Source organism: Coptis chinensis, chromosome 5, assembly GCF_015680905.1.
Source record: "Coptis chinensis isolate HL-2020 chromosome 5, ASM1568090v1, whole genome shotgun sequence".
Taxonomy (NCBI): domain Eukaryota; kingdom Viridiplantae; phylum Streptophyta; class Magnoliopsida; order Ranunculales; family Ranunculaceae; genus Coptis; species Coptis chinensis.
Window position 1 is genome coordinate 32,142,843 of NC_141460.1, and position 72,089 is coordinate 32,214,931.

Genomic DNA, 72,089 nt, shown 5'->3' on the forward strand with positions numbered 1-72,089 from the left:
GGACCAAGTCCAAACGGTGTGTCCATATCGTTGGGGATTTTTCTAAGTTCAAATGGTGTAGCCATTTTTTTGGCCACATCGCGTTTGGCCACATCGTTTTGGATGAATTGAATGGTGTGGCATTTTGGGGATTTGAAACAAAAAAAAAAAAATTAAAGTTCTGTTTTTTGGGCTCTTGACCGATGTGGCCGAAGTCGTTTGGACTAAGTCCCAAATGCGGCCATTAGTCGTTGGGACTTAAATCAAAATGACCTAGTCGGGGTTTTCGAATTTAACTTTTTTAGGACCAATGATATAGTTGTAATAATTGTTTTTTTTTTAAGATTTTTTTGAGACCAATAGCACACTTGTAATAATATTTTTTTTTGTGGAGTCTGCCCAATACAAATTAACAAATACCTTTTTTTATCTTGGTACCGGTTATTCTTGTAACAGGTTTCCCAATCCACGTGGTTACAGCATGCTGGATTGTGTTGCAGAATGTGGGCGTGTCAATTTCCAGTGGGATACATGTGTCACAAACAAATAAAGAAGAAGAAATCTCACGATCTCTCCCCTCTCCATTAAAAGTGGAAACTGGAAGAAAAAGTCGAAAACCAACCAACCACATTATTATTATTTGAAACAGCCAATCTTTCTTCTCTCTCTTTTCCGCGGTATGCTTTCTTCTTCCTGTATTCGCTTTTCTTTTAGTGGTGAAACTAAAGTGTTGTTTTTCTTACGGATGGTTCGTGTCCCACTTTTTTTGTTTTGTTTTTTCTTCAGAAAATACTTGGCGGTTGCTATCTACTTTGGCGACTCGATCTCCAATCGGGTGCGTAATGTTTTATTTGTACAGCATATATATATATATATATTTTGTATTTGTACATTTTTTAGGCAATTATCCGCCACTCATAGAACTGATCAACATTTTGAGTCTTTCAAGAAGTCATTTTGTTTGTTCGGATTCTGCTTCTACTTGCTAGCCAAATTGGTACTTAAACCCTAATTCTCTCTCTTCTAAAATAGGAAATCAAAATAATGTAAAAAGTAACTACGGTTGAACTAGGACTATACATCATTCTCCCCAGTTTTCAAAGATGAGTGCTCGGCATCAAGAAGCACCAAGGTTGACCTCCCCACACCTTTCGAATCTGCTCTGATATTTTTCTGTTTACTTGCTTTCCGGGTTGAAAACCAGTAGACCGTCATACCATACATGATCATGAGAAGGCGAGAAGCTGAAGAAACATTGGAAGTAGCAAATAAGCCATACTGTTCCATATGTATTGAGCATACACACGTGAAAAAACCAAATGCTTTTCTGTTTCCACATTCCTCCAGCATAGAACACAATCAACACATAAGTTAGATTGCACCATTTTCCATTCTTTTACCTTTTTAAGAGTCTTCAAACCTTCATTGAACACTAACCATCCAATAAAAAAATGTCTAGGAATCCTATTTGAAAACCAGCAAATATTATGCCAATTAACCACTTATATCTTCTTCCTTGGGCTTTGGTAAAGTCACCTCTCAAGGAATCAGTCCAATCTGAACGTCTTCTTCCACTTGTATTGCAATATCGGGAAATTTAACTGTTACATGATGTGGGAATTGCCAAGTGCCATCAACAATAAAGTTCCCCACCAAAGCATTAATACTTAGCTGATGAATCAAACATCAATGTTTGTGGAAAGTACTCATTCAAAATACCTGAAGGATGCCAAGGATCAATCCAAAACTTAGTGTTTTGCCCATTACCTATTTGATGCAAGACAAAGTTTCTAGCTTCCTTTCTTCCTTTTAATATGTGTCTCCAGCACCAAGAAGTGTCATTAGGCATTTTAACTTCCCAAAAGTTCTTCCCTCTAATCAGATTCTTATACCCAATCCACCCATAAGGTGTCCTTACTTAAGATATGCCATATGTGCTTCAAAGTTGCTGCATCATTTGTAGTAGCCACATCTTTGACACCCACCTCATCATAAGGAAAACAAACATCATTCCAACCAACAAGAGCATGGGAGTTTGTACCTTCTGTGCCTTTCCATAAGAAATTCTTGCATAGTCTGTTAGTGGCTTCTATAACACTCTCTGGGATGATAAGGACCAATATATACTTAAGTTATTAAGCACAACCTTAATTAACTGGAGTCTTCCTGCATATGATAAGAATCTGCCCTTGTAGCCTTGTACCTTCTTAGAGATCTTATCCAATAATGGCAAACAATCTGCATACGGTAGCCTAGTAGTTATAAGCAGCAGACCAAGGTACTTAAGTGGAAATATCCCTCTTTGAAAAAACAGCTTGTTCTGGATGCTTTCCACCATTTGATCATCAACACCCGAGAAGAATAAGTTAATTTTTCCCAAGTTTGCTTCAAGCCCTGTAGCATCTTTAAAGTTTCTTAAGTTGTTTGAGAGAGCTCTTGTAGTAGTATCATCTTCATTCATGAATGCTATAAGGTCATCTGCAAAGGAAAAATGAGTAATAACATGATTTTTATATTTATAATGAAGCTTATATGTTCCTGCTTCTACACTTCCCAACTTCAAATCTGAGAATAACTCCATAACAATGACAAAAAGATAAGGAGACATAGGATCCCCTTGTCTAATTCCTTTTTTGCTTTTAAAGTACCCAAAAGGAGAGCCATTAAGCATAATAGAGAAAGGACTATCCATACACTCTCTTACCCAAGCAATAAAATTCTCTGGCATACCAACCCTTTGTAGAGCATATACCACTGTTTCCCATCTGATTGAATCATAAGCTTTTTTTAGATCTATCTTTGTAGCACATCTTGGTGGTCCATTGTCTCTGTGATAGTTATGGAGAAGTTCATGGCATAAAAGGATATTATCTTGTATTCCTCCCAAAAATGAAGTCTGATTGGTTCTTTGATATAATCAAGGGCATGATACATTTTAATCTCATAGTCATGATCTTAGTAATACATTTGTATATCACACTACAACAAAATATAGGTCTATAATCTCCTAGACTTTTTGGATTCATAGTCTTAGGAATTAACGAGATGCAAGTGGAATTAACTTCTTTTAAAAGCTTACCAGATCTGAAGAAGTTTTTAATGGCCTTGACAAAATCATTGCCAATCACTCTCCAAGTAGCTTTAAAGAACATAGAAGAAAAGCCATCCCCTCTTGGTGATTTGTCACTACCAATGCAAGAAAGAGTTTTTATAATTTCATCTCTAGTAACATCTGCTTATAACCTTCCTTTAACCTCATCACCAATTACATGAATAGGCTGCACATCATTGAATATAGAGAATTCTACATCAATCATATCATTTGGGCAGTACAACTTCTTATAGAACTCAACACATTCTTCTGCAATCTCATTGACTTCCAACCTAGTATTACCATTATTATCCTTCAAACAAGTAATTCTATTAGTAATTGTCCTATCCTTGACCGTCCTATCCTTGACCGACTGAGAAAAGTATTTGGAATTACTATCCCCAAGAGTTAGAACCTGATCTCTTGATTTCTGCATGTAGAAGTTCTCTTTTGCACTTGCATGTGTAACATACTCTACAATGATCTCCTTTTCCTTTCTAATCAGATCCACATTAAGAGGCTCTTCTTGCAATCTAGTCTGAATTGCATCCATCTTTTGTTTACTATCCACAACTCTAGTAACCACATTTCCAACTCTATTCTTATTTCATTCTATTAAGGCAAACTTAACATGCCTTAACCTCTTCATGAATGTAGACATAGATTTCCCACCACCTCTATGAACCCTTGTTCCTGAATCCAAAGATTAAAGAATCTAAAAGCTTTTTGTGCTAAGGAATATACCACCATGGGAGAGTGATCTGAAATGGCCCCTGGATTTAAAAACTCTGTTTCATAATCCCCATATTCATCTATCCACTCATTATTGACCATCACCCTATCAAGCTTTCTCCACTTCCGGACATTCTGCCTATCATTCCATGTAAAGAAGCAACCTGTAAATTTAAAATCCACCAAACCAGACCTGTTAGTACATTCTAGAAAGTCTTCAAAGTGATAAGGTCTAGTATCCATACCCCCAATCCTTTCTTGAGAATTTAGCACAATGTTAAAATCACCAAGTACAATCCATGGAGACTGAATTGAACTTGCATGCTGTATTAACTTGAACCATAGGCTTCTTCTGGATCTTCTATCATTACTAGCGTAAACAATAGTTATAAAAAACTTTTTTGCCTCTCACTAGTTCAACCTCAGCTGTAATACTTTGCAAATAAGAATCCACAACTTGCAAAGTACATTTACTTCTATCCCATAGAATCCAAATTCTACCTCTATCATTAGAGCTATAGTTATGCTCCAAGCCCCAATTCCTACTAACTTTATTCAAAATATCCATTCAATGCTCCTGTTTAACTTTCGTTTCAACTAACTCCATTATACCCAATTTGTACTTCCTTATCAAATCCTTCACTTCATTCTGCTTAAAACCTTGATTGAATCCCCTCATGTTCCAACATCCCATATTCACTATCATTTAGAACTGTTTGGAGGATTAGAGTGACCGTACTTGGCAGCCACTATGTTTGTATTTCCCCCACCACTAATAGGCACCCTTGTAATCACATTAGCTTTCCTTTGAGTAGTTCCAACTCTCGAGTAAATTTCTTGCTGCTTTGGGCTAGTATCTCTCAGTTTCTCAGTTTTGCCTTCCTTACTCTCCTTTGGCTTCTCTTGAATTTGTGGTTCATTTTGCTTCTTAGAACTTCCCTTTCCTTCATCAGAAGTTTGCTCCACAGCTACACATTGAGAGCTATCAACATTACTTACATTAACAGCCTTACAAGTGTGTTTCTTCTTTGGTGTCTCCCAACCCGTTTCTTCTTCAGTGACGACTTGTTCTGTATCTTGCACTACCCATTTACTAGTATCTTGCACTTTTTCATTCAATAATTCAACGGCCACTTCTTTCCCAGCCCCATCAGTCACTTTTTTAATCCATACAGTTGACACTTTCTTCTTCGTATTTATTTTCTTAGGACATGTATCATCTATATGGCCAAAGATCTCACAATGCATACATCTCTGTGGTTGCTAATTGTATTCCACGTCAATCTTGAAAGCTTTCTTTTGGTCCAACACAACTGTAACATCCTTTGGGTACTTGCATTTAACATCAACCTCCACACACACCCTAGCATAGGATGTTCTTGTTCTATCTTCCGTAGGTTTATCTGTAAAAAGAGGTACTCCAATGGCACTCGCAACTTTACTAAACCCTTTCTTATCCCACATCTCCATAGGGAACTTCTTGAGAATAACCCATATGGTTACTGTCTTCATCTCCTCCGAATCAAGAAAAAGTTTCCTTGGTCTAATTACAAACAATTGACTTGCTATATGGAAAGAGCCAATATCCAGTACACTACTTCTATCTTCTTCATCGTGGAACTCAAAAGTGTACATGTTTTCACCATATGGTTTCATCACAAAGCTGTTCTTGAGTCTCCATGTTCTTGTAACCACATCCTTGACAAAGTTGTAGTTAATTTTCTTACCAACAAAGCTTCCAACCACTAAATTTGCAAACTTGTCATGCGTGTGAGTAAAGTCCTTAGATTCAACATGTATAATATGCTTACCTTCAACTATTGTTGGAGGTATATACTCAAGACTTTGTTGCCCTACAGCCTTCCTTCCCAAAACCTCAGCCCAGGAATTCTTCTTAATGCCCGAAGTGGTTCCATTCGGGTTTGCAAGATTAGAATCTGATTCTTCTTGAAGAGAACCTACTTTTCCTCCATTAATATCTTCTTGCGATTTCTCCTTAGGGTTAGAATATTTAGTGGTACTGGTTACTTGCGTGAAAACAAGGTCTCCATCTTTCCCTTGCTCTCGGATACTTTTTCCTTGATCTGATTCTATACGTATAGTAGGAGCAGTCCTTGTTAAAAGCTTGAAACTATCTTTTTTTTTGTACTTGAGTAGGTGTTCTAATCATATTAGAACTTAAATTTGCGTTTCCAGATTTTACCATGAGTGATTTCTCCTTCTCCTTCTCCATTCTGGTTTCCTTGTTGAACAAGGGCTCTTCTCTTCCAGGGTTTGCGCTCTCCTCTTGCTCCCCACTTCCAGCCATCAAATCTTCATGAATACGAACCATTCTCCTTTGCAGCAAGTTCTCTAATGATCCAAGACCATATTTCTTAACAACTTTGCTCTCCATTCTCTCTACATCCTCATCATCTAGATCCACTGGAGTTGGTATTTTTGGGTTTTTTTCCTATTTTTTCCATTTTTTTTCTAATTTTTGGACAGATTACTATTATGCCCCTAAAGGGAAAATCGCCCCCCTAAGGCCACCATTATTAACTAAACAAGCTCACTTGTTTTTCTTATTCATTGTCATCACCATATGAGTAATTCTCTACAAAGTTTGATCCATCACACATGGGATAGTTGGTATATTGGATCTGGTATGAATAAGGATAGGAGTATGTTAATAATCATACCGCAATTTATGGCAGTGTTGGGCACTAGGAGTAGGAGCAGCATATGGCTGTTCATAACCACATCTAGGAGGGTGCAAGTCCTTTTGGTGGTTGCAGCAAAGGCTATTGCCGCAATAATCTTCCAAACTGGATTTTCCCTTTCGGTGTTGTGGATTAGGAGAAGGAGAATGTGGAGGAGAGGGAAATTCATACCTTTTTGAAGGACATAACGGCTGGGCTATTAAATCGTTGAGTACTCCCCGAGTAATCGGTGAGTACTCGCTGCTTAGCCGACCCGACTAACAATTTAATCCCCGATTACAATCGGGCTCAAAACTCCCCGAGTACTCGGCCGATTAGGCCCGATTAGCCGAGTAATTGTGTTCACTATTTCAATGTTAAACATTGAACTCGACATTTCGCCGATTCGACCAACCCTCGATTATGTAAAGTTCTACATTTTAATCATATTTATTTTAGTTAATTGAGTGTTTTAATTGTTTATTGATTGATTGGGTTCTTAATTGGCTTCATTATGTTGGTATTTCAAAGTTAAATATATTTAATAATTATTTGTAAAGAAATATAGTGTTATGAATAATTGTCCGATTAATCCCGGCCGATTACACCTACTCGCTACAACCGAGTAGCGACCGAGTAGCGATTTAACTGCACAGCATAATGGCAGCTGCGAGTTCTCCACTTATCTGAATCAGTTTGGTACTTCGATTTGTGGGAATCCCAGTTATTGGGTGGCGGTGACACTCCTCTACCTCTTCTTGGATAACTCATACTCATCATAAAAAAAAAAAATCCTCAGAGTGATTCACTTTGATACCATTTTGATGTGTTTTGTTTGGCAGAAACTTCAATCAATTGACACACGCCATTAACTTAACCAAATCTAGGGTATCTAAATCTCACATTGAGAACAAATAAAAATAAAACATTTATTCATAAACTCATAACTCAAAGTAACCTCATAACAAAATGCTGCAAGCCTTATTTCTAAAGGGATTCTTGTGAGTCAAGAAACCTTAATTGGCAATTACTAGGTAGTTTCCCTAAACCCTAATCTATTATGCAAAATAGCTTGGTTTTTTTGTAAACCCTTAAGTAGTGGTCTTGATTTTCTCAAGTTTTATGTAGATATCTAATAGAGAAGACTACTTAAAATAAAACTTACTGATTTCTTTAGAGAGTCTTAAATATTTGGAAAAAAGATATCCAATTTCTTTAATATTATAATAAGCTTACTTATTTCCTTAAAGAGTCCTAAATATTTAGGAAAGCATTAGCCAATTTTTTGGTATTATATTGGTTCACATAAAAATATGGAAAAAGTTAGAACATTCTTTAGAAAACCGTTTTGTATTCAACACTTTAACCCCTTTCTCAATTATCAAGTTCTAAGTTGAATCTGGTTCTACATATTAGGCTTACTATCATGGTATTTAATTATGGATTCATTATGACATTTATTTTAGTATTTGACTTTTAGTTTCCTAATCAAAGTTGGAATCCACATTACGTTTAATAAATCCTTTTTGTGATCAATACTAAAATTTGGTACTACAACAAAAATTTATGAATTTTTATCTTTCACTATTTGTAAGACTTCAGGCTATTATTAAGTCTTGACATTATTTCATATATTTGGTACTTTCGACTTAGTACTCATGGCTGGTGGTTCAAAATTTGTGAGAATTTTTAGGGTCTTCTATTTTATTTTGTTTTGTTAGCATTTCATTCTTATTGAAGACGAATGCTCTAAATTTGAAAGTTTCAATTAAGTAGAGCTTGGAGGGGTGGCGTTATTGAAGAACTACATCAAAACGATTAAATGAATCGATTTTATGAAGTACTTATCAACAAACTAAGGGATTCATGAGGACAAAAACGATTTTGTGAAGTGCTTATCAAGTTTGCATGTTAATGATTAATGCAGTTTTGTAGGCGCAGAGTCATGGCTAGTTCTCTTAAAAAATGAAAACTAAAAATAGACCATATGATGTGGACGCGAGTCATGGTCTAGGTCAAGCCCATGGGTGCACACGCATTTGGCCTTGGTTTATTTCAGTTTTTTTAATTTGTATCATCCATGTGTCTTATTCCTATTGGGTTTGCTTTGTTGTCCCTTAATATAAATAAGGGCTTGTAATTAGGGTATTTTCAGTAGTTTATGAATTTTTGAGAAGAAATAAAAGAGACTTTTAGGTTTTCTTTGATTTTCTTTTTAGTAAAGTGTGGATTTTGTTAAATTGTTGCCTCCCCCCGTTTTAAATCCCCATTACAATTATATAGAAAGTTCTATGGTTGGAACCACAGCCAGTTGGCCACCACTATGCTATATACAGCAGACTGTCTTGAGGATGCGGAGTCCATGAGCTATAACAGAATTTGTAGTTAGTACAAGTATTATCATTTTTTTATTTTTTATTTGAAAACCTCCAGACTCTTACCAGTTTAATAAAATATTAAAAGAGAAACCATTACAATGATGAGGCATACCTAGATGCTAATTGCACGATAATTTGGTTTCATTTATAAAATATGAAACCAAATACAAGACCAACAAACCTATCAAATCCTGAAATGGGTTTAGTATAAGCACTAGTTGGTGACCGGAACTTTTCTATCTTCAGCAAGGAAAGGATCTTGGGTACTTGTACTGAAGGATTGAATCATCTTTTGATAATGCTCGTCTTGTGCAAAGCGCCCAATTAAGTTGTCACTTGCCCGTCACTATCTTCCCATCTTGTATGTACACAAGCCGAGTCCTACCTTCATCTTTTACTTCCTTTTACAGTCTCTTATTTTGTGTTTTGTTTTAACTTATAAGCTAGAAGCCTGGAAATACCCGTGCCATTAGCACTATTGACAGGCTACGTGCCTTCAAGATGCCCGTCTTTTCAACCCTCATCGGCTTGTTAGTAACTTTTGATTAATACGAAAAACCTTAAATATTCTTGCCAAGTTTATTAAATTCAATATTCAGGTAAAAATGGTGATATCTTGAACTCATGTTTGTAATATACTTTATTTATTTTTAAATTATCAAGTTTTTCTGGAGAATAATCATCATGTTCTTATGTATGTTCTTTTGTTAATTACTTGTAATGGTTTGAATTCTTGAAAGAGATTTTAGAAACTGTAAATTTTGTTCAGAAAGGGATTTTAATTCTTGAAAAGATTTGTTTTTCTTGTTAACTGAGCTGGAAAACCTATTTGAACAATTATTGTTTCTGAAATTGGTATCATAGATGCCATTGTAGAGACCAAAAGTAGATGTTGCCTGCACGTTACACCCAACAATCCAATTATGGACAGTAGTGTGGGGTACGTCATATTCCACGTGAAATAGCCATCCTTCCCTAAAATTCCATTTCTGTCAATACCAAGCCAGGTGTCACCTTTTGCTGATGACGTGCCAACAGAACACCATTATGGAAATTATGGTGGGACAGTGACTTTGGCAAACTGGTCCCTTCTCACCACCACCTATTTCTCTAAGATGATATCAATGAAATCAATGAGTGGCACCAGATTTTGACCCTCAGGATCTTCCGGGATACTCATGTATTTGTTCCCCACGTCTCCGTATTACTCGAAATCAGAGACCAACACACCCTCAAAACTTTCCCCAATACCGCATATAATCTTGATATTAACCATTTCCTCTGTTTTCTTTTTTGAAAAACATCTGATGGGTGATATATTTGCCTGAATTAAATGAAAAGTTATAAGCCGTTGCTTTTGCTGATTGGCTATGATACTGAGAGATGGTTCTCACACGGGAACTACATGCCAGTTTTGTATGGAAAATTTGGAGTATCAGGCACAATATGACACCCATTTCGAAGTGTCCAATATTGTAGTCGATTTGTTTAATAAGATTGAGAAAGTTTTTATTTGGGCATGAATGTGTTATTGGTGGCTAGAAAAGGGATGATTATGCACTTGTATGGTGAGGTGAAGTCCAATTAAAGCTGTGAACGGTAGGGTTATAGGTGTATTACTACTTGGGACAAGATGCATCAAGAGTTGAAAAGGAACTTATTCCTCCTGGCTATGAGAGAGATTTTTCATCTTCCTCCTGAACGTGAAACAGAATCTCCGAAAGTGACTGGGTATCCAAGAGTTTGTTTACCAGGGCTGATGTGTCTAAATATATGAAGGAGACCTTTGGGAGATTTTTGAATATCTTGCTTGAATCAGTATTACTTATGAATTACCATTAATTATGCAGTCAAAGCTGAAAACTTGCTTAAGTCTTCTCCTTGGTACTGCACCTCCTATTGCTTTGTTTTTTTTTAAAAAAAAACCTTCAAATTGCTTGCTTTGATTGTAAAAGAAATTAGTCATGTGTTCATGTCAAGGCGCAAGCGGTTTGATTTGACACATGATGGTAAGGCATCTGATTATTAGGGTGTAAAAGAGCGTACTGAGGTGAATGGATTTTTTACTCCAGGAGATTCGAGTTGTTCCAATCTTTAGGTGCCCCCTTTTTTTAAACATGGCTTGGCCTCCATAATTTTTCGTACACGGTGCACATCAACGCAAGTTGTGTACTGCCATTATTGAAAGTGGTTCTGGTAATATTATCAGAATAAATAGTTGATAAGTTAAATAACCACACTTTGTCCCTTTCAGTGTATAGTGTAGAAGAGAGGTTCTTCAGTCAAAGTTACTCAATGAAAGTAGGGGCTGTAGGGCACTTATTTCTTTTATCTCATTTTCCTAAGTACAACGATGAAGGTTGGTGCAACATGGCTCCCATGGATGCTTTCACTTGTTACCTGCTTAACTTTGCCATTATGTTCTTATGCAATTCATAATGGGAAAGATAACACTCAGAACTTCTCTTTCCTTGGTGAGTAGTTATTTTGGATTGAATGGCACCAGTGGAGCCAAGTTTTTTAGCATCAGGACCTGAGTCTAGTATAATTGTTACTGTTGTTGATTATTTTTTCATGTCTTACAATGCACTTGTCTAACAAGACAACCTGTTGATGAAGGTTTGCCATTGGGTGATATCCAGCATGCCGTTGTTCTTGCTGTGGCTTTTCCCTAGTTTTCCAGAATACTGCATGGACCTTTTGAGCATGTGGGGTTACATAGAAACTTTTTTGAATTATAACTTCAAGGGGTGTATTGGACCTCTTTCTTTTATGGGACATCAGAAACCAATTAAGGTTGTATTCTCTCTTCTCTCTTCCTTTTGGTCGCTTCTCTAAGGAGATGTGTTTTCCCCTTTGTTAGATATACATTGTTGAGATTCTCTCTATTAGTTCGTACAGTGGTTTTCATTTGCCGTCAAAACAGTTCATCTTAAGAGGTGACAGTTTCAAGTCTCCATTCTAGTGCTAAAGCCGGTAGGTGTATCACGGTGCTTGTTTTTGCGCCTGTGGTTTTGAGGTGTCTCTGCCTGTTGTTAGATCTGCAGTCCTTTTGATATACATTCTCGTCTCTCTCATTCTGATCAAGCTTTTTTGATGGAATTAGTATTACTTAGTATTTAGTAGTACTATTTATTTAGTAACTCAATTTAATTAGTAATGTATATCATAGTAGGATTTATTTTAGCTAGGTTACATTGACACGGGTAGGTGTGTCCGTATTGGACACGGATACGAATTGTCGGACACGGCAAAATATCAAAATTCAAGGTAAATTACATACAATATGTGTCCGACACAGGCACATGGATACGTAGATGTTTTTCAAAATATGGCGTGTCCATGTAACCTAGTATTTTAGTAGTTGGTTTCTATTTAGGATTCCTTGGAGCTCAAGGATTGAATTGTATAAATAAGACCTTCGGCCTCACATATTAGTTGGTTGATTTATTGAGAATATAGTAGTGATTTTCGGATTAAAAGTGTGTTGATTTTAGGGTTTACTAAAATCCCCTTTTTGCATCAAGTTAGGGTTAGAGTTAGACTTAATTTATCATTGGTGTGTTGATTAAAGTTGCTTCTGCCTTTAATTCACATCATTTTTTAGTATAACTGTTGTTAGCAACCTAATATGTGTAGCTAAATTATCTATTCATTATAAACAAAAATTGTTGTCTATGCTTTTAGCATATGTTTACGTTGGGGGTCATATAGTTTGAATTCGAGGTAGTTATGTGCTTGTGTCTATACTTTTAGCATCTTTTTGTCTTTTTGAAATCAGTTATATCAGGCCTCCCGAAAAACCTCTATGCCACTGTCAAGTTTGGTATTTTGTGTATACTAATCCTTTTTGTTTGCAATTTTTTTGCAGTCATATATTTTGGTCTATGTTCGCTTCCTGTTTCGTTCTAGTGAAGTACAATGGGAGGTGTACTGGGAAAGGGTGAATCACCTAGAAAAGGTTGGATACCAGAAACGAAACTTGAGGCGAAGATGGTTGAAGCAATGCAACGTAGGGCAGCAGAAGGAAGTTCCATGAAATCATTCAACCAATTAATTCTCAAATTCCCAAAAATTGATGAAAGCTTGAGAAACTGCAAGACCATATTTGAGCAGTTTGGTTGGTCATTTTTCTTTCCCTGCTGGTAGTGGTAGTAGTAGTAGTCATTTGTTATGAAATACTGGAAACTTAGTTCTCTTCACATGCTATACATCTATCCACTTGCATATGTAATAAATATATAAATTACTTGTAACTTGATTATATGGAGAAAAAAGGTGGAGAAAAAAGAAAACATTTGTTTCTTAATATGAATTACCATTTCATTTTAACTAACTGGAATTTAAATACTTGAGGACTGTGTTCAGGACGTTAGTGGTGCTTTTTATTTGTCCCTTGTCAACATTGGAGGCGTTTAAATCCTTTTTCTTATTCTTTGGTTTGTCTTTATTTACATTTTGTTGTTTCGGAACTTCTTACTTTTCCTTTTCTTCCCAGATGAGGATTCTAATGGTGCGATTGATCCGGAAGAGCTGAAGCATTGCTTCCATAAACTAGAGATTAAATTCGCAGAGGAAGAGATCATTGATCTCTTTGAGGCATGTGATATCAATGCGAATATGGGTATGAAGTTCAATGAGTTCATTGTTCTTCTCTGCCTCGTCTATCTTCTCAAGGAGGATCCAACTGCCCTTCATGCTGTATCCTTAATACAATACACGAGTGTTTATCTTTCTATTTACTTCAGCTCTTCTCCTTTACTTACTCTACACTTTTCTTTTATAATAAATGTTATTCTACTTGGTCATTCACATTTTTTTCTCTGCATGCTACTTGCTAAATATTTAAGTTACATTGACACGGATATGAAGTGTCTGACATGGCGAAATATTAAAAATTGAGGTATATCACATATATTATGTCTGTGTTTGTCCGACATGGACCCTTGGATACGTATCCGACACGGATTATTTTTGAAATATGGAGTGTCCATGTAGCATAGGTTAATAACCATATTTCTCAGAATTTCTGCACAGGTTTGTTTCTGAGACGTATTAGTAGTTTTTGTAACTAAAATGAAGAAATAGTCGCCATTTCATGAATGCAGTACTACTATAGGCCTCTTTATGAGCGCTTATTTATCAGTTCTGGATCGTTGTTTTGGTATTCACTAAGGTTTTTTCGATAGAAATTTTTATTTTTGAACGGTAGAACAATAAATTTGTCAATAATTGATCTGGGCTGACAGAGGAAGTCACTTTAGACCTCAAGTTACAGCCTTACCGGAAGGCGAGTAAAGATATTTTACATCAATATTCCAGCTCAGTGTAAACAGTTCAGACCCGATTCCCGCTATAATTGGATGGAGAAATTCCAATTAGAAATATTTTTGCATTTCTCTCTGGCCAGTCATCAACCGGTTAACATGGACATTTCATATTCCCAAAAATGTCTGTCCCATCATATATGTGTCGAGCATTCTTGTTGGACTCACTGACACGTTATACATGCAATTACAAACTAGGTTTTCTTTTAAGCCCTAAAAGTCTAAGAGCACAATCTGTTAACATAGTCATAACTCCATGATATTCCACATGCAAAGTAATTTATTTTTATGGAGGTGCTTTGTGAGGTCTTGAACCCAAGAAATGGTTGTGTATATATATATATTACTTAGCTGTGTCCTACTTCATACAGGTTGCCATGTGCCCGTGTCAGACACTTAGTATACATGTCGCACACCAACACGCCTACCCATGTCGTTGCTTAGGTTCCCAACATACCCTTATGGAACAGGAGCGTTGAAATCAATTTACCAGCTGAAAATAAATTATGACACCCCCAGTCCCTCGAAACATTAGCGATACCAGAACTGAAGTCAATCTGTGCTCCTTCAAAACTGAGGTTTGTGGCTATTCCAAGTAGGAACTTTGGAAAGGAAACTCTGAACTCCGTCTCTATGTATTACCCATGGCGTACAAACAGGGGGGAGATCATCCATTTAATTGGACTATTGGAGACATGTTAAATCTCCTATGTAAGATTTGATGATCATCTTTATACCTACATGTAAGCTCATGCAGAATTGCACTGATGATTTGGTAACTGAAGTAGATGAATCCTTTGCATGACACTTTGCTAGCTATAGTGTTTACCTTCCTGATTCTGTAGATAAAGTGTAAGTGTCGTAAAATGATGGATCATGATCTCTTTTGGTTGAATATTAAGAACGGAATCGAGAGACAAGGAGCTCACTGTTTTCCATGACAGTGAGCATAGAAATCAAAGATGGGCTTACCAGATCTTGAAGCAACATTCGAGACATTGGTTGGTGCATTTGTTTTCTTGGACAAAAACAAGGATGGGTATGTGAGTAAGAGCGAGATGGTTCATGCCATAAATGAAACCACTTCAGGCGAGCGGTCCTCTGGACGAATAGCAATGAAGAGATTTGGTCAGTTTTCTTTCCTGTCACCCAACAAAATTCGGGCGTTTCTTTGTTTTTTGAAGTTGTGCATAGGTGATACTCCAATTAGCTTTTCACTGGGGCATATAAGGGTATGTATAAGATGGATACTTGTTTTTGTTACCAATCAAGCAGTAGTGTATTCGTTGGGTTGTCACTTATTTATATAAAACTGGTGCTAAGTTTATGTGGTTTAAAGTAATATTTAATTGCTTGCGACCATAACTCTCCAAACTAGAACATTAACCACTTATTACATAGGGGAAGTCCAGGTTTGCTATTAAATTCAAATATCACGCTCTTTCATCATCGTCGTCTGACATTTTCCAAAGTTTAGTGTTGATGTTTAATATACAATACTGTTTATCTTGCTCAATAATTACTTGTGTCTTGATCTGTATTAGTTCTGCAGTACGGCCTGCTCTAGACATGTTGCAGTTGCATATATTTGTCATTCTTTTGATGTTCTATTTTATTTTTCTTATTTTTCCCCCTTGAAGTGTTTTTATTCTGTTTACGCAGAAGAGATGGACTGGGATAAAAATGGGACGGTGACCTTCAAAGAATTTCTTTTTGCGTTCACCCGTTGGATTGGAATTGACGACATTGAAGAGGAAGAGATGGGCGATGAAAATGTTTGAATTATTCGTGGGAGCTGTTAGTGCGATCTAGGAACTATGAGATTTTCACTAAGAGGAAAATTTTGCTTGTTTCTCATATAATGGTTTAGTGAAAACAAATATTCTGTCTTTCCTGATTTTATATAAGAATGAAATGTGTAAATAATCTGAACTGAACAAGAGGAACAAAGATTTATATATATTTTATTTTATTTTTGGGAAAATTATATAGATTATTTGATATCCAAGCTAAATCATACCAAGGATTTAGAGGTGAAACGTGTTACGGCTTCAAGCCTTTTCTAAATAGCAAAACCTACCCTCCAAAAACATGAGCTAGATGTTTTCACATTGTTGTCCATTTTGCTAAAAATCCAAATGTATCAAGGCAATTGGGATGAAACAATGTTGGTTGGTCCGATCACACGTTTTTTCTTTCGTGTTTCTCCAGCTTCGATCTAGCTGCAATATTGGCCGTCTGTCTTACCCCAAAAACACCATTACCAAGTCCTACTAAAATAGTGTCGATCTACATTCTTCTCTAGGGTCGGCAAGAAAGTCAACTGGAGCCTCTTTTTTCACTTGTATACCAACTTTGGAGCTTCTTTTTTCACTTGTATACCAACTTGCAAAGCTGCATCATACAAAATATCTCGCTCCTGATCATGCATGTATATATTTGGAACCAAGGTACTTGCACAGTTGCATTGTGTTGCATGGTCCCTAAAGGCGTCAAGGCAGCTCTTCTTGCACACGACATCAGTCACCATTCGTATACAAAAGGATCATAAGGTGGTAAGGGAGGATAGCCCAATACTCAATAGGTGACTAAGACCTTCCATAGGAATAGCAAGAAAGTCATTAGCGTGCTCAGGTTGCAAGCAGTCATTAGCCTTGCTCTCACTCTCCTCTAACCTTGCTTGTCCCTCCCCCCTCTCTCTTGCTCCCTCTGTAAACCCTGTGTGTATAGAGCTATGACTTCCACGCAACACCCTCTGCTATTAGGAGAAACATCTACATCCACAGCAGAAAAAGTGGAATTATTACAGCAGCAAATTAAATGAAGAATCTTCTTACTTCAAAAAAACCAGTGAGAATAGAGTATCTTAATCAAGAGGACTAGGGAAGTGAAAAACTCATGGTAGTAGGGAAACTTTTTGGGGGAAACCCAATTAACATTGATGATTTGGGAGGAGAACTTCACCGTATATGGCAAACAAGAGGACACATCACTATGGAGCTAATCACCAAAGAGCACGTCAAGATTCTGTTTGAACAAGAGGAAGAGTTAAGACATGTTACCACCAATGGCCCTTGGCTCATTCACGGTCACATTCTGTCGGTCATGGACTGGATAAGTTGTCAGCACATTGAGGATTATAATTTTGATCTAATCAACTACTGGGTTCAGATATGGGGATTGCCTAGGGAACGAATCAATAAAACAAATGTAAATATCATTAGTGCGGAACTGGGCAAGGTCTCTGAGGAGGATAGATCATGTCCTATTGATTTCAATCAACCAGTAGCAAGAGTTCGTGTCTTGCTGGATATCAAGGAAAGACTCACAAAAGACTTGACAGTCATGCTTAAAACAAGAATCTCTTTTCATGTCAAGTTTAAATATGAGAAGCTAGACCTGTTCTGTTACTTCTGTGGGGTAATAGGGCATGACCACTATGCTTGCCGGATTAGAGCCCACCATTGATATGAGCTGATAAAATGTGGTGGCTCCAGCAAGGATGTGAAACCAAATTTCACTAGCATGATGAAGGCATCTAAGTTCTTTAATGGGATAGCATGCAAGGGAAAACAAGTGGTGATTTTTTCTGGCCAACCAAAACAATCTCGTTTCAATGAGATCCCAGCCCCTAGTTTGGGGAGGTCTTCCGGCAATAGTAGATATGGTAGATCATCGGTGACACGTGGTCTTTCAGGAAAAGAAAAGTCCAGCTGGGCATCACGACAAAACCAAAATATAGCCGTTGAAGACTCTGCAAGAGGGGCTCATAACATGGGAACATCTGGATCTACAACGGTCGAAAGTACAGAGGTTCACATGGAGGTGGACTCCAGTTCTCGTTGAATAGTACTCTGCTCTAGTGGAATACTCCTTGCCATACTTCTGCATGAAAATCTGGAAATTCTCCTCATGTTTTCTCAGAATAAAGTTTTCACCAAATTTTCTGTTGCCATCTGTGACTTGATATATCTTTGCATCATCGTAAAAATTTGCAGAAACTGATAGTGCGTAGGTTAAGAGTGTAACACTCAGTGTAAATATTATACTTCCTCTCATCTCTCATCTCTGATCTCTCCTTTGCTTGTTTGTTTGAAGGGAGACTGGCTAAATTTTGCTTGTAGCAGTGACTGAATATGAACTGAAGTGTTGGTCTATGTGCTACGTGTATAGTGTTGTATGACAGTTATGACCTCTAGTTACTGGAATTTTCCAATCTTGATTCTTGAATGTGTTGATTGTGATTGAAGTAGGGGTAAGTTCAGAATTTGAGTTAATGAAATTGCAAGGTGGCAAGCATGCAAAGTAAGATGGTTACATGATTACACGTAAGGGGAGATTGTTTGTTGATACAGCCGTCACGTGACCATTTCTCCAATTCTCTAAAATCATGTACATATTCATACCATAGATGTGGACAATCTTTGTTAACCCCGTGGGGTCTTCCACAATTCTATCATTCCTTTCCTCCAAATTAGGAATGTACCACAAATTCAGCTCCATAGCCTACCATGGCTGTATCAGTTAGTCCACACACTCTCCTACTAACCACAAATATCCGGTGAGCTCTACTTGGCACGTCGTATCCCACGACAATACAGTGTGTTACACTCGTCTTCGGGGTGTGCTCGAAAAAACTATGAACTTGTATTACCTGTCTGGTTGTCTCATAGAGTCATAGTAATAAGCAATTCTTTTTCTATAGTGAATAACCATATACTAGATTGCACTTCCAAGCCAGCCACTAGAATGGCACAATAGTCATTTGATCTTATGGATGTTCTCCTTATTTTGATTGACAATAATAGCACCGTTTTCACCAAGAAGAAGCGATTCAGAGCTACAAACAATCCTGCCACGACACCTTGTTGCACATGTGATGCTTCCAGCACCACCCTTAACGAAGATTATTCTTCAAACTCCTAATCAAAGTTACATAAGAAACTCATAAAATAAACAAAAGATATGAAGTGAATAATGAAGATAAAAAACACACCAAGACCACGATGGTTCGTTGTTGGAGAACTACCTAATGGAGATACGGTAACTCATTAAGAAAGATATGAGGGACAGCATAGATGTTATAAAAACTGGATCAAAGGTGCAGAAGGGATGAAATCAGTACAAAGCATGTATGGGATTTAAACAGCTAGTAGAACCAGCAAGTTCGATTTAGCAAAACTCACGGTTTGCATTTGGAAGCCAAGCCACCATGTGCTTCAAACCCTATGGGACTAGCCTGCTCATCAGAAATCAGATATGATGTGAATCAGCCTATCTATATTCAACACCACAAACGATACAACAGAAGCAAAAAAGTAAAACATACAATCAAAAAAAGAACATGATACAAATACAGCATCAGCATCAGCATCAGCTCCATGTCAGTACCTTGCCACTCACACAATATCCTAGATCTGGTCCTTCAGGCAATTCATCTTTCTCAAAGACCAGCTTCGGCAAATCAACATCCTACACTAAGAAAAAAGCAAAATTCATGAATCAGTATCATTTACATTACCAGTAGTCCAGTAAGTAAGAAGACCTCTAAAAAGCAAAATTTTGTAACAGGTCATCAATTAAGACAAAAGATAGAATACCAACTTTCTAGGTAATTTGGGTTGTCTGCTCTTAATTGTGCTAAGACACACTCCAAAGCAATAGCAGAGAGCGTTGGAGTTGAAATAGGCTTAACCTTAAGTATGAAACATAGGCAGCAAGGTGAATGTATGAGAAGGAAAAATCTGATGTAAAGTTTATTATCTTGCAATTGACACACAGCTTATCCAGAAGGTATTGTACGGCCCTACATTTTACATGGAGAGGATATGAAATTTCAAGAACTCAACGCCCTTTGAAGAAATTTACACCCACTCGCTTGTTTTTCTCCTATCAAGTTACTCACTTTGTAAACCAGTTCAAATTTTCCTTCTTGGAGCATAAATGAAACCAAGATAAAAGAGAGAAAAATATACTGAGTAGAATGATAAGTGAAGGAAAAAGTGTGTTTATGTGATAAATGTGAGTTCTACTTCAAAACTATTCTCCTCTAGAAATTCTGGACTAAGTTTTTAATACAAAAAAAGTAAAGAATAACCATGCATTAATCTAGAGAGTTAATATGGCTCCTAGGAAATTTCAAGCATATCCAGACTGTAAAGGAGTGTTTTAGTTTTCCTTTACATACAAGGGAAAAGAGGAGGAGGGGTTTGAGTTTTTGGATAGACCGAGTTCGCTAATGAGCGAGCTGCCTACGTATCTTCTCTTGATTTATGGGGAGAGAAGAATCAGGTCTGACGTAGTTCCAGTAGGTGGTATTTATAGGCTTAAGGGAGTGTCGATCCTAGAGACACGTGTACCCTCTTGTACAAATGTAGGGTGGAGATTGTGAATGAGTGTTGGGCTGGTTTTAGTATAAGTCGTGTGCTGATTGGGAGTTGGCACGGTAGTCCTTATTTCCCGGTGGTGAGAAGTACAAGTAAGATTTTGGTAATGATTACACCTGGTGGTGTGTGTTTTTATCCGAGGCGTTCAGTCTCCAGTCTTCTATTCGTCCTGAGGTATCCTTTGAACGAGCTTCATAGTACCACCTACATGAAGGGAGCTGCTCACAGATCGGTCTTGAAGATCGTTATCCTGAGCTCGTTTACGCTTCTCGCGTGTGCAATATTCCTTAAAGAGGATACCACTCCCCTACACAGCCCCCTCTCAGTAGATTGTTTACGTCCATGGAAGCGAGCTGCTGAGAGAAAAACGGAAGTACGTGCGGAGCATGAGTGAGCTGTGGTGAACGTTCTAACGGAGTTGCCGTGAAGTTTGAATTGTGTAGCATGATGATATGGTGGGAAAAGGAAGTTGGCACGTGATTTGCGCGTGACAGAATCATAGCAGTTGATAAGGAAACGTGTCGCCGCGTTATTCGGAACTTTGAAAAGACAGGTCCTTGGAACACGTGTGCGGGCTAGATCATAGGTTGTAATCATAACGCCTTGGTAACTGAACGGGCGGTTGCACAAAATCAAATTTGGGACAACTGAAAAGTTATTTCCTGTTTTCTTCTTCAGCAAAACCGCAAGCTAGGGTTCCTTAGGTGAGTGCTTCTGTTGCTGTTACCTTTTCATTTTCACTTTGCTTTCCTCTCGTTCAAGTGCGATTTGTTAAGTAGGTAGGTCAGTGTTAGGTTGTAGGGTTTAAGCTTGAGTAATTGAAAAAAAGGAAACGTTATAATGTCTGATTCTGATGATACTCGATCAGAAGAGGTTCGGGAGATTTCATTAAGTTGTGGAGAGTATGAGGACGATAATGAAGAATCGGTGAGTGGTGGGATTCGGACTAAGTTAGATGAGGATATTAGGGTAGACGAGGGTAATACTCGATCTGGGTCAGAAGGTGCCGTGGCCAGTACGTCAGGTCGAGGGGAGATGTCGTCATTAAGTAGGTTGCCCCTTAGGACGGTGAAACCTCCTGCTGCTATCTCGTTCCCCGAACTGAGGGCAGCTTATGGGATCAACGTTCCCAATTTGGAGATATACGAGCCACGGATGAGCGAAAATGTACGCAGTGAGGAGTATAATCCTCCGAATGGTTGGGTAATTATCTGTGAAGGCCAGTTGAGAGCGTATATGCAAATACCGTTCTTGAAGCTGGTTTGTGACTTCTTGGCTCATTGTGGGAAGTCTCCCTGTCAGTTTGTTGGGAACACGTGGTGACTGTTTAGGGTGTTTGATCTGTTGAATGCGAGTGGCGAATACCGCATAGGGGTATCTGACATAATTGAGCATTTTGTTGTGAAGCGATCTGGTAATTGCAACTTTAGTTTACAAACCATGGCGACGCGCTCTGCTGTGATTGACGGTGTGAGCAATGAGGCTTGGACAAAGATGCCGTTGCTGCTAGTTGGCAACTACTGTGCTAACGGATGTAGGTTGCGAACTAGGATTTATAACAGCTCCGGTGGGTGGGAGTGTCTTGCTTTTGTCGCTTTAGTCGGTAATTTGCTGTGATTCTAACTATCTCGTGCTTTTGCTTTGTTTTGCAGACTTTCCTGTGAAAACGCGAACTAATCGTGGGAAGATAGAGAGGTTTGCGCAGCTGACTCGATCATAAAAACAAACCAAGCTACCCGAATTTGCTCATTTCTTTGAGGAAAAGGGTGGGCCTGCGATCCGGGAAAAAAGAAGGGCTCAAAAAGAACGAGCTCGAGGTCAGATGAGGAGAGGAGTGATGGAGAAGCATACGAGTGATTTGGTAACGCGGGAAGACAGGAATCGGGCTCGTGGCGGCGCGAGACAACCCGCTGGAGGTGGTGCTGCAGGGGCTGGGGGGTCGAGTTCCCGACCTGAAGGGGGGTCGATCGATGCTCCTGTAGAGTTGGAGACGGTGGTCTTCATCCCTCGTGCAAGGAGCAGGTCGGAGAAGAGACCAAATGAGGCCTCTGAACAAGATGCTGCCCGAGTTACCAAAGTAGCGCGGCACGCTCTTGGGGAAAGCTCCAGCGCGGGGGATGGTTCTGGTGGTGGTGAGGCTGGCGCTACGGTTGCTCGCCGGAGTCGGGCGCGACCGGAGCAGGTTATGGACTTGGCCACGTTTGGGGTGGGGTCTAGTCCGTCTCGACTAGGGCGAGAACCCAGTCCGCTGGCAAAAGCGAAGGCTCCCTGCAAAGCGAGTGGGAAAGCTGTTATTGGTGCTGACGACTTAGAGGCACAGTTTGTGTACTTAGACGATAACGGGGCTCAACGAACTGTAAGGCAAACTGATTGTAGCTTCAGGTCGAGTAAGGTATCGGCCTGTCTGCTAGAACAGATAGCTCTGGACGGCAACCCTAAGGAGCTGGATGAGAGAGGGCTGGCTGATAACCTGAAGCGGATGGAAGTCGCGCAATGTCTGGTACGTGGGTTTGTCTCTCTTTGATGTATCTGTTCACTTATGTACGCTGCTGGGACTTGGTTATTAACATATGTGTGTAACTGCAGCTTGTAAGTGGGTTTCAGAAGTTGAAGGAGATTGCTCAGTTCGCAGAGGCAGATAGAGAAGCTGTGGTGAAGCTGTCAGACGAGCTGAAGAATGTGCAAGGGGTCGCTAAGATGGAGCGTGAGGAACTTGAAGACCTGAATAAAGCACATCAAGCTCTGACTCTGGTCAAGATGCTGAAAGATATCGAAGCGGAAGATCTGAGGCAAAAACTACAAGGAGCTGAAGGGAACGTCTTGGCAGCAACTGTGGAAATTGGTAGGCTGAACGAATATGCCTTACACTGTAAGAAGGTTGCTCAGGATACTACGAAGGCCTATGACGACCTGGATGCTGACTTTGTTGACCTGGAAGCGGACTATAAAGCATTGAAGGAGGAGCACGCACGCGGGATGTCTCGTACCATAGTGGAACAGGTGCCAGGAGATGTCGGTGGTGCTCTTGCTTCATCGGGTCGTCGTGTGAGGCGCGGATATCGCAGTCGAAGCCGCCGCCGACACGATGTGCTCATGAGTTTGGACTTGGATGGAGTATCTATTGTGGTGGATGGGAGGAATGCCGAAATTGACGAGTCACTTGTGCCTGGGGAATTAATTGTTGCGCCTGGAGATGGCGAGTTGTAAGTTTGTTTTGTTATCTTTGTCGCCTTATAAGTGATCGGATACAAATTTGGTTTCTGGGGTAAACCGGGCGTTCGCCTTTCTTGCGTTTATGTGCTATAACTTTGAACAAGCTGGTATCCCGTACTGGTTTGGGGTACCCATGTGATGACGAATATTGTTTAGCCGGGTTGGATTTCCTGAGTAGTCTCAGCAACTCGGCTAAAGAACGAACTGTGGTTCAGGTCTGTTGGAATAGATCGTTGTTTGCTTAAATGCTATGCTTGTTGTTTGTTTCTTTATTGTGTGCGTGTTGCTTGCTTGACTGTGTTTACGAAAGATGATACTGCTATAACTATGCATGGCGGTTGTATTGCGATGACAACTTCTCTCTGCAAATGACCGGTAAGCTTGCATGAGCGTTTTGTCGCTAACTTGTCTTCAGCTGTTGAAGTGTTGCTCGTAATGATGCCACCAGGTCGCTGGGCTCTCGTACATAGAGCAGGACGAATTGTGTTGTGTTCAGTGCCGCAAACGGGAGTATTCCCTCACGTGCGTGACACATGTAGGAAAACGAGCGGTTCAAGGAACATAATGATGGCAGGCAGATGGCGTTTGGCGTCTCAAGGTAATTATGAAGCGCTTAGGAAAAAGACATTATTTATTAAATAAACTGTTTGTAGAATACCAAAAGGTATTTGCTTGTCTTCTTGTCTTAGCTCCTCTCTGCTCTATCGCTCTGCCCTATCGCTGTGCATTACCTACGTCGCTGCTTCTACAGGTACGTTTATTTTCATGTGTGAATGCTATTCCATTGAGAAGAAGTTGGAGTATAACTTTAGCTCATGCAATAGTATCTCTGTTCATAAGTTTGATCATGGAAAGGTGTCGCCCATATGTGAGAGGAGAAGGGAGGATGAGGGGATGTCGCCTCTAATAATGGAGGAGATGGAGTTCGATCCTCATGTGCATGGTGATCGTGGTAAGAGGAAGGCTGCTACTGTAGGAGCCGAGGGTCAAGCGACCTAGGAAAGCTGGTCGGCCGGCTGGCGGCATTGTGTTTAGGTCGCCACAGCGAGTAGGTGACACTGATCGTCATGCTGCAAAGCGTAGCGCCCTGAGGCAAGGTTGCCAAGTCGCTGGTGAGAGTTCGTCCCCGCGATGTGGGGATGTGGGGAGCGAATTCTACTACCTGGGGAAGACGGGGAAGAAGCGTATGGTGAAACGCTCAGACTGTAGCTTCCACTCGGCACCCATAGCGACTAGCGTTCTGAAGGGGATCATGTTGGATGGTGACAAGGCAGAGGTGAAAGATGAGGACATGGAGACACTGTTGGGGACGATGGATATGGCTGCTTGTTTGGTGAGTTCATGATACGCTAAGTTGTTGTATCGGTTCCCAGGGCAATCTGGATTTTTAACTTCGTTCGTGCAGTTTCGTGCAGGGTATGATAAACTCAAAGATGCTGTGCAAAACGTCGAGACTGATGACAACCCTCACGTCGAGCCGGGGTGTATGCGAGCTGCGTGGGGGGCTGACAAGAGGAAGCTAGGAGTGATGACCGCCAAGTATCAGAATGCTGCTGCGGAGAATGTTGCATTAGTAATTGATATGACTGATCTAGAAGAGGAATTAGCTGAGGTGACTGCATATGCTAAAAAATGTCAAAAGGTAGCGCGCAAAGCACAGAAGGCGTATACCAAGGCCTGTATCGCATATGCCGCCCTGGACGAGAAGTATGACACCCTGAAGAAAGCGACTGAAGGCGAGGGACCGGGTCAAGGTATGTGCGTGATGCTGAGATCTGTGCGGCACACTGCTTCTACTAGTGCGGCAGCAGAAGATAAGCATGTCTTGACTGATGTCTGATGATACAAGCTATCCTTGTTTATGTCGGCGAAAAATTGTGAGTGTTGTTTACGTTCTCCTCTCTTATACGAGAGCTAACAATAGAGCTGTGTCTTCAGGCTTGCCTGAGCAGTTCGCTATTTTGGTACAGAGAACTAGTTTCCACGAAAGTGGCAGTTCGATGCGTTGTTCAATAGACACCGATTTGGATTTCCTGGGTAGCCCCAGCAGATCGGTAGATCAAGCTGTTGTGGCTGTGGCCAAGTATTGGTATGGATTGTGTTTAGAGTGCATGTTTACTGTTAATTGCTTGTAGTTATCATCCTGCTTATTATGCGTGGGGCTTGAAATAACTGAGGAGCTTGAGACTCAGATTAGAAACAAGATTTGCCTGTGACTGGCGCTTTCTTCCTTGTTAATCATGTTAAAAGAGGAGAAACGTTGGGAGCATTCTTGATATCTGAGTGTAGAACTAAGAGTTCGACACTAGGTGGACTGATCTGAACTTAGAAGTAACACTCAAGAGAGTGTTTTGCTCAGACAGAGCGTGTTGGCTTATAGAAGCGTAATGCTCATGGAGAACGTTCTCGTGTGGTCGATCCTAGGAATATAGGTTCTCGACGAGCGAGGTTCGGAGAGGCTGTGGAGTCTGTAAGCTCCAGAGAGCTCTCTGCTCACGGAGAACGTTCTCGTTTGGTCGATCCGAGAAATATAGGTCCTCGACTTGACAAGACTTGGAGAGGTTGTGAAGCCTGTAAGCTCCAGAGAGCTGTCTGCTCACAGAGAGCGTTCTCGTTTGGTCGATCCGAGAAATATAGGTCCTCGACTTGACAAGACTTGGAGAGGCTGTGAAGCCTGTAAGCTCCAGAGAGCTGTCTGCTCACGGAGAGCGTTCTCGTTTGTGATAGTGTATGATTCACTGAGAGTGTTGGACCAGGCAAGTGTACTGGCCATGCTTCTGATGCGAACTGTATGACGTTTTGGTGCAAGTAAACGAAGTAGATTGTAATAGGTAATCTAAGAAATTTAACCTTGAATTTACATTAGATGAGAAACGGAATATACAACATCAGTGGTTTTACTGATAAAAATTTTTCAGCAGATAAGTATTCCAAGGGTGAGGCAACAATTTCCCTTCTTGGGTTTTTATCCAGTATGCTCCATTACTTACAACGCGTTCTACGATGTATGGGCCTTCCCATGTAGGTGCTAATTTGGAGTCATCTTGCATCTTTTTTAGCACTAGATCGCCAGGCTGGAAAGATCTAGGATGCACTCGCTTATTGTAGGAGTTCTTCAGAATTTGCTGATAAGATGCGACTCTGATGGCGGCTAAGTCACGCCGTTCTTCTAGCAAGTCGACCTCTCATGCTAAAACATAGTCATTGTGTCCCATCTTGACGAGAGCTGACCGAGTCGTAGTGACTATCAGTTCGGTGGGAATTACTGCTTCTGTGTCATAACACAAGGAGAATGGAGATTCGCCTGTACTGGACCGAGCTGTGGTGCGATGAGCCCACAAAATGTTCTCTAACTGATTTGGCCATTGGCTCTTGTTCCTTTCAATCTTTTTCTTCAAATTTTCTAAGATAGCCTTGTTGCTGGCTTCTGCTTGACCATTACTTTGAGTGTATTGTGGAGTAGAAAATGCGTGAACTATCTTCCACTTCACTAGAAATTCTTTAACCGTCCTGCCTTTGAATTGGGGGCCATTGTCCATCACTAATGTATGTGGCAAACCAAACCTGGTGATGATGTGAGTCCAGATGAAGTTTCTGACATGTGATTCTTTGACATGCGCTAAAGGAATGGCTTTGACCCACTTAGTGAAGTAGTCGGTTGCAGCTAAGACAAAGCGGAAACTAGTGCTTTTCTGTGGGATGAATGGTCCCATAATGTCCATGCCCCACATATGAAATGGCCATGGGCTCGCTATACTGATCAGCTCACGAGCAGGCTGGATGATGTTGTGGCCGAATGTTTGACATTTTATACACTTAAGGACGTATGCTTTGGCATCGATCTGCATACGGGGCCAAAAGTATCCTTGGGAAATTGCTTTGTGAGCTAAAGAGCGACCTCTGGCGTGGTTACTGCATTCTCCTTCATGGATTTCCGCAAAAATCAATTGGCCCTGCTCGGGAGTAATGCATCGCAAGTGTGGTCCACCAGTAGATTTCCTGAACAACTTGTTATGCAATAAGCAGTAACGACGTGCTTGATATGGGATTTTCTTGGCTTTGGCACGTTCTACGGGGAGCGTACCATGTTGGATGTAGTCTATGATGGGTTGCATCCATGTCTGTCTCAACTGACTGACGGAGAGAGGGAACATGTCGGTTATAACTAGGGCGTGCTCGACCTGGTACGCAGGTCGGTTGACTACTTCAATGAGCAATTGTCTTGGGACGCAATTCGGTGGTTGAGTGGCTAAGTAAGCTAAACTGTCTGCGTGACGGTTCTCATCACGCAAAAAATGATGTATGGTAGCTTTCTTAAAAGAAGGCAATAAATGATGAACGACTTGAAGATACTTCGAAAGGTTACCTTCGTGGGTAGTGTACTATTTTGCAACCTGGCGAACGACCAGTTGCGAGTCACTAAAGACTTGGAGTTCCATTACACCGAGCTGTAGTGCCATACGAAGTCCCATAATCAATGCTTCGTACTCCGCCTCGTTCTTGGAAGTTGCAAAGTTGATTCGAACTGACTTCTCTACCATGGTTCCCTCGGGTGACACTAAAACGACCCCGATGCCACTCCCCCCAGGGTTGTTAGAACCATCTACAAAGAGAGACCAGACTGATTTGACATGTTCCTTTGTATCTGCAAGCTCCGTTTCTTATTCCCAATTGGGGCCATCAACAGGGAAATCTGCTAGGAAATCTGCGACGACTTGGCCTTTCTGAGAAGTTCGAGGTACAAACTCCATGTGGTGTTCGCCGAGCTCTTCGGCCCACACTGCCATACGTGGAGTCTTGTTTTCCTTGTGAAAGATTTTCTTCAAAGGGAGGTCGATAAGTACTTTGATCGGATGTGCTTGAAAGTATGGCCTGAATTTTCTTGCCGAATACAACAAAGCAAGTACGGCTCTTTCTAGGAAAGAGTAATTCTTTTCAGCTGGCGTGAGAGTCTTACTTGTAAAGTAGATCAACTTTTCTGTGTTGTTCTCCTCTTTGAAGAGAACTGAGTTGATGGCGAAATCTGATACTGCTAGATAGAGCCCCAGTGTTTCACCATCTGTTGGTTTGGCTAGAACAAGAGGTGTGGTGAGGTACTCTTTGAGAGTGGCGAATGCTTGGTGGCACTGATCGTTCCATGAGAACTGCTCACCCTTTTTGAGGAGTTGCAGGATCGGTCGACACTTGTCTGACGCCCTGGATATGAATCGGTTGAGTGCAGCGACCATACCTGACAGCTTCTGTATCTGTTTCTTTGTCTGTGGCTCGGGCATGTCTAAGAAGGCTCGGATTTGGTCTAGATTTGCTTCGATCCCTCGCTGTGACACTTGATATCCTAGAAACTTTTTGGAGGACGTTCCAAAGAGGCATTTCTCTGGGTTCAGCTTCATTCGAGTTCTGCGTAATCTGGAGAACGCTTGCTCAAGGTGAGTGAGGTGGTCACATGCTTTCTTGCTCTTGACGACCATGTCGTCGATGTAGACCTCCATGGTATTGCCAAACATGTCCTGGAACATGTCAGTGACCAGACGTTGATACGTCTCTCCCGTGTTCTTAAGGCCGAATGGGAGGACGTTGTAGCAATAAACTCCTTGCTCTGTAATGAACGAGGTCTTTTCTTGATCCTCCTCAGCGAGTGGGATTTGGTTGTATCCACTGTATCGCGTCCATGAAGGAGAGAAGTTCGTGACCACAAGTTTGGTCGACAAGTCGGTCAATGCGAGGTAGGGGAAAACTATCCTCCGGTGTTTCTTGATTTACATTCGTGAAATCGACGCATAGGCGAACTGTTCCATTCTTTTTCGGAACTGCGACGATGTTAGGGATCCAGTCTGGATATTCTACCTTTTTGATGAAACTGACTTGCTTGAGTTTGTCGACCTCGTCATTGATGGCTTTTTGAAATCGTAAGGATAGTCGGCGAGGTCATTGTCGAACTGGTCTAGCATTGGGATTTACATTTAATCTATGACATGCTACCTTAGGATCGATTCCGGGCACATCTATATACGACCAAGCAAAAACATCTTTATTCATGGATAAGAAATTTACAAGGTGGGCCCTGATTGTGGGGTCAAGATTAGCCCCTACATAGACGAACTTGGGGTCGTCTTCTGTTCCCAAATTCACACGCTCTTTTTTTGCCACTGGAGGTGCTACGACTGATAGCAACGTGCCGTTTGATGATTCGCTCTCTGGGAATGCTTTATCGCTTTGAGAGATGGTATGATTGACAACTGAGGTTGGACCGACCTCTGTGGTGACGACGACAGGGGTAGGTGCGATCTCTGGACCCGGGGTTTGTTGCATGATCCTTGATGGTGCAGCTGCTGGGGTCGTAAATGGTGGCCCGACAATATCTGATGCGACCTCTGAGACTTTGATCGATGGAATGACGGAGACTGGATTGACGTCTGAGGTCTTTGCTGGTGAAGTAGCGACTCGTGAAGCGACTGCGGGTGGCTGAACAGGAGAAAAAGTCTGCTTGTTGGAGCCCCCAGCATTCCGTTGCGCAGTTTGGGCTTTGACTTCAGCAACTAAATCGTTTGCCATTGTATAACTGGTGGGCTCGTGTGTTGTATGGATTGGTACATTGGCAGTCTTACTTGCTGACATGATCTGGTTACAGTGGTACGCTTCAAGTTGATTGCTGCGAAGTTCCATTATTCCTCTAGGGCCTGGAAAACGGAGAACTTGATGCAATGTTGACGGTACAACTTGCATCTGGTGGATCCAACGTCACCCTAGTATGGCATTGTAGGACGACTTGATGTTTAGAACGCTGAAGCGTGTATTGTAGCTGACTTTATCTTCTCTAGACCCTACCGATACTGGGAGTATGATGTCACCGACGGGGTCGGTCCTGGAGCCATTGAACCCGTACAGGGGGGCAATCGGATCTACAAGAACTGACTTGGGGAAATTCATCTCTTGCATGGCGTGGTAGAATAGAATGTCGCACGAACTCCCAGGGTCGATCAGGACGCGCTTAACTGTCCAGTCGCTAATCTTGACATGGACTACAAGTGCGTCGTTATGAGGGAGGCAGACTTTGTTGAGGGAGGCCTCTGTGAAAATGATATCTCCTGTGTTGCGACCTGAACTTCGCGGGGCCTGAGCTGCCTGTGAAGTGAAATGATACACTTCCTGAAGAGCGCCGACACGATGTCTTTTCTCTCTGGAGGAGGTTACAGAATCATCTGGGAAAGTTATCATATGAATGGTTCTAGCATTGTCGCGGTCTGACGAGTGTTGCCTTCGCTCATGACGAGAGCGGTCTCTGGGACGTCCTCTGCTTTGAGGGCGAGCTCGAACCTCTTGGTGGTGACGGCGAGGCGGAGATCGACTGCGTACTCGGCGAGCCATAAGTTTGTGGCGCAAATCTCCGTCTGGAATGTTAGTGTATTGCTTTATATGGCTAGCTTCTACGAGGTCCTGGAGATAGTACTTAAGCCCCCAGCATGCATTGGTTTCATGGCATTTTGCTTTATGGAATGCACAGTAGGGCTTGTCAGGTCGATCTATTGGTTGCCTCATGTTTGGTAGGAAATATGGGGCTCGCTGGATCTTGTCTAATATGTAACTGGGGGAGCGTGTCAACACAGCGAACTCTCTGCTGTTGTCTGGTCGGGTACCTGCCTTTGGTACAAGCGACCTGGATCGCTTCTTGGCACGCGGAGTGCGATCAGAGATCACTGCCACCTCCTGGTCCTCGGGTAAGCCATGGAGCTTCAAAGTTTCTTGCAATTTAATATACTTGTCTACCCGAGCGTACAGTTCGGGCAGCGTTTCGGGGCGTTCTTTCATCAGTGATCTGGAGAGGTCAGTATTACGCACTCGACAGGCATTAGAAAATGCCAGTGTGGCAAAAGACTCTTTCAGGCCACTTTCCATACATATGATTCGCCTTGAACCGCCCTAAGAATTGGCGAATGGTTTCATCTTCCCTGAATGATAATTGGAACAGCGAGTCAAGATCCGCTTTCTTCATCGGTTCAGGCACGCATCGACCGCAAACAGTCGATAAAAGCCGTTCAAAGGTTTTGATAGAATCAGACTCCAGTGAGAAAAACCAATCAAGTGCGCCATCTTTGAGACTGCCTGGAAATAATCGACAGTGAAGGTGATCAAACTCAGGTGAACTGTAGAGCGCCAGACTTTGAATGTATCGAGCCACATGCTGACTGGGGCACATGCTGCCATCGTACATTGGGAAACGTGGCTGGATAAAATCTTGTGGAGAGGCTTTATTGAGGACCTCGGCACTGAATGGAGATGCGCGGTATGTCTTGAGCATTTTTTGAACGATCTGAGTCGCATCCTTTCGTACTGCACTCTGGCAGATTCTTTGCGACAGTTCGTTAATCTGCTGATTAACTTCGTTGATGCCGTTCTCAGCGACGTTACCGGCTGGTTGTTGTTGGTAAGCATCGACTTGTGCTCGTAAAGCAGCATTTTCTTGCCTGAGCAAGGATATGTTCTCATTTGTTAATCCCAGCTGGTTTGAGAGGCTTTGAACTTGAGCTTCGAGGCTTGCCATGCTTCGTGGGCTTGAGAATTGTTGGTTTTTGAGGTGTGTAAGAGTGGTTTCTCAAGTAATCGATACCACAGACGGCGCCAATGTAAAAGGAGTGTTTTAGTTTTCCTTTACATACAAGGGAAAAGAGGAGGAGGGGTTTGAGTTTTTGGATAGACCGAGTTCGCTAATGAGCGAGCTGCCTACATATCTTCTCTTGATTTATGGGGAGAGAAGAATCAGGTCTGACGTAGTTCCAGTAGGTGGTATTTATAGGCTTAAGGGAGTGTCGATCCTAGAGACACGTGTACCCTCTTGTACAAATGTAGGGTGGAGATTGTGAATGAGTGTTGGGCTGGTTTTAGTATAAGTCGTGTGCTGATTGGGAGTTGGCACGGTAGTCCTTATTTCCCGGTGGTGAGAAGTACAAGTAAGATTTTGGTAATGATTACACCTGGTGGTGTGTGTTTTTATCCGAGGCGTTCAGTCTCCAGTCTTCTATTCGTCCTGAGGTATCCTTTGAACGAGCTTCATCGTACCACCTACATGAAGGGAGCTGCTCACAGATCGGTCTTGGAGGTCGTTATCCTGAGCTCGTTTACGCTTCGCGCGTGTGCAATATTCCTTAAAGAGGATACCACTCCCCTACACAGACTGCTTCAAAATTGACAAACAATGGAAGTTTCACAGTCAAGTTAAGAATTTGGTTTTTGCTAGTAATTGTTCTGAGATGTTGAAGATCTCGGGAGAAAAAAAAAATTGAATTTCAGATTATCTAGAGAACAAGAGTATAGTCATGCCGGAGTTTCTAACATATACTACCGCAGAAATGAACTAGAAATTCCAAAAATAACAGGTTTCTAAAAGTGGAAATATAGACCAAGGTAGCCTACTCACCACTCCCCATGAGTGTTTCTCCGAAGAGCATAATAGCATCAAGACCTTCTCTAACCAATATTGCAATGTCGTAAACTTTTTTCCTTGTAACGAGTTGGACGGTTTATCATGCTCTTGAACCCGTTTGTTGGCACTATTATGGTTTCGTGATGCTACGACATTCCTCCTGTTTAGATAATAAGAAGATGTTTAGTAATGCCACGACACAGATAATTCCTCGTTTTACCTAAAAGATTCTAAAACAATTAGGTATGAACCGCTCTTAATCTTTCAAACATCCTTATGTTACTGAAATTAGGCCACTAAGATAGATGTAACCCATGAAACATCCTCTCGTGTTTCCAAACATTGAATAGATTTTACAGATAAGACCAACCAGCAAACCAAACGGGTCTTACATGACAGGATTTCGAATTATAATAATTAACTTCAGAATTATAAAAAGTAAAATTCATCTTATTTAAAATAGATTTAACCATACGAACCGGAACAATGGGAATTAAAATTTCTATGTCAATATTTACCAGAAAAACTTTAGACTGGTTCATTGAACTGGACGATTTAATCGGGATTCGTCAATGGATTGGCATACATCCTTCCAGGATCAATTGATCATCAAGATCCATGACTTTTGATGTTTTCAAAAATTCCGATTTCATTGTTCTAGAATATCAATACTAAATAAGGACATTTTCTAGTTTTAGTAGTTAAACAGTTAGGGGAAGTGCCAAAAGGCACAAAAAATATATAGAATATACCCGAGGAAGCCATAGAAGACAAATTTTATATCTGAAGAATCAAAAGCAAACATAATTTAGGACAAATTCTTTGATTCGTTAAAACAACACTCCAGACCGACACAAGGCACCCACACCATTCTCGCTAAGCCAAAGATCCCAATATCCAAGGAGACTAGAACTTGAGACCTCTTTGAAAGTGTAGTGCAATTTGACCAACTCAGTTAGGAGCAGTCGTGTTTTGAGATACTAGAAGGTTAATTAATTGGGGTTCTAGTAGTAGACACTGGTACACATCCTTCCCAAAGATGAAGATTTTATCTTAAATATTGGATAAGTAAAGGCTGTTTTAAGCATGATTAAGTTGAATGAAAAATTGTGTCCATAAAAATGAGAAGTGCTCACATTTCCAATTCAAAGGAGGCATTTCCCCTCCCCCCCCAAAAAAATTAGAAGACTACAAGTACAAGAAATACTCCTTTCCATAAACACTTGGTAATTTTCTAGTTCTTTGGCCATCTGTGACGTGATATCTCTTTGCACCATCGAAAACATGATAGTGCGTAGGTTATGATTGTAACACCCAGTTTTGATATTATACTTCCTCTCCTTTTTGAAAGGAGAAGGCAAAAATCATGAATATAAACAGAATTGTATGAACGTGCACCTGTAATGTGTTGACGTCAATCATGTCCTCTCTTATAAGTTAAGTGGAACTTTTTTCAATTTTTTTTTTTTTTGATGTAACAGTAAACCTTTTATTAAACAAAACGAGATTTACATATGCCCAAGACATCATAAAGGACTTGCATATTTACAACCATTGGCGCCTGATGCCACCATATACGAAAAAGGCGGAAGGAAAGACAAGTCTCGACCATGCCCAGTTGAAAAGTGTACATTTGATTGCCGTAACAATTGAGAGTTCTTTAATTGAGCCACCGCATGTGAGGCTAGCGCGTCTGCAGCCCCATTTGCTTCACGATAAACCCAGCTGAAGCACACTTCTTGGAAGTTACTCAGCACTATCTTAATCTGAGTAACAATTCTATCTAATAACCAATGACAGTTGAAGTTATCCTCCGTTAAAACCTTAAATAGCAATTGAGAATCTGTTTCTACCTCAACCTTCATATATCCAGCTGCTGCCACAATTTGAAGTCCGTATAATAGAGCAACAAATTCCGCTTCATTGTTGGTTGCGAAAAAAATTGGAATCGATGCTCCCATTATGAAATGACCTGTTGAATCCTTGAGAATACATCCTCCCCCTGCATATCCTGGATTCCCAATAGAAGCCCCATCTGTATTCAGTTTAACCAGGCCTTTTTTGGGTGGGAACCATTTAATATAAACCAGCATTTTTTTCCTATGCGTCTCGCGGGACATGACTTCCATAACCATCTGTATGTGTTTCAAGACTCTACTAATGTATCGAGATGGATGTGGACGCTTACCTTGAAACCTTGTTTCATTTCTCGCAGTCCAAATAGTCCACAAGACCCCAACAAAGTAGCAGCACTGCACATCACCATTTTGCATTGTCCTTATATATTTTAACAAGCCCAATAAGTGCTCCTTAAAACTGCCAATATTCATATTCCTCTGATCAACAAGGCCGCTCAAATTTGTTCCACACCAAATAGCTCTAGAAAAGGAACACTCAAAGAAAACATGAGTTTGTGTTTCAGGAAAGCTCTCACAGATGGTGCATTTTGGATAAACATGAAAATGATGAGATGCCAAAATATCCGCTGTTGGGACGACACCTTGCAAGCATTGCCATACGAAAAATCTTTGTTTGAATGAGACTTTCATCTTCCAAACATTTTTGTAAACATTGTTATCCCGAACCAAAGTATCTGTTGCTGTAATCAACTGAATGCAACCATTATAAGCAGACTTCACCGAGTATTCTCCATTGTCCTCCCATTTCCAGATCAAAGTATCCTCTTCATTTGGTGTAATAGGTATCGAAACAATTCTCTCCACATATTCTACCAGCCAAAATTCATTTAACCTATCCCAATCCTGTATTTGTATCCATATCAATGAAGTCGAAACAAGGTGAAAAGGACGGTCTAGTGGTTTCCCAAGAAGTTCACCAAATCCGCAGAATGTGGAATCCATTTTTCATCCCATGCATTAATAGAAGTACCATTCTCAAGCTTCGGACCGATCCAAAGATTCATAATTTTTCGTGTTTCACAAATCCTTTTCCACATAACTGATGAAGTAGATTTTACTTCCGCCTTCAAGAAACTGGAGTTGTGAAAGTACCTCTGTTTCATTTGATGAGCCCATAATGATGTTGGATTCAGTAGATCCCAACCTTTCTTTGCCAGCAAAACATAATTTTGTAGCTGCAGTTCCTTTATGCCCAACCCTCCATTATTCTTTGACATACATGCTAACTTCCACGGGAAATAATGAAGTTTCCTTGTTGATGGTGTATGGCCCCATAAAAAAGATCTTCTAATAGTCTCCATTCGATCCAGTATCTGTGCAGGTAAAATTGTACAGGACATAGCATGAGTAGGCAGCGCAGATAAAACTGAATTAACTAGAGTGAGTCGGCCTGCCTTAGATAAACAATTAGCTTTCCATCCTGCCAGTTTCCTTTGAAATCTTTCCAAAAGAGGACTAAACTTCTGAACTCTACCCTTCCCTGTTAAATTTGGCACTCCCAAGTACATTGGCAGGACAGAAGTAGACGGCATCATGAAACTTCTTCTCAAAAAGTACACAAACCTTCTATGCAATTTGGGGTGATGAATAATTTGCGACTTGGTTCTGTTGATAGTCTGACCTGACACTCTACAATACTCCTTTAGCAGATTGTTCAAATGATGCTGCTCCTCAAATCCACACTTACCCAGCACTAAAAGATCATCAGCATACATTAAATGAGACACCGGTTGACAAAATCTCCCCAATTTGCAACCATGTATAAGCCCTTCTCTGTTCAGTTTCAAGAAATTCAAAGACAGACACTACACCATTTGGTCTATTTTGCAACCATTGGGATTTTTCATTACCAACACATACCCATCTGTTAGGTAATTGCCAATATTTAATAACCGTTAGAAATACAAATATCCGTTGGTAAATATTGGTAAATATTATGTAACATTTGTTGTATATTTTCTAACGCTTGTGTATACGTCACAAAGTTGATAAACAAAAGGGAAGATAATTAAATTGTCAAAAACAAAAATTAGCTAAAAATATAACGAAAACTTAAACGGGATTTGTTTTTGCTCTTGCTGCTCATCTAAAGCACGATGCCCTAAAAAGAAATCAATAACAAGTGAAAGAAAAGGAAAATAACAGGAAGAAAGAGAAAACAGTAGAGTGGTGTTACCGGCCAAGGTTTCGATTTCTCACTGGGTAAGTCGTCCTCTCTTCCTCTCTCTTGTTTTTCTTATGTTCTTCCCCTTCTTGTTCCTCTTCTCTCCTGATTGATTTCGGGTTCTAATTAAAAATTTTATTTCAGAGATTAAACGAGCTGTCACTGCTTTTGTCACTTGATCTGCTCAAGGTAACTAATTTACTCATCAATTTTTTTGTTAAAAGTGAGTTTCTTGCTTATGGGTTTTGTCCAACTTTCGATTTTGAGATAAAAGAATCATCTTTTATATAAAAGGTGCTTGTTTTTATTAGATTTGTTTACTCTCATGTGTTGTGACTTCATTTACTCAGTGTTAATGTTAGATCGATGTTTTATCTAACAATATTAATGGTTCATACTTCATAGTGTTATTTTTGAAACTTAAATGCAATATATGATCATGTGTTGTAATATTTTGTCTTGTTTTACAATTAGCAGTAGTACCCCTTTGGTTTGTTCATGTCAAATTTATTAATACAATGAAAGTGAACCATCTGTTTGGTCGAGTCTAGAACTCGTCTCTCTCTCTCTCTCTCTCTCTGTGTGTGTGTGTATGTATGTGTGTGTTTGTTTGTTTCATTCCCCTTTTGTTTTTGAAATGCTGGTTATTATGATATATTATATTTGATTGAAAAGTCCAACTTTGTTCACCAGCACAGTAACCATGCACTCTGTGCATTTTCATTTGTCAAGTTAAATATGACTGAAATGAAAAGCTTGGGTGAATAAAAATGGACTCTCTATGTCACACTCTGCTAAACTTTTGAAACCTCCCAACCTTCAATAAAAATGGACTCTGTATGTTACACTTTGTGTTCACAGACCTCATCGACAAGTTAGGGAATTCAAAATTACACTCAGTTTTTGTTAGATGGGAAGTTTTTGTCTACCTTTGGAGGTTTTAACTTAAAATCCCATCATTCTTGAGAGGAATATTTATATGCTTCTTGTCTCTTGAAAATCCTGCACTTGAAGGTGATTTAGCCAAGTCAATGATTTCCTTGTAGAAGCGAAGACAACATAAATTAACACTACCAAATAACGAGCGTGTACCCCAATCCGATCCGAGTCAACCGAACTCCGAAGTTTTCTCAATTGCAGTAGTACCCCTCTGGTCTCACTTAATGTTTAAAGTTTTAACTGTTAAGTATTACAGGAAAAAAAAGAAGAAAACCCCCCCTTTTTTTTTGGTTACATAGTATAGTATGGTAGCTGACAGTACAGACGAGTGTTTAAGTGTTACATGTACGTTTGCATATAATCAGATGATTGGAACTTATTTATTTATTTTGTCTTAAATTCCGTAACTATATATAAACATGTTTTATTGTAGAATGAGTGAGCAAATTCAGAAAGTTTGGATGAGCAAATTCGTCTTGAAGGCCATTATTTTCCCCAAGATGATGTTCTACTACAAGATATGTATTTATTACGGGTTTGCGCATATCAATCTAGGAGTGTACCATTATATATTTGTTATGGGTTTGAAGTAAATACGTAATCTGGTTCATTACCTTGTTTACTCAGTAGTTTTTACTAATAAGGTGTCAACAACACTCTAGTAGTTGTTAGAAGATTTCCCCTAGGAAACCCATGAAGGAATGTTACAAACCTTTCCAGGTAACAACACTCTGGTAGTCGTTACATAGCTATCCGGGCTGATGTTTGGAAATATTTTATTTCCCTTGTGTTAATAGTTCCTATTTTTTTTCCAGCTTTGTAGTGGATTGGACGAGAATGCAGCGGGTGCCTTTGCTCAACTTGTCTTTTCACTTTTTGATGAATCTTTTGCTGAAAACGTAACATTGCTACCATCGGGTTTCTGTGTCATACCATTGGACCCTAAAACAGTTGAGTACCAGCCTTAAACTTCAATTTATGGTTATTCAGATTGTGATATATTTTGTGCTAGTTAACATTTTTTTGTGGTACTGTAGGATGATAGTGCAGCTTCCCGCATTAATCGGATTTGGCTTCCTCCTTGGAATCTCGGTCCTAGTGGAGGACGCCCCGTTTCTTTGAAACCACATTGAACAACTATAGCCTAAGGTCGTCTTGACCATCGCATTCCAGTTCGCTTTTGAGAACCACTATCAAGACAGTGTGGTAGCCATGGCTCGGCAATATGTAAGGAGCATTGTGGGTTTTGTTCAGAGAGTTGTGAATGATATTTCCCCATCCAGGCTGAGCTCTCAGCCAAAATCATTGCATGGGTCTCCTAAGGCTGTCACGCTAGCATGGTGGATTTGTAGGAGCTACAGGTTTGTAATAACTTCTCACCCCGACTGGATGTTTCATTGACATGCATTTGTGGTTTGGGTAATGTAGGTTCATGCATCTAGAGTAAGCAGCACTGTGTAGAGTAAGTATCAAAGTTACTATGTAGGTTTATGTTTGACATTGTGTCAATGTAGTACTTAACTTGTTTATGCTACTCTTACTAGCCTCCTGATACTTGGAAATGATACTCATAATATGCACCATATATATGTGTGTACACATTCATAGTAACTACAAATGACACAGCTACAGAAAAACTGTTAATATTTTCTAACCTTCAAATTGTGGATGAGTATGTGTTTCGAAGTAGATAAAGTTCTTTGAGAAATATACTTCCTTAGAAGAGATAGAGAACGTAACATAGGGAGAAACATAAGAGGCACGAGTCACGGTTGCCTACGCTTAACCTGTTTCTCCTTATCTTATTATGACATAAACCGATAAACCTTAGCTAATCGACAAAGTCGGGTCTAGCGAAATATTTAATGGACCACTATAACATGAGAAAGAATATAAAAATGACTTGAGGACTGCAATAGTAAAATGAGTATCTCATCTATAATTTCTATCGTGCAAAATGGGTGCCCGCTAAAAAATTGAAGGCTTTAGATACTAATAAAAGATTGGGTCTTTGATGCAAATAGGCAAGTTGTGCCAATTTTCTTCAAAGTGACATGTGGTCCCTCGAAACACGATTCGTCATTTAATGAAGGATATTTAAAAGCTAGGTGATCACTTTCATTTGTTCTGATTAGGTATGATATATCTGTATGACTCTCTTACCGATAGTGAGAATAATGGTTATTCTCACAAACCTTTACCCAGTAGGGGGTTTATTATAGGCCGAGAATTTTATAATGGTGTCTACCAACCTCACAACAGCCCAAGACACCTTACATGCGATCGACAAAGTTTTATTGCACTGTATAGTAAGGTCACAATGCAGAAAGTCATTGACTGCTGAAATAAATGAAGTATAGAAGAGATCCCAGCCTTCTTTTATTACCCAAATCACTTTTCCCTGGCTTTGAAGGAGCACTCAAAAGATCATTCCCTATTACTACTACTACTAAAAATGGAAAGGCTACACAAACTTTCATCAATGCTTCTCTAATTGAAAATCCTGTCGTTTGGGCTAGTAGGCTTTGCATTTATTATGCTCTTCTGAAAGCTGGTTTAGTTGGATCTCCAGCTAGCCCAATCTTTTCAGGTCTGGTTTATTCTCTTCATTTTGGTTATGGTTGGATTTTAGGAATATGTTAATGGGTATTTGGATTTTTTTTTTTTTCAAGATTCACAAGGAAGCATTGCTGATTTGGGGTTTTCTAAATGGCTTGAGGGCTTGCCAGGCATCGGAGGTTTTTGAGTTTTTCTCCCCATTATCGATAGTTTAATTTTTTTTGGAATTTTTCATCTATTTATTTAGATCACTAGTTAAGGAGGGAAAAAATGAAGTTGGATTTATTGCAGATCTCTTCAAGACTTGACTAAGTAGAACAAGGTGTAGTTTATATGCACCTTTATTCACATTCTTAACAAAAGTTTTTGGTTATCTGTTTTGCAAATAAAAACCAATGTATATATCTCGATACATGGGTGAACACGGTTGTAGGGGGTTGATCCCTTAACCCGGTGATGGAGGAATTGGATTCTATGTTTGTGTGCATGTACAAACATGAACAGAACCTGTGCCATCTAATTTGTAATTATAAAAATGAATATGTTCTGATAAGCAAGTTACAATTGTTACTGCAATGCCCATAATTGAAATTCCTGTGCCTGCTTGCATGATATTATTTGTTTATCTACTTTTATTTCTTTGATGTTATACAGTGCACATCGTCATGTTAATTAGTATCATCTAGTCCATGCAGTCTTATCATTATATGCTTGTTTTACTTACTGTTTTTCTTGTTTTTTTTAAGCATGAAAAGAACTTAATATTAGTTGGTCGTTCCTATAAAGTAAGAAAAACTGTTTACTATCGTTGCCCGGAAACTTGAGTGAAATAAGTTAATAAGGTAAACTCAACTTCTTGTTTACTTATTTTATCACTTCTTATTAGTTGGCTTGATATTATGTTTAATCTCTGTGTAATGAAGGGCCTTTACTCTTTCTTTTCGAATTTGTTGAATATTTATCTCGTGCCTTATGCCTGTTTTACTAATTTCTGACAAAGTTTGGCGGTGCTCTTATAAAGAATGATGATCTGCCTCACGAGTTATGTTGAGGAATTGTTCCCACAAATGATAAAAACAAGTCTAGGTTAGTGATATATCTTCTTTTGTGAGAAGTGTATTGAATTAAATCCAGGTTATATATTATACGTAAATTCTAAGGATGTTACAAACAAAGCTATTAGTGGGGGCATATGAGATGCAATTCGCTCAAGAATGAAAGGTCGCATGATGCATTTGAGCTCATAGCCACATTATACATTGATCACTCAATGATGTCTTGTTTTTGTGGTTTAATTGAAAATAGAAATTATCTTTTGCTGAATACTTCTAATACCAAAATTATTAGTATCTTAGCAACTTAGTAAGTTTGATTCAACTATCTTTGTTTTGAATATTGTTTCTAGGATCACACAGTGTAATAAAAGCAATTTACAACGGTTCTGAGTTCTTGAAAAGCTCCGTTTGAACGAGTAAACACCATTTAGAAGGGCCTTAGGACAGCACACAACCTTAAGGTATATTTTAGAACCTATAAAGTCGATGTCTTTATATTTTAGTGCACTGTTGTCCTTTTTGACGGGACTATACAACGATGCCTTTATATTAACTATGTGATATGATGTGCCATATTCATTTGTATGATAGCCAACTGCTGTGCTTTTTATTACAGAAGTATTATAGAGGTGGCATGATTACAGTCCATTAAATAGCATAAAAACTTACCTGGCGCAGTCTTGTGCGAGTGGGGTAGAGTAATTCAACTTTGACTTAAGTTGTAATTGGTATCAATGCACCATCTTTTTTATTTTGCTAATTGATTTCATAATCATGATTGCCAAAACAAATACATTTCTATAATGTTTCTTGGTTCGATCATTTGTTAAATAGTTGTTTGATATTGGCTTTAGAGAAGGCTCAGTAGGCTCCTTTGGGCTGTTTAAAGTTCGCAATGTTCAAGTTTATGGAGGGTTTGTTCTCCACATTGGTTCTATTGGTAAGAGAATGTGGCAGAATTTCTGTTTCAGATAAAAGCAATGTGCAAGGTGAGATACTTAACCTTCTACCCCTTTATTTTCTAGCTATTATGATCCTTCATTTTCATTCAATTTTCATATTGCTTGATGGCATGTAGGTAGATTACGAAAGGCGTACTCTCATTGCCCCAAACTGTACATGTACGCACATGCTAAACTATGCTCGTTGACATTGAGGACACCATTCAGATGAGTGAGCAGACCCGTTATTGTTTAAACTATTTTGATTTAAGCTTTTCATCTTTTTAAGTTAGTAACAACTTAACGTTCTGGTTTGATGCTAGGTTTATGAAGTTTGGAGTTGGAATAGCACACCACTCAGGGCGTGAATACCTAAATGAATCGATCTGTTAGCATGCTTTTATTCCTATCTATCTTATACGATATAAAAGGTCATAATTCTTGCCAGGTTATACTGATTTTCCTTCTTCTGAATGAACTATAAGGACTGGCTTCATTGCAGCGGGCTTTCTATATTAACTACTTGAAGACTTTTCAAGAGGAAAAAGCATACTATAGATGAGAAACTCTGTTCTTCCTTGCTTCCCTTCTTGCTAGGGTGGCTTGTGAGTTTAAGTCCCCCTTGGAATTGTTGGGAATCTTTCTTTCCCCTAAAACTCTTGAATTTCCTAGCGAGACTTTATGTCAAGGGCGAGGCAAGTTGGATGTCTGAAGCGGATGGTTCAATTGCTTTAGATCCGTATTAAGACGACTTGGCCTTAACTGCCCCCTCTTTATTAGTGTTTAATTTATATTAGTGTCTCGGCCTAAATATAGGTTTAACAACATAGTTTCTAAGATACATTAGAAACATATGCCCACCTTTGAAAGTACTATTTTCATCAGACTATTGGTATCACTCTTTTGTTTGTTGAATGTGATTTAGTACCTTAGTAAGTAATAATGAGCTTTCTTTTGATCCTTTATTCTGTTGTGTAGGATGAATCCCTATTCTTACAAAATCTTTTATATGGTCAAAGCTTAAGCTTCAATATATCGAAATGCAACTCAGACCAGAGCCACTACAAGTAAGAAAAACAATGCAACACCAAGCACTTGAGCAAATTCAATACCCACATATTTAGACTTCATGGAGTTTTTAGTAATTCTAGCTTAAACACTTTTTACCTATTATGCATATGTTCAAGTTTCTTAATGTCTTGTTTTTATGAATCTAACTTGGACAAATTTTACTCGATATCAATCATTTCTATTTTCTTAATTTCTATTTGGTGTCATTGGGTTGGTCGCATGTGTCAATGACTTTGATGATTGCTATAGGAAGGACGAATTAAGAGATCAAATGTTTTGTTTGAGAGCTATTAGGACTTATTATATCCATGTATTTTGTAAACAAAAAGACTTAATCAAATTACTAGTTTTATGTAATTAGAATCAAGACTTGTGACCATAGTACAAAATATCCCGATATATTGCGATATTTGGGGATATCTATCCATATTTCAGAAAAAGATATATAAATATCACGATATGTTTAGAGATATATACGACTGCAAATATCAGTGATATTTCGATAATATTTGCGATATTTGTGATATTTGGGGATATTTTGTGATATTTGGAGATATTTGGCGATATTTTGTATATATAACAATTTTATTTAATATTTACCATTATATTTCAAATAAATATAAATAATGTATCATGATATATCAAGAAATATCTACAATATCTACGATATTTGTCGATATTTTGGATATATTTACGATATTTACATGTGAAACAATGTCAAATATCCCCAAAGAGGAGGATATATCCACGATACATATCTAGAAATTGAATATCGATAAATACCCATATCCTGATATTTTGTACTATGCTTGTGACTTAAGAATGAATTATGGAATATGCTGGTTTAAGTGCTTCTTTTCTTTTTTGCTAGTGTGTATCCATGAGTGAATCTTTAGGCCTTCCTATAATACATTGCAACGATTGGGACCTAATTTTTTGCTATAATAAGTGCTTCTTTTCTTTTTTAGCCCAGCAACGATTGGGACCTAATTTTTTTTTCCAAATGCTACCATATTTAGTAATGGTTGTATATCCGTTACAAATAGATAATTGCCAACAACAATTCATCAGTTATAAACAAAATTAGTAAGCGTTATTAATACATTGCAACGGTTACGTATCCGTTACTAAAATTAATTTCAGTAACACTTGACAACTGTGACTAAATTATGCAACAAATATTAAGTGTTACTAACATCTGTTACTATTATTTGTCACACATTTGTGTCAATGCAAGATAACCGTTACTAATATTTTTTGCGACGGATGAGTATCCGTTACAAATCGACTGATATGGTGTAGTGAGAAGCTCTGAACATAAAATAAAAAGGTAGGGCGAAAGGGGATCACCCTGTCTTAGTCCTCGAGATGTGGCTTAAAAAAACCATGTGCAGCACCATTCAGTAAGACAGAGTAAGAAACATTCTGAACACAAAACATTATCTTGTTAATCCAGTCCACCGGAAACTCAAACTTGGTCAGCATTACTCTCAGAAACCCCCATTCGATTTTATCATAAGCTTTCTGCATATCAATCTTTAGAGCAAAATATTTAGCTTTTCTATTCCCATGCCCTCTTATCTTATGATAAAATTCATTTGCAAGCAAAACATTGTCATGAATATTTCTCTTGGGTAGGAAGGCAGTCTGAAACAGACCAATAATCCTCTGCATGATAGGTCTCAATCGATTGACAATAATCTTGGAGATAATTTTGTAAACCACATTTGTCAGACTGATTGGTCGAAAATGTTCCGGGAGTGAAGGATTCATGATTTTTGGAATTAAAGCAATGAAGGAATGATTTAGCTGCAGGGAGAAAGAGCCAGAAAGGAAAAAAGACTTAACTGTCGCACTTAATTGATCCCCCACCAAATTCCAGAAATGCTGGAAAAAAAAATGCCTGATATCCATCCGGTCCTGGAGATTTAAAGGGCTTCATATGCTTCAGAGCAGTGACAATCTCATCAGTATCAACTCCTCTTAACAAGTTGAATTTTTCACCTTCATCAAGATATGGGGCTTGAACATTGAAAATCTGTGACATAAGATCAGGTTCCGAAGTAGTCATTATCTCCTCAAAAAATTCACTGAGCCTATCACCTATCTTTCTCCTTTCAGTTAAAATTCCACCATTTCTATCTCTGATTGAGTGTGTATGATTCCTTTGTCTTCTGCAGTTTACCATGTTATGAATGCCCGTAGATATTGATTGATTGGAATTTGGAAGTAGGGGTAAATTTCAGAATTCTGAGTTGTTGAAATTTCCTATACCCAAAAAAAAAAATGGTTGAAATTTCAAGTGGTAAGCATGTAGATTAATATTGTTATAAGACTGCAAGTAATGTCATCCTCTAATGAACTCCTACATTGTACTCCTCTGCACCATCATACATATATCTTCAGATGATCAATGTGGACGATTTTGGTTTCTCCTCCACAGTTCTCGCCATCAATTGCTTTGGCATCTTCTACAATTCTTCTCACCTCTGCTTCTACTTCTTCCTTACTTCTCTCATTTGCAGTTCTTTCCCCAAAATCAAAGTCTTGCACAACTTCAGCACCATGACCTAACGTAGTTTTGTCAGTTCGTACACACACGCTCCTACTCACTCCATATATCTGATGAGCATCTTCTAGGTTCATATACCCAGCAACTAAATACTCATCACAATCTTGGTCCGAATGGTCTAGAAAACGATGAAGATGTTTTAGTTCTTCATGAGCTGCCTCTGCAACAATGTTAGGTGGCATGGGAACAGAACCAGCTAGCTCATAGTAATAGGAAACCCTTCGTAAATGGTGAATAACCATTTGAGATTGGACTTCCAAGCCTGCCACTAGAATCACACAACAATCATTGATTTGGTAAATCTTCTGCTTATTTTGAGCGATAACAGCCCCCCTCATCATCCACTAAAAGAGAATCGGACCCACAAACAATCCCGTCCCTACACTGTGCGGCACATATAATGCTTCCAGAACCACCCTGTAAATGAAAATTCATGTTCAAACTTTCAAATCACTATTTGTATTAACCTAAAATCCCAACTCTCTACTAATCTCCTCTATCTCTTTTTCTCTCTCTTTTTTCTTTTTTTTCCCCTCCTTTCTTTCCTATCTACTGTTCTTTTTATACCGTCTCTCCTCTTTCCCTGTCCGTTGATCCTTCCCCTTCTCCTTTGGTCGCGATCTTCCCACCTGTCACCTTAGGGTTCACGTCCTATCTTCCTATGCCCCCTCGCCCCTCTTTCTTATCTTGCCCCTGTTGTCCTTCATTAATCCTTTTGACGTCATTCCTCTAACCTCACCTTAGGGTTCCATCGCTTCAAATGCCGTCATGGTGCCCCTACTTTCTCACCTCGCCCTGAGCCCTCCATCTGTCCCTTCATCTAGCGGCTTCTATTCAGCCCATTTTCTCGGACATCGTCTCGCTTCTAGGGTTCCGCGTCCATATTCTGCTGTCCTCCCCTGTTGTTTGATTCCACTGCACCCGCCCCTCTTTTTGACTTGGTCCACGGCTCTATTATGGGTCACTACAAATGCCCCTTCTTGACCTCGCGTCCATACATTGGGCTCGAGGTCGAGAACTCTTCCCCTTCTCTCTCCTCTTTTACTGTTCCCTGTCCTTCTTGGACAACGTGTGATGTGAGAGGCACTCATTACGCGCACTCTTCCTGACGGCCCCTTGGTTCCTGTGCATCTACGTGTCGCAATTTGGCTGGACCCCTTCTGACGCTCCATTTTCTTCGCTGGCTGAAGTTACTCTTTTACCCCCGACCTATTTAAACCCCATTCCCCTTCTTCTTCCCTCACTTTCTTTCATCTGGTCTTGCTCCTCTCTTCTTATTCTCCTTCTTCGCACTCCTTCAAATATTCTCTGACGCACAAGCTCCCCCGGTGGTGGCCTGCTCTACCTCACCCTTTCTACACGGTTGTCTCCGTCGCTTTTCCTGACTTCCTCTCTCGCTGATAGGTACGCTTTCTCCTCTTTTCCTCCTTTTATTAAACAGTACTCCGTTTTTTCTTGTGAACTCCTTTGATCCTTTGCGTCTGCTCATCTTCTTTTGATGTCAGGACGTGAATCCGGCGCCTCTACCTCTTCCCGTTCGACGGGCACGCCCTCGTCTACTCCCCCTTCTACTTCGGCCGTGCCCTAGGTCGTCCTACTACCTTACTGCCGCCTCCCCCTAGATCCCGTAGACCTCATTTAAATGCCCTTAGAGCGGCTTATGGTATCCCATCCGACGTCGTACTGGAACACGTGCCTTCTGTCACCCACTATCCTCACCTGGTTCCCCACCGGCCGGGCTCCCTCGTCATTACGGTAGGTCAAATAGTTGCCGGTCTACGGCTTCCGCTTACTCTGTTGGACGTGGAAGTCTGCAACCACTTTAACATTCCCCCCTGCCAAGGTATAGGTAACTTCTGGCGAATAATGCATGCCGCGAATTCCTACAACAAATCCCACGATCCCAAGATTTCCAGTCGAGACATCTATTCCCATTATTATCTCAAAACTAGTACCAAAGGCGCCGAAGATAGGATATCGGGTCCTTTTGCATTAAGCCCTAAAAGCGATCTTTCCTTCTGAAGCTTACCACTTCCGACAAAGTATGGCACCACTATCCGCTCTATGTTTCCGGCAACTTCTTGTCCGCGGACATTCCCTCCTCACTGACTCTTAATCATCTTGCCCTTCGCTTTGTCGCGGTGAGTCTTTGGTCTCTTCTCCGTTATGCTCAAGTGTTTTTCCCGCGTTTACTAACTTGCTTCTGTTTTTGCCTACAGGTTGGCGGCCAGATTCCAAGTCCCACATTTACGACGGCGTCTCCTGCCCGATCTTTGAACATATCCGCGGCCTAGGATCTGCTCAAGCCACACTGCTAGGCATCCATCCCACTACCGCGACTCCCCTGTTGCCCATTCCCGCTCTCAACACTTTCAACGGTTTGTCAGGTCCTTTTTTCCGCCCTCCACCTCCCAAGGAACGAAAACCCCACGCTTCCCCTCCTTCTAAGAAGAGACTTCGTCCGCGGAAGCCTCAACAATCCCCACCCCAGTCTTCCTCTCCTTCCTCTGCCCCCCGTCCCTCCTACCGAGCTATCTCCCAGTGGGACGACCAGTTCACCTCACCCAACTCCCCCGCTGAGAACATGGACGTTCACAAACAGAAGCTCTTCGACAGTGACTCTGAGGATGATGAGGTCGTAGAGATCCCCTCCACTGAGGTGCAGGTGCCCATCGAACAGCCACCTTCCAAGAGGCCGCGGACCTCCTGCTCCACAGTGCCTGACACCCCTTCCACGCTCGACCCTGCATCCGTAGTAGCGGCCTCCATCCCCTCCGTCCGTCACTCTCCCCCTCCCTCCTCTCCGACTCGTCGGCTTGGTAAAGAGCCCGTGGTCGCACCCGCTTCCTCTGATGCCCCGGCGCCCCCTCCTGCTATTGCCGAAGAGTTCCGTCCCGTATTCAAGGTGCGCAACCGTCGGGTGAATCTCGATGATTCTGCTCTGGACAATGCCGCGGTGGCATCCTCATTATTCTACAACTCTCATCTACCCCGAGACATTGCCTATGCAGATGGAGGTACCTTCGACTCGCACCACACCTCGTTGTACACCAATTGGGAAAGGGTGAGTCTCTCCCCCTTTTTTTTTTTTTTTTTTTTAACCTCTCCCTTGCGTCTTAGGTCAATCTGGATATCTCTTACATGATCCGCGGCCTTCTCAACGCCCGAACCAAACTGGCTGCCTTGGAGAGGGAGTTGGACGGTCCCCTGGACTTGAGGGCGACCAACGCCGCTTTTCAATCGGATTTGGCGGCTGCCTCCTTAGCCAAGCTCCGTGCCCAAGATGAACTCCGGACCGCAGAAGATTCTCACCAACAATACATGGATCAAGTCAACGATCCTCTTAGTCAGCAAAGGGAATCCCTCCTAAATCATCACCAGCAAAACCTGGCCTCTCTGACCCAGCAGCATCAGGATACACTGGAAGCCCTCAAACAACAACACCAAGAGACCCTAGCCGCGGAGTCCCAAAAGAACCTGTCTGACATGAACATTCTCCGCGATCGTTTCAAGCTTCTGGCTGACAAGAGGGTGGCCAAGAAACTACAAGAAGCCATGGATCGTCTCACTCAAGAAGGCCGTCTTCTCCCAGAAAAGCTTGACATTCCCACTCCTGGCCCTACTGAAGCTCTAGTAGATCCCCCGTTGGCCGTCGATACCCCTCCAGCACCGACAGAGACTGCGGATTGCCACTCCAGGGGGAATGCCGCTACCCTCCCTACTGAGACTCCTGAAGCTGTAGTTACCGTCCCCCAGTTGCCTTAGAAATTTTTGGTGTTGTAATATGACCTTTTTGCTTACCTGTCTTTACCCTTAGTTGTATTTACTTTTTTCCACTCTTTATGTTATTAATATCTTGCCTTGACCTGAATGCGTTATTTTACCGTCTCTTTATCAATTGATGCTACTTCCTAGTTCAACTCTCCATCTTTTTCTTTCTCTATTATTCTGTTTCTTTTCTTCATCCTATTCTTCTCCCGAACCTCCAATGGGTTCTCCCAATAGCTACCCTCTCTTCCTGCGCTGGGTACTGGCCGGGGCTACAACCTGCCACCCTTGCATCTCCGATATGAAGCGGGTTCAACAGACTCCTCGGGCCGACCCGAGGAGGGCTTACCCCCCTCCGCGGGATCTCTCAGACTTTTACCTGATGGGGCTATCTCGTTGCCCCCAGCATCTCTAGCATCACTGATCCGTGGAGGGCTCACCCCACTCCGCGGACACCTCGGACTTTCGTCTAATGGGGCTCTTTCGTTGCCCCATGAATCCCTGGCTCCTCGGATCCAAGGAGGGCTGGCCCCACTCCACGCTCTCTCTCATACTTCCGCCCGATGGGGTTCCCTCGCTGCCCCCAGCATCTCTAGCTTTTTTGACCCGTGGAGGGCTCACCCCACTCCCCAGGCTCTCTCAGCCTTCCGCCTGATGGGGCTCTCTCGTTGCCCCAGGTATCTCCAACATCACTAATCCGAGGAGGGCTCACCCGCTCCGCGGACCCTTCCAGATTTTCATCTAGTGGGGCTCCCTCGTTGCCCCATGTACTCCTAGCTTTTCTGACCCGAGGAGGGCTCACCCCTCTCCCCAGGCTTTCTCAGACTTCTGCCTGATGGGCTCTCTCGTTGCCCCATGTGTCTCTAGCATCACTGATCCGGGAAGGGCTCACCCCGCTCCGGGGACACTTCCAGATTTTCGTCTAATGGGGCTCCCTCGTTGCCCCATGTATTTCTAGCTTCTCTGACCCGAGGAGGGCTCACCCCACTCCCCGTGCTTTCTCGGACTTTCGCCTGATGGGGCTATCTCGCTGTCCCCTGTATCTATAGCATCCCTGATCAGGGGAAGGCTCAACCCACTCCGCGGACCCACCAGACTTTCGTCTAATGGGGCTCTTTCGTTGCCCCATGCATCCCTGGCTCCTCGGATCCGAGGAGGGCTCGCCCCACTCTGCGGTCTCTCTCATACTTCCGCCTGATGGGGCTCCCTCGTTGTCCCATGTATCTTTAGACTCCCTGACCCGAGGAGGGCTCACCCCACTCCCCGGGCTCCCCCGGGCTTTCGCCTGACGAGGCTCTCTCATTGCCCCACGTATCTCTAACATCACTGATCCGAGGAGGGCTCACCCCGCTCCGCGGACCCTTCCAGATTTTCATCTAGTGGGGCTCCCTCGTTGCCCCATGTACTCCTAGCTTTTCTGACCCGAGGAGGGCTCACCCCTCTCCCCAGGTTTTCTCAGACTTCGGCCTGATGGGCTCTCTCGTTGCCCCATGTATCTCTAGCATCCCTGATCCGAGGAGGGCTCACCCCACTCCGCGGACCCTCCCGGGCTTTCGTCTAATGAGGCACCTTCCCAATACATATAGTCCCTATACAATTCTTTATCCTGAAATACATGAGGCATTTTTTCTGTTCCTATAAGGCTTACGTTACTTTCTGCGATACCATGGACAACAAACTTCACTACATTCACAAAAGTGCTGCGGTTTTATATTTTTACATTCAGCGGGGGTCCTCCCCTCCGACCCCCTTTACATTGCTCAAGACGTGTTTACATTTAATGATAAATTTTTTTCAACAGTCTTACGTTCCATGGTCTCTCTATCTGCTTCCCCTCCAAGGTCTGCAACTTGTAGGTTCCGGACCCTCCAGCCTCTACCACGGTGTACGGCCCTTCCCATGTTGGACCCAACTTCCCGTCCTTCTCCTCTTTTGTACTCGGCATCACCCGCCGCAGCACCCACTCCCCGACCTTGAAGTGTCGTGGCCTGACCCTTCGGTTGTACTGTCTCTGCAGCCTTCGGTGATATTCCTCTAGCCGAATACGCGCGGCATCTCTTTTCTCCTCCAACAAGTTCAAGTCTCCAGCCAATATACGCCAATTAGACCCATCTTCCACCGCCCTGGTTCGCCCCGTAGCCGCGATCATCTCTGAAGGGATTATTACCGACTCCGACCCCATGACGCCATGGCGGCGGCATCTCCTTGGTACTTGTCCTCGGAGTGGTTCTATATGCCCACAGCACATGATTCAGCTCATCGGCCCAGGCATCCTTTTTATCCTCCAACTTCCTTTTCAAGTTGTTCATAATCGTTTTGTTGGACGCCTCTGCCTGTCCGTTGCCCTCAGGATTGTAAGGAGCCGAGAAACCCTACCTCACCCGATATGTCTGTAAAAATGCTACCACTTTTGCTCCCGTGAACTGAGTCCCGTTGTCGGCGATTATTGCATATGGTACCCCGAATCTACATATGATGTTCTCCCATAGGAACTTAATCACTTGCACCTCTTTGATCTGCTGTAACGGAACGGCCTCAATCCACTTAGTGAAATAGTCTGTTGCTGCCAGCACGTATCTTCTCCCTCCGCTTGCCATGGGCAGCGGTCCTACTATATCCATTGCCCACATGGAAAATGGCCATGGGCTTGACACGTTGTGTAGGGGTTCAAAGAAAGAACGAATATCATTTGTGAGAATCTCTGGCATTTGAGGCATCTCTGTGCGAAGTCCACTACATCCTTTTTCATATGAGGCCAAAAGTATCCCTGTGTCAACAACCGGTGTGCCGTCGTTCTTCCCGCCGAATGGCTCCCACAGTCGCCTTCGTGCAGTTCTGCTAATACCTCCTTAGCTACTCGAGCCCCCAAGCATTTCAACAATGGCCCACTGAAATTTCTTCGGTATACCTCTCCTTCTACCAAGACGTATCTTCGAGCTGTCTGCTCCAACCTTCTCTTCTCTTTCTTGTCCGTCACCACCTTCCCTCGCAAAAAATCCTTGATGGGATGGGTCCAGCACTCTTCCTCCTTGGCTACCTGACATGCCTCCGCCCCTTTTTCAGTGCTCGGTCGGTCCAATCTCCCCACCCTTATCGTCCTCTCTTCTGACCCCGACATTGCCGCCGCCACATATGCCAGTGCATCGGCATGTCTGTTCTCCCCCCGACCCAGGTGTACAAACTGGATCTTTGCGAACCTTTTGGCCTTTTCCCGCACCACTTCCAGATACTTTGCCATCCTCGGACATCTAGCTACAAAGCCTCCGTTAACCTGGCACACCACGAGGTTCGAGTCCGAATACACTATCAGCTCTCGGACCCCCACCTCCTCAGCCATCCCCAACCCTGCTATCACTGCCTCATACTCCGCTTCATTGCTTGACGCCGCAAATCCCAATTTTGTCATCAACTCTATCCTATTATTATCAGGCGTAACAAGCACCACCCCTATGCCGCTACTTTCATCTGTGGCTGACCCATCTGCTACTTTCAACTCTATCCTCCATCCATTCCTTTTATCCCAGGGGTCCATCGTACCTAGTTCCCCGTCTTTCTCTGGTTCCATAATCATTTCTTCCCCCCAATTAGGATCCTCAGCAGGGAATTCGCTAAAATTCTGCGCCATCGCTATGCTTTTCTCCGCGGTCCTCGTCGAGCATCAGATCTCATACGCGACCGAAAGCATCACCGCCCATTTCAACATTCTTCCCGAACTCTCTGTCCTTAATGCATGCTTAAGGGGTAGGTTGGTAACTACAACGACTGAATGGGCTTCAAAGTAGGGCTTCAGCTTCAGAGTCGAAAAGATCAGGGCCAGTGCATACCTCTCGATTCTACTATATCTCGTCTCTGTGTCTAGCAGTGTTTTACTCTGAAAATACACCGGACTCTCCACTCGATCTACTAGACGGATCAGCACCGAGCTCACCGCATACTCCGAAGCCCCTAGATACAGGTACAACTTTTCCCCTTCCTCCGGCCGCAATAACAAGGGCACTCTGCTCAAATATCCCTTCAATACTTGGAATGCCACTTCGCACTCCTCCGTCCATGTGAAGTCCGGCGTACTTCGCAACAGCCTATACAGCGGTCTGCATTTGTCAGATGACTTGGATATGAACCTGTTCAACGCCGCCACCCTTCCTGCCAGCCGCTGTACCTCTTTCACATTCTGCGGGGATGACATTTCTATCAAAGCCCTTATCTGTTCCGGATTAGCCTCTATGCCGCGGTGGGTCACAATGTAGCCCAAGAACTTGCCAGTAGTTACTCCGAATGTGCATTTCTCGGGATTCAATTTCAAATTATACTTCCGCAATATGTCGAAAGTCTCCCGCAAGCCCTCCAAATGCTCTTCCTCCGACATGCTCTTTTCCACCATATCATCTATGTACTGCTCAATCCCCTTCCGAATCTTGCTTTCGAACATTTTCTCGCCCAGTCTTTGGAACGTGGCTCCCGCATTCTTCAGTCCAAACGGCATCCTGTTATAGCAATAGGTGCCACCTTCTACCACAAACGCGGTTTTCTCCTGATCCGGACCATACATCGCCACCTGGTTGTATCCCATTGATGCGTCCATGAAAGAGAATACTTTATACCCTGCCGTCCTGTCTACCAACTCATCTACCCGTCGCATAGGGTAGCTGTCTTTCAGGCACTCCCTATTCACATCCGTGAAGTCGACACACATACGCACTTTGCCATTCTTTTTAGGCATCGCGACCACATTGGACAGCCACTCGGTGAATTCGGTTTCTCGTATGATGCCTGCTCCCTTCAAAATTTTAACACCTCTTCCACGAATACTCTCCGCGTGCCCGATTCGATACTCCGCGCGAACTTCGCCGATCGACGGCCGGCATCTTCATTCATGTGCAACCTATGGCACGCAAATTCCGGGTCTAACCTTGTGACATCCTCAATCGACCACGCAAACACATCCCTATTTTCCGACAAGAACCGTATCAACCTGTCTTTCCATTCCTCCGTTAGATTGGAACCTACCGAGATGAGCCTCTCTTCCTCTCCTTCTCCAATATTCACCACTTCAATTGTATCTAAAGTCTTTGACCCCTCCGCCGGTCCCCCTTTCACCTCCGCGGAGCCGATCTGTAATTGCTATGCCCGTCTCTTCCTCGGGTGGGGGCCTTCATCCTCTGTCTCATGCACCAATCGCTTCACTGTTCCCCTATGACTGTTTTTGGCTGTCACCTGATCTCCGCGGACTTGAATGTACCCGAAGGAGTTGGAAATCGTATCACTTGATAATATGTAGACGGCACAGCCTTCATCTCGTGAATCCACCTTCTACCCAAGATCGCGTTATATTGGGAGGCGGAATCCACCACCATGAACCGTGCGAACACCGTAAATAGGGCCCGCGGTCACCGGCAACAAGAGTTCCCCCACGGGCTCCGTCATGCTCCCGTTGAATCCATATAATTTGGTGCGGGGAGGCCTCAACTGTCTGGGATCCATCCCCATCTCTTCCGAGCTCCTTTAAACAACGGATCTACCGCTTCCACAATCCACCAACACTCTCTTCACCAGATAATTTCCCATCGCCACCGTGATTACTAATGCGTCCTCATGAGGGGAATCCACTGCTTGCAAGTCAGACCTACTGAAGACAATCATATCTCGATCTTCGGTGGATCCCATTCTTGGTCGAGGAACCGAGACCCTACTATTGATTTGTTGGATGCTCGCGGTCCTCCTCACCCTATCTTTATGCGCATTATGACTTAATATCTCCCCACTAAAAATCACATGTATAGTTCCCAGCAGCTGACCCTGCCGCTGCATGCGGTCATCATTTCGTGCTTCTTTCACAAATTCCTTCATTTTGCCCTTATCCACCAATCTCTGCACCATCCACTTCAAAGCATAACAGTCATCCGTCTCATGATTTCGCATCTGGTGATATTCGCAGAATGGTTTATCTGGCAGCTCCATTGGGGTGGTCCGCGGTCCCTCATATCCCTGCAAGTTTTTAATAAGTGGTAATATCTCCCCCAACGGTCTGTTGAGCGGCATCACTTCTATCTCCCGGTACGGCTTCCTCTCTCTATTCTCCCGCCGAACTCCTTCCCGTGCTCTTTCCACCCTTGGGTTGTATCCGCGGTACCCTTCGCTCCCCCTCTCTGCATTCCTCCCTTTGCGGCCCTCCCTATCCTTGTCCAAAGATAGAACAGCTTTCCCCGCTCTCCTGGACTCCCTCGGTAGTGTGTCCTCATACCTGATGTATTTTTCCACCCGGGGATACAATTCGTGCAATGTGGCAATCTCATTCTTGGCGACGGATTGATGTACTCCCGTCCCCGGCCGTAACCCGCGTTCAAAGGCGATGACCACGGTTCTTTCATCCAAGTTCTCTACCTTCAGAGTCTCGGCTTTGAACCGGCACAGATATTCTCTCACTGTCTCTACTGATTTTTGCCTCACGTTAAACAGGGCCGCGATGTCAACCGTCCTCTTTTTCTGGTGTATGAAGTGCCCTACGAAAGCCTGCTCCAACTCCTGGAAATTCCCTATACTCTCCGCTGGCAGCCGGTAGTACCAGTCCGACGCCCCTCCTTTCAAACTTCGCTGGGAACATCATGCACCGCAGTCCATCATACCTTGGTTCTTGCCATAGCGGCATCTGTTGCCTGAAGTGGTGGATATGATCCGCCGGATCTCCGGTTCCACCGTATCTCTCAAATCGGGGCTGGTTAAAGCGCTTTGGGACCTCCGAAGCCCAGATCCCGCTCATCAATGGGTTGCGATTCAACCTCGCCACCACCTGTCTGGCCGCTCCTCCCCGGCTTTCCTCTTTCTGCTGGTTTGCTTCTCTGTCCCTATCTATCAGATCTTGTACTTGTTCGATCGTCAAGCCTGCCACCGGATTTTCCACCAAATTGGGCTCCTCTTCTTCCTCCTCCGAGTCACCATTCGCTTCCTCATCCAGTCCTTCCTCGTGTCCTTCCTTCTCTCTCCTCAACCCATCGTTCTCCTCCCTTAGCCTCCCGATCTCCTCCCTCATGAGCCGCGTCTCTTCTATTTCTAAGTCGGCTCCCCCGCCTTCTTCTTCCTCTATCTCCGCTTCCGGTGTCCTTTCTCGCACTGGTACTCTCTTTGGCCTGCCGGTTTGCTTCTTCGGTGCCATCTTTACTCGGCCCTCTGCTTACGTCCCCACAGACGGCGCCAAATGTATTAACCTAAAATCCCAACTCTCTACTAATCTCCTCTCTCTCTTTTTTTTTTTTTTCCCTCCTTTCTTTCCTATCTACTGTTCTTTTTATACCGTCTCTCCTCTTTCCCTGTCCGTCGATCCTTCCCCTTCTCCTTTGGTCGCGATCTTCCCACCTGTCACCTTAGGGTTCACGTCCTTTCTTCCTATGCCCCCTCGCCCCTCTTTCTTATCTTGCCCCTGTTGTCCTTCATTAATCCTTTTGACGTCATTCCTCTGACCTCACCTTAGGGTTCCATCGCTTCAAATGCCGTCATGGTGCCCCTACTTTATCACCTCACCCTGAGCCCTCCATCTGTCCCTTCATCTAGCGGCTTCCATTCAGCCGTACCCCGGACACGTCTGCTTCTAGGGTTCCGCGTCCATATTCTGCTGTCCTCCCCTGTTGTTTGATTCCACTGCACCCGCCCCTCTTTTTGACTTGGTCCACGACTCTATTATGGGTCACTACACTATCCAAGTTAAATGAAGAATAAACTCATACCATAAATAAGTACATAATGTGTGTTAAGAAACATCAAGATAGAGTGCATATTGATTTCTCTATACCACTTCACATCAAGAACAATGACATAGAAGTATTGAATGCACACTAATGCTATCTACGCCACTTCACATCAACAACTATGACATAGATCAGAACTCAGAAGTATATAAATTCAATTGGAATTGAAAGGACTTAAATTATATGATGCATAATAGTTGGAATAGTGACCAAATTATGTAATATAATCTTCAACTACAACAAATGGAAATTCATTTAAAAGCAATAACAACTTTGTCTTGGAAAAAGAAACACAAATGTTATTTAATTATTTTTTAGTTTTTTATTTTTTGAGTAATAGAATTCCATTCAGCGCTACAGAAGAGAAAAAGATTGACAATAACATTCCAGAAAAGTGAGAAAACGCTTTTTCAATTGAAGACATTTCTTCCCAGCTATTAAGATACCATCCTAAGACACTCTCCTAAGACTAAGCCTAAAATAAAAACTTTGTAATACCTGGAAGGGTTTCTGCTCGTCACGGTCATAGGCAAAAACTTTGCAATCTAGCACAAGTGATCTTACAGAGGATTTCTTGAGTTTGCATTCAACAGTAACAGTTAAGAATCGCTGTATTGCTAGTTTGCCCTTGCCCCTGCTTTTAATCCAACCTAACATAGAATCATAGAAACAATTCTCTTGCATATAACAGAAACCTCGGCAGTTCATTTTCCTATATCCAAAGAGTTTTAATGTACCTAAAACATTAGGCGTTTTTTAGGGGTAAGTAAGAGGAGACATGACAATAGCCACAGCCAAAATTTGTACCTAAAATTTGTACTTCACATTAGGCGTTTTTAATGTACCTAAAATTTGTACTTTACATCCGAATTATGTGTATCCGGATGTTTAAATTCATATGACAAAAACAAACCAGAATCAAGGATCAGTTAAGCAAAAATCATAGTATTAAAGATCACATCCTCATTGCCAAACATTAGGGCTAATTCTCACACCAAGTAATGCACAAACCATATAATATTCCCTCCCAAAATAGTCTTAGAGGCTATAAGTTCTTTCCAGTCTTGTTAATGTAATATCACTGACCAAGTAGGTCAAGACCTTAAGGATAGCAGTCAAAAAAGCAATATGATTTTAAAACATGACTATGGAGTTGCACTGCCAACATATGCACCTTGTTGGATATGTACAATGTTTCAATGATGTCAACGTACAGCGTGTCTGTATTAGGGGGTAATAATAACTATATGCAAAGATCTATAAGTGACAATGTGACACAAGGTTACATTACTTACCAATGAACTAACATCCAAATTACAAATGTATTCAGGAAACATGTAATAAACTCTTATAAATACCGGTACAGACAAGAAGGAGAAAGAAAAGGAAGAAAAGAACAATCGATGAAACAACTCTACCTTTCAACTGAACTAACAACATTGGTAAATTTCCCAGAATTTCTCTCAGCATTACGACTGTATATCTCGACTGACCCATTCTCCAAGTAGTTTATCTGTTTATCATAGAAGCAAATTTTAATAGAAGACACGCAAAACAGATATGTCATGCATAAGTAGTGAATTTAATAATAAATGTGTAATTGTATATGAGTTAATAAGTGGTTAAATTAGAAATGTAGCCACCTGAGCATGTTCCCCATCGTACTTGTATTCACAGAAGGATTTCGTGTCCCGGAATTTATCTAGAATCTCAGAAACCCCCTTGGTAGCCAGGATAGGCCCAATAGGGATACCTAGTATAAAGCTACACGTTTCAGAGAGCTTGCACACAACATCATAGTTGGGAAGCACAGAGTACACTTGGTTGATAAGTTTTGCAGCCTGAGGATTCAAAAGAACATAAAATTAGATGAGAGAAAAAACTATCAGAACAGTATTAGTGTGGCAAACAGAATATACAATGGAGATGTAGTAATACTAACACAAACTGAGCGCAGAACCAAAATTTTGCCTAGATACATGTGTTAAAATTTGTATAATAATCTAGGTTACATTGACACAGCACGCGTGTCGGTGTCCGACACGGATACGGGGTGTCGGATCTGTGGCGAGCAGTTGAAGATCGACACGGGGACACAGATAGGAATAATTAATTAATTTTTTAATAATTATAAATTTATTAAATTAGATGGTAAATCAGAAATTCGAGGTAAATTAAATACAATATGTGTCCGTGTGTGTCCGACACGGATACGGACACGGACACGTGGATACGATCCGGACACAGATTTTTTTCAAAATATGGCGTGTCCATGTAACCTAGATAATAATAGTTAATGCAAAGAAAATATGCCTAGATCTAAAGAAGGTATTTTTTTGTCACAAAGAAAATATGCCTTGGAGATTTTGAATGATGCTGATGTTCTTGGTTCTAAACCTGCCGAATTTCCTATGGTGCAAAACATGAAGTTAACTCCAAACGATGGTGAACTTTTGGAAGATGCTGGTCAGTATAGACGTTTAGTGGGGTGCCGCATCTACCTCACCATTACTCGACTGGATGTGTTGTACTCAGTTCATATTTTGAGTCAATTTATGTCTAAACCTCGCCAGCCACATCTTGATGCTGCGCATAGAGTGTTAGCATACATAAAATTTGCACCAGGACGAGGGATATTACCACCATCAGCTAATTCTCTTCAATTTGAAGCTTATTGTGATTTAGATTGGGGAGCATGCCCCACGACTCGTCGATCAATAACAGGGTACTGTGTTTTCCTTGGTGATAGTCCCATATCATGGAAAAGTAAAAAGCAATCAGTGGTTTCTCGTTCTTCTGCAGAAGCAGAATACAGAGCTATGGCCTCCACTACATGTGACCTTGTTTGGCTCCGTTGGCTTTTATGCGATCTTGGAGTTGTTCACAAACATCCAATGCAGCTATATTGTGATAATAAGGCTGCGTTACATATTGCTGCCAATCCAGTATACCATGAAAAGACTAAGCACATTGAGATGGACTGCCATTTCATTCCGGAAAATATTGATTCGAACCTTTCACATTTCTTCTGCACAACAAATAGCCGATATTTTTACCAAGCCTCTTGGAAAAGATTCATTCCAGTATCTTTGTAGCAAGTTGCGCATTCAAGATATTCATGCTCCAACTTGAGGGGGAGTCTTGAGATTTCATCGTAAATTAGTTTTGATATTATGCCTTGTTTATTGCACATACCTTTCTATATCTATTACATTCCTTGTACAACTATTTCCTATTCTGATCCACCTTCCAATGTATAAGTGATCCGCCCCCTTCTGTGAATAAGGATGAGAAAGACATACAGTTCTTTTGTTCTCTAGCTTCTCTGTGTTCTTTGTTTTCTTTTTCCTGCTTGATATATTTTACAATGGTATTGTGGGCATGGCAACACAAATTATTACTTTCATTCTGTTTCACTCTTATCGTCAACAAGTCATGAATAAATAGATAAAGAAAAACTAAATCATCTATTTTTACCACTGAAAATTATAGTCATGCTACATTGGCTAACCTCATCAAGAGAAGACTGGGCTTGTGAAAGAGGAGCAGATTGCTTTTCAGAATATACGGCAGCTTGCCCTAAAGCTATAACCATAGTCTGCAGGTCTGCCAACCGACCTCGCAACTTTAACTGCATTAATACTTATAATCAGTAAGCAGTAAATGGAATCCAGAAAAACAAACTACAAACTTTTAAATTACAACCTGCAGAAGACGAATTAGACACTGAGCTGAGAAAACAACAACTTAAATACTTAAAACCCATTAGATGAGGGGTAGCTAAGAAAACAGTTAGCATTATGCAGAATAGCTAACGAAACCCAGTTCATATACACACTGAGCAAAAGAGGTATAGTGTAATACTGTGTAACTTGCAATCCACTGAAGTTGTTCTTTCAATCTTTCCCCAACATGACTTCGACCAAACATGCAAACAAAAAACTGAGCGCCCACGCCCTCACACAATCAAGCACACCACCACCATTATCATGAACTTTGACACTACCATTCCAACAACACTTACTCTAAATAGCCCAACAAACCCACTAAACCCCAAAACCCTAGGTTTATAATACACAGTCTGGTACCAAAAACCTACTACTAGGCTTTACTTCCATCAACTTAAATCTTGATACTAACTTTAACATCAACAAACTACCCCAAACGGCCAAACCCCAACACAGAACATACATATGAATAGAGACAAACAAAAAAAAAAAGAAAGAAAAAGAAAATGGAAAAGAAAGGAAATGTGAACTACCTTGTTAAGAAGTGTATCCCCACAGAAGAGTTGAAGCTTGCCCATGGTGTCTGCAGGGTGCAAGGAAACAACAATGTTGTCGTCACTTGCAGCTTTTTTTCTTTCCAACACTGCTGCATTAACATACTTTTTCGACCCTTTTCTGAACAAATAAAAAAGAATCACCCATAACCAAAAACGACAAATCAGCTAAACACTAGTCAGCTCAACAACTAATATATATATATATGGAGTAAGAACCAAAAGTGATGGGGTCTTTCTTACAAGCCAGAAGATTCTGCTTCTTTGGACATTTTTGAGAATGTAAAAGTTAGAACAGAGAGAGTTCGGGTTTTTGAAGGTTGATGGAGTGAGAGAGACCGGTAAGAATAAGAAGAAGAAATGAGTAAAAACCTCTGTTTTACTGTGATATTATCTATATATATCGGCTTTGTATTTTATAATATTATGTCCGAAATTCCAAATATTCCGGTATTTATGTTTCTTGTAAGAGAAGACTAAATGGTTTGCCCAGTTTCTTAAATTGCAGCTGGTGGATAGTGGTTTAGTGAGTAAATGAAGATACTGACCAAATTTGCCATTTGAAAATCTAAATTGTTGTGATTATTCCTATGTAGTGGGTAAATCTGTCAAATTTGCTTAACTTCTCAAATATCCAATCAAACATGGGTAAATCAACGTCATCTAATTATAACTTGTTGCCAAATAATTCAAACAAAGCCGACTTTGTGTATAATTAAGATGACTGTAAAGGCTCGATTTGGCATATGTTTTACAGGTCTACGTTGGATGGGAATGTGGATTGGATGTGTGTTTGACTGAGTTTGCGATAGATGTGAGCTGCCTACGTATCAAGTTTTTCGGTGCAACTTGAATGAAGTCAGACGTAGTTCCTCTTATCTTTATATAGGCAAATTGCTCGCGCTTCCTCCTCTCCTGCGTCAGGTCAGGTTCAGGTCTTCAGGTCACCTCGTGCACCATGATGGCGAGTAATGGGGGTTTAATGAGATGCGCCACTGAAGCTATGGTCTTGAATGTAATAGCTTAGACATATGTTACAAGTCGTTATGGAACGCACCTGAGTGGACTGAGCATTCTGGCGGTCGCTTCCGAAAGAGATCGTTCGCCTGACTTGAGTCACTTTGAAGCGAGCTCATAGGACGGACGCCTGAGGTCGATTGGTGGTGACATTACGTTAGATGTGAGTTTAATGTGGGCGACCTGTTCGGACAAGGCGTCTTCCTTTGATGCGGTCTTGTGAGTTGGTGTTCCTGTGCTAGACACGTGTATAATATCCATTGGTTTGTGGATATTGTTCCCCCACACAACCCCCTATCAGTAGGTTGCTTTGAATGAAGCAGCGAGCTACTGAGAGAGTTCGTTTGCATGTGTATGGCACATGGGAGGAGGTGAAAGGTTTTGAAGTGGAATAGTTACCGCCTCGTTTTGTGGGGAAGTGAGGCAATCACGTTATCTAAAACTGCTTAACAATACGTGTAGGTCTAGGGCTTAATGTAATGATTATGTGTGTTGGGAACTGAACAGGTTTCTTGTATAAGACGTTTTTGGAGAGCTGAGAGGCTGCTGACGTCTTGACTTCTTCAGAGTTTTGGAGAGTATTCAGGTTAGTTCCTTTACCATTTTTCTTTTCTCATTTGTTCTGTTGGGTAGGCTTAGATAGATCTTTTGTGTTGTAAAGGGAAAGAATTTTAACCATGTCTGATTCGGATGATACTCGATTTCACGAGTTGATAGAAGAGTCGTTAGGGTTTGATGATTTGGGGGAGAGGGTGGATTCTGAATATGTCATTGCTATTTCAAGTAGCTCTGGTCCTTATGATCAATTCAAGCTTCATCTTCTAGTGGTTTACCTCCTATGATCGTAGATAAACACGCTGTAAATAGGTTTGTAGAGTTGAGGGAGGCATATGATATAAACGTGAGCGACCTAGAACTGCCCGACTTGAGTTATGTGGAGAACGTTTTTAGTACAGAGTTCGTTTCGAGGGGTTATCTGTGAGGGGCAACCGAGAACTAGGATGAGGTTGTCGATGTCTAAGTTAACTTGTGAGTTTTTGAACTTCTGTGAAAAAATGCCCTGCTAGTTTGTTGGTAATAGTTGGCACTTGTTTAAAGTTTTTAACTTATTGAATAAGAGCGGTGAGTACCTATTGAGGTCGATGACATTGTTGAGCATTTTGCTGTCAAGAGATCAAGTGCCAAAAACTTTAGTTTCCAGACCTTGGCTAAGAAGTCTAGCGTTTTGGATGGGGTTAGTAATGAACCCTGGGAAAAGATGCCGCTGCTGGTGATTGGGAACTACTGTGTGGGTGGAAGTAGTGTAAATACTAGGGTTTGTAATTTTGCTGGTACGTTCGAGTGTATTGTGCTTGGTTTTGATGTACTAATGGTGGATTTTGATTTTGATATACTTTTTCTTTGTCTGTGCAGGGGTTGCTATTACGAGGCGAACTAAGCGTGGAGAGATTAAGAAGTTTGCTAGACTTAGCTGAGCTGAGAAGTAAGGGAATTGAAATTGCCTGAAGTAGCGAACTACTTCGGTAAAAAGGGAGGTCGGGAGATTAAATTAAAGAGGAGGAAGCAGAAGAAAAAAGCGCGTGGTCAGGTCGACAGTGAATCTTCGACAGAATCAGTAATGGAGCGAGAGGACAGCGGTATCGTGACTAGGGAGGCTAGAAACAGGAGTAGGAGTGGTCATGTGCGACCTGGTGGAGCTGTGGGTGCCTCATGATCTGGCGGCGGGTCGGTAAGGTGACCTATAGGTAGAGGTGGTGGTGATAGTTATGAATTAACTTATAGGGAGAGAGTTAGGGAGGGCTCTCCACTAGAACTGGAGGACATCAGCTTTGTCGCTCGTGGACCGAGTAGCTCGGTGAAGAGAAAGGCTGATACGCTTGACTCCAGGGTTGCTCAGCTGGCACGGATCGCTGAAACACGTTAATTTATGTTGTAAATGTTTAAGCACATATTAGGTTGTATATTACATATTATTTGTTGTATAAAAATTAGAAAATATAAAAATCATAAAAATAATTTATATTATGCACTTAGTGAATGGTATTGTTTCCTATTCTGTGATGATATTAGTCTAGAAATCTCACATAGCATTTGAATGAAGAGTAGTTTTTAGAAACTTAGGTTAATATGTAGGTAATAGTCATTACATCTTTTCATGAACATCTTGCAGGAGCATCTATGATTGTTGATAATATGTGATTGTATTGACCATATGCAATAAGTCCTTAAACCACTAGGAATTCCCTAGTGGACGAGTTATAGCCTCGTGAGAGTTTTCTAGAGAAGGTACTCACAAACTTCACTTATACTACAATGACTAAGAGATAAAAAAAAAAATCCTAATTAATCTCAAATATCTGTTTGGGTGAGAACTCACGCAAACACACCAATGATCTTGTTGGAAAGGTTGATATGAAGTGAGATAGATTGTACCACTAATGGCTGCCTACGTATCCAAATCGTTCTCAGGAATCAAGTCTCAAAAATGCATGTAGTTCTTTGTTTGAAATAATTGTTGGGTATTTATAGGAAAATGAATATGTTAAGCTTCTTATTGCTTAAAATACCCTTTCCTTATTTGATGAGATATTTCCCTCTTTGTATGAAATCTTTCCAAAAGCTTTATATGGAAAAAATCCCTTGACATATCTCCGAACCTGCTATATATAACTTGGGTGCTATATTAGTGGGAAGTGTCATTGCTCCAATAGAGGGCATGCCTGAATGCCACACTTGTAGGCAAGCGGGAATGCCACAGTAGCGGGCAAGCAAGCACGCCTCACTAGTAGGCAAGCGGGAATGCCATAGTAGTGGGCAAGCAAGCACGCCTCATTAGTGGGCGACTCTTATAGTAGTACCCAATGATGATCGTTCGTAGGGATACGAGTACACTGGTACATACACCGCCCCCTCTTCGTCGGATGAAATTTGTTCCTTGCGGCGAAGAATAAACATTATATTATTGCAAAAGAATGAAACAGTGTGATTGAAATATCTGCGATGCAAGTGCATGACAAAGCTGATAGTTGCAACCGCCCATTTGACATGGCATCTGTTAATGCTAGTGTTGGTATTGATGCCAAAGGAGCTAGTTAGGGGCAATTTACCTAGGGTGTTAAGCATCAGCCACATCATGTTGCTTTAAACCATGAGGCTATGATTACTGATATTCTTGTTTCCGGAAAGGACATTGAAACTATGGAGAAGCAGCCACTGTTTACAAAAATTGAACGGGTCCAAGCCGCCCCTAATCGTGCTATTGAAGATGAGACTAAAAATGGTGTGCCTGGTGTCTCCTTGTATGCCACAAATGGTATACCAATCCACAACACGGATCACATTCCCACTGTATTTCTTGGTGATGATGTGATAGAGGCGCTGAAGCCGACAGATGATATAGTTTTCTCTACCGAGATGGTCGAAGAGTATATGAATAAACCATTGGTAATGGAGATGAGTTCGAATAATGTGAAAGGTGTGGAGGATATTTCAGACATGTGTATTATTGGGATACACAAATTGCAAGAAGTAAAACAATTGCATATACAAATATATACTCCTTGTTTTGTTGTTTGATATAATTTATGATAAAGAATTCATTTGTATAACTTGTATAATGAAGTTAGTACAGAGCTTTTATGTATATATCTAACTATGATTGCGTTGAAACCACAAGACTTAATTCGTAGGTGGTTGTTGTACTACCTACTTTAAAGATAATTGGGTTCAAGTTGCAGAAGAACTATATGTTTGTTTATGGGGATATGAGTCTATGAAAAAGGACTTGTGATAGGATGCACTTGTGTGGGCTAAGACTACTAAACATTTCTTATGATACACTATGTTGCAAAGCGTGTTATTTGATTGGGGGTTGAGGCTATGACTCGATTCCAGCTTAGTGAATAGAAAGACATTTTTGCCTTTGCAACTTGGGGTATGCTGGTTCATGCGCTTCTTGCATGAATAATATTTGTGCTTTAAGCATAGTGTTTGTTGGTGTTGCCACTGCTTACTGATAAGTGCTCAAAAGTAATGATTTATAACCCCAATTATGTGTATGTTAGTCTCCATTTTATATTTAAATATTCTAATATGATGCAATTTGAGTTTTTGCCGGTCAAAGAACCTAAATGTGAAATATGGAGGGAAAAGAAGTCAAACAAGTCAAAAAGGAGTCACTGGGAATTACAGCTAAAGGCCTAGGGCAAAAATGTCATATTTGTCTCCATAAGTACCAAGCCTAATGGGACTCTAAAAGAGGATAATAATTGAGTTAGAAGAGTCTTAAATCTGATCTAAAAGCCTTAATTTCGACTTCATAAAAAAGAGAAGATCAATATGGAAAAGAAGTCAGAGTTTCACAAGAATTAGGAAACTGAAAGCTGTCCGAAGCTGCAGCTTGGGAAATAGCCTGCAGAACAAAGTGGGCCACGTCCAACTTTGGCCCAACCGAATTCAACTTTGTAAGGATTGCTTCTAGAAAGATTACAGAGAGTTTGACACCAAATAAACATGGGATTCAGATCTCTATCCAGACGAGCATGTAAGCCAATATATAAGGCACAAAAACCTTAGTTTACAATCATCTAGGAAATTTAGTGTTTGCATCTTAGATCTAGAATTAAGAGAGAAGAAAGTTCAGACCTTTTCACTATTAATAGCTATAAAGATTATTCCTTTTCATATTGTGTTCATAGCATAGTATGAGGAGCTAATCTCCCTTCTCTTGGGAGGGAAGATGAAACCTTTCTCTTATGTTTTAGTTTAGTTCTTCTTCTATCATGTTTTAGTTTAAATCCCTCATTGAGTTTCTTCTTATTCATCCATTGATCTAATGCTCCTGTGGAGGTTAGGAGGTCTTAGGGTAATTCAAGATTGTGTAGAGCCAAATACCACAAACCCTAGATTCTTTTCTTCTAGTTTTTAGTGTTCTAGTGTGATGATTAGATTCTTTATGGCACCTCAATTAGTTGTATGGTTAATACCACATGTGGATTTTCCATGGCACCTAGAGTTGTATATTGAATGTCACTTAAAGCACAATTTGGTTAGATAGAAGATATCATTGGAGATTGAAGAAGTATTTGATGAAAAGATAGAAAGCACGTTGAAAACCACATATTATCATCATGGTTATGAGCATAAGGTTTGTATGTATGGTGAGTTTCTATTGGTGATTTATATTAAGCATGATAGGTAGATCTATTAAACTAATTCTATGATTTTGGTTGATTCATCTCTTCCAAGATATTATCTCTCTTGATTCATATTCATATACTTAATTTAGTTATTTTATGCATAGTTTAAATCTCAAACCAAATCAACCATATATTCATTATTACTTAGCTACATCTTTTACCTGCATCCATTAGAGTAATTTAGATTAGGAATTTCTATTACTATCAACTAGTTATTTAGAGTAGGATTGATACATTGCTAGCCACTATACTAATCAATATTTAATAGGCTAAGTAAGATTTGCAAAAGATACGTAACACAAACAACGACATATAAATAATTACGTGTTGCGTGCTTTTTCAATGGCGCCGCTGCCGCTCTAAATTGATTAGGTGATAGAATATTTAATTTAAATTACTTTAATTTAGGAATTCATATAGTATAAATTGCATATTTAGCATAATTAGATTAATTTAGCATAATTCAATTAGATTTGCATAGTAGAAAGTATTTTAATAAAGTTTAGTGTTTGTTTAACAGAAAAGAACAGTACAGAAAACGTATTTATAAATTTCAAAAAATTCTAAAATTTTACAGAGTTGATTTGTACAGTATCAGTAATTTATTGAAATTTTTTTTAGTACTTGTCTTACCTGGGTAACTAACATCGTCTTTGCAGTACTCCGTTTTCAGTTTTCAGGACGCAAGCATCTGTAAAAACAGTCAAGAAGAGTTATTTGCACAATATCAAAAATTCTAAACTTTTTACAGGAGGAACCTTGACACGTCAGGAGCTTCCAGTAAAAATTTGAGTAATTTTTGACCTGCTTTAACCACTTAACTAGTTGCTTGTTTTCAGTGTGTTTCTGCAGCTTTTCAGGACCAAGGTCTCTGGAAGAACAGTCTAGAAGAAGGATCTGTAAAAATCCAAATAATCCAAACTTTTTACAGGATCATCCCTGACATATCAGGAGACTCCAGTAAAATTTTTGTGATTTTTAGTACTCTTTTACTTATTTATTTAATCGATTGTTTACAGTGTGTGCAGAAAACTTCTTCACTGGACTCTGCAGGATTTAATAGTACAGAAGAGGAAATTAGCAAGCTCCGATTGCTCTGATATTTTACAGGCTACTTCCTGGACGTATCCGGTAGCTGATATAAAGATTTCAAAATTTTTGGACTTGTTTTGCTTGCTGTAACAATAAGTGCTTCTCTTCCACCATGAATCCCCTGTTAGCGGTTTCATAATTAGCATTAATAGTTAGCATCATATAGTTTGATAATATAATTTAGTTAAATAAGTGCATATTAGATTATTTTATATAGATTTATTATCTAGTGCATGAAAACTTGGTTTCGTGATTCACCTCGTAAACGTTTAATCAGAAGAGCTAATTCTTGTAACAATCTTCCAATTCTGGTTTTGGAGGAGACCACACCATCAAACTCAGGATTTGATTCTGATTCTGAAACACACACACCACTAGTAAACTTAGAGGATACACCAGAGAGAGTACCATTAGCTGCCATGGCTGATCAAAGAACTCTTAGCACCTTGTTTCAATCTATTGCAGTTCAACCACCGAACTGCATAGTGATGCCAGACAATAACAATAACTATGAGATTAAACCCACCATTCTTAATATGTTGCCAAGATATTATGGAAAAACAAATGAAGAACCGTATAATCATCTGAGTAAGTTCTTGAGCATATTAAGTACTTTTAAAGCACCACATCTTTCACCTGAAGAAACTAGATTAAGGTTGTTCCCCTTGACTTTTGAGGATGCCGCACTACGTTGGTATAGATCCCTACCCTCTAATTCTATAACTACTTGGGAGCAACTATCACAAAAGTTTATGAAATAATATTACCCTTTACGTAAAACTGAAGCCATGCAATTGGCTATTTCAACTTCCAAAGGAAAACCTAATGAAGAGTTTCATACAACATGGGATAGATTTAATGATTTACTTGTCCGTTGTCCACATCATGGTTTTGACATACTTAATACCGTACATTACTTTATAAAAGGTCTTTCACCTATGAACCGTCAGTTAATTGAATCAATGAATGGAGGAAGATTTACTAGTCTTACTCCTGATGAAGCCTACACTTTTTTGCAAAACTTTTCTGAGAGTTCTAAGGATTGGGCCAATAGTAGTGACCATGAGGGCATGGCACGGGTAGAAGGGGGGATGCGTTTTAGTAAACCAGGTATGTATGAGGTTAAAAACGAACTTAATGAGAAACTTGAAGGTGCCATTGCTAGTTTAACCACAGGAATCGAAAACTTAAACAAGAAATTTGATTCATTCAACCTCAACAAGCAATGAGTGTCAATCAATTTTGTGAAAATTGTCTTACTATAGATCACGACACTTCAGTTTGCTCTATGTTTGTTGCTCAAGGTACTGATGATGTTTGTGCTTTTAATACATTCAAAAGACAGGGTTATCAAAATAATTTTAACAACAACAACAACTATAACCCAGATCTTAGGAATAACTCAAACAATTCATGGAGACAGAATATGCCTCCACAACAAAACCAATATGGTTTTCAAGGTAATCAAGGGAACAATAGGCAACAATACATGAATAATAGAGGCGCGGTAGTACCTTCTCCATAGTATTATCCACAACCACAACAACAACAACAACAACAAACAAACATGAACAGAGAATTAGCTATTGATCCTATGGCTAATTACCAAACCCAACCCAATACCATAGATGAAACCATGAAAGCTTTAGCTACCAAGACCGAGAATGAATTCAAAAGGATTGACCAAAAATTTGATGTTATGACTCAACAGATGAGCCAACAATTCAATCAGATACTAGCTAGTCTAGGAGACAGACCCAAAGGAACCTTACCAAGCCAACCTGAACAAAATCCAAAAGGTAGAAATGTTTATCAAGTTGAAACCACCCCTTCATCCGCATCCACAAAGGGAATTAACTCAATATCTACCCTTAGGTCCGGAAAGAAAGTGGATAACAAAGTTGACATACCTGATTCTGATGAAGTTGTTATAACAAAAGATAAGGAAAAGCCAATTGAAACTGAGAAAACCAAAGAGCAGGTAACTGAAAAAATTCCACCCGCACCATTCCCCTCTAGGTTAAAAGATAACAAAAAGGAAGCACAATATAATGAGATCATGAATATTTTTAAAAATCTACATATCAATATTCCTTTTCTAAGCGCAATTAAACAAATGCCTTCCTATGCCAAATTCATAAAAGACCTAGTTAAAAAGAAAACAAATATCCCAAAAGAAGTTTTCCTTGCACAAGGTTGTTCATCCTTTCTACAGAACCAAGCCATAGTAAAACATAAGGACCCCGGTAGTCCTACAGTTATGTGTAGAATAGGAGAGGACTACACTGATCAAGCATTATTGGATTTAGGTGCTAGTGTGAATTTGTTACCTTACTCAGTTTATAAACAACTAGGGTTAAAAGACTTGAAACCAACAAATGTTAGACTACGAGTTAGTCGATAGATCCATTTAAGATTCCACGAGGGGTAATCGAGGATGTAATTATCAAGGTCTCTGATTTTTATTACCCTGTTGATTTTATAGTTCTTGACACTTTACCTACAAATGGAAACCAAATTCCTATCATTTTGGGTAGACCATTCTTAGCAACAGCAGAAGCTCTAATA

The 72,089-nt window shown here is 40.9% G+C and overlaps 2 protein-coding genes and 3 long non-coding RNA genes across 10 annotated transcripts; 3 read left to right on the forward strand and 2 right to left on the reverse strand.

Annotated features, from left to right (window-relative positions):
- Window positions 1–460: 460 nt before the first annotated feature.
- LOC147497313 (Calcium-binding EF-hand family protein) lies at window positions 461–16,172 on the forward strand. 4 transcript variants are annotated; one of them, XM_086559915.1, is made up of 7 exons: window positions 486–656; window positions 766–814; window positions 11,481–11,657; window positions 12,733–12,981; window positions 13,360–13,562; window positions 15,142–15,420; window positions 15,851–16,172. In XM_086559915.1, exons 4-7 carry the CDS (start codon window positions 12,783–12,785, stop codon window positions 15,881–15,883), a joined length of 714 nt encoding a protein of 237 aa, XP_086416041.1. In that variant the 5' UTR covers window positions 486–656; window positions 766–814; window positions 11,481–11,657; window positions 12,733–12,782; the 3' UTR covers window positions 15,884–16,172. The 4 variants fall into 4 exon arrangements, with proteins under 4 accessions (XP_086416042.1, XP_086416041.1, XP_086416040.1 ...); XM_086559917.1 differs by having other exon boundaries at window positions 496–656; window positions 15,142–15,316; XM_086559916.1 differs by lacking the exon at window positions 11,481–11,657 and having other exon boundaries at window positions 461–656; window positions 15,142–15,316.
- A 914-nt stretch (window positions 16,173–17,086) lies between these two features.
- On the forward strand, window positions 17,087–17,656 carry LOC147497314 (uncharacterized). The gene has a single exon (XM_086562838.1). The coding sequence runs from the start codon at window positions 17,087–17,089 to the stop codon at window positions 17,654–17,656; it is 570 nt and encodes a 189-aa protein (XP_086418964.1).
- A 776-nt stretch (window positions 17,657–18,432) lies between these two features.
- LOC147497315 (uncharacterized) lies at window positions 18,433–20,250 on the reverse strand. 2 transcript variants are annotated; one of them, XR_015195075.1, is made up of 5 exons: window positions 19,793–20,250; window positions 19,580–19,665; window positions 19,375–19,427; window positions 19,218–19,278; window positions 18,433–19,110 (listed from the first exon to the last, which is right to left on the reverse strand). It is a non-coding gene; the product is annotated as an uncharacterized LOC147497315 (long non-coding RNA). The 2 variants fall into 2 exon arrangements; XR_015195076.1 differs by having other exon boundaries at window positions 19,518–19,665.
- A 21,709-nt stretch (window positions 20,251–41,959) lies between these two features.
- LOC147497316 (uncharacterized) lies at window positions 41,960–44,031 on the forward strand. 2 transcript variants are annotated; one of them, XR_015197093.1, is made up of 3 exons: window positions 41,960–42,302; window positions 42,696–42,830; window positions 42,920–44,031. It is a non-coding gene; the product is annotated as an uncharacterized LOC147497316 (long non-coding RNA). The 2 variants fall into 2 exon arrangements; XR_015197094.1 differs by having other exon boundaries at window positions 42,701–42,830.
- Window positions 44,032–46,045: 2,014 nt separating this feature from the next.
- Window positions 46,046–59,732, reverse strand: LOC147497317 (uncharacterized). Its single transcript, XR_015197096.1, has 4 exons — window positions 59,576–59,732; window positions 59,351–59,445; window positions 46,248–46,842; window positions 46,046–46,121 (listed from the first exon to the last, which is right to left on the reverse strand). It is a non-coding gene; the product is annotated as an uncharacterized LOC147497317 (long non-coding RNA).
- Between the last annotated feature and the right edge of the window lie 12,357 nt (window positions 59,733–72,089).

What these genes read in the sequence shown, in the direction of transcription:
- LOC147497313 (XM_086559915.1), top strand. Translation starts at nt 12,783, where the DNA reads ATGGGAGGTGTACTGGGAAAGGGTGAATCACCTAGAAAAGGTTGGATA. An exon ending in GACCATATTTGAGCAGTTTG is followed by an intron (nt 12,982 to 13,359) that starts GTTGGTCATTTT and finishes TTTTCTTCCCAG; the next exon opens with ATGAGGATTCTAATGGTGCG. An exon ending in TTTCACTGGGGCATATAAGG is followed by an intron (nt 15,421 to 15,850) that starts GTATGTATAAGA and finishes CTGTTTACGCAG; the next exon opens with AAGAGATGGACTGGGATAAA.
- LOC147497314 (XM_086562838.1), top strand. Translation starts at nt 17,087, where the DNA reads ATGGTAGTAGGGAAACTTTTTGGGGGAAACCCAATTAACATTGATGAT.